The sequence below is a fragment of the Quercus suber genome, unplaced genomic scaffold (genome assembly GCF_002906115.3).
Source record: "Quercus suber isolate HL8 unplaced genomic scaffold, Cork oak 2.0 scaffold_315, whole genome shotgun sequence".
Classification (NCBI taxonomy): domain Eukaryota; kingdom Viridiplantae; phylum Streptophyta; class Magnoliopsida; order Fagales; family Fagaceae; genus Quercus; species Quercus suber.
Genome location: NW_027069770.1, coordinates 664,996 through 737,084, shown reverse-complemented (window position 1 = coordinate 737,084; position 72,089 = coordinate 664,996). Strand labels below are relative to the sequence as shown.

At 33.4% G+C, this 72,089-nt stretch overlaps 2 protein-coding genes, 1 long non-coding RNA gene and 1 pseudogene across 3 annotated transcripts; 2 read left to right on the top strand and 2 right to left on the bottom strand.

The window, feature by feature from the left end:
• Positions 1 to 21,139: 21,139 nt before the first annotated feature.
• On the bottom strand, positions 21,140 to 22,121 carry LOC111994523 (polyamine transporter RMV1-like; annotated as a pseudogene).
• Positions 22,122 to 33,962: 11,841 nt separating this feature from the next.
• On the top strand, positions 33,963 to 34,451 carry LOC136071464 (uncharacterized). Its single transcript, XM_065782789.1, has one exon. It carries the CDS (start codon positions 33,963 to 33,965, stop codon positions 34,449 to 34,451), a length of 489 nt encoding a protein of 162 aa, XP_065638861.1.
• Positions 34,452 to 63,634: 29,183 nt separating this feature from the next.
• Positions 63,635 to 64,954, top strand: LOC112007197 (dof zinc finger protein DOF3.5). The gene has a single exon (XM_024039504.2). It carries the CDS (start codon positions 63,932 to 63,934, stop codon positions 64,778 to 64,780), a length of 849 nt encoding a protein of 282 aa, XP_023895272.1. The 5' UTR covers positions 63,635 to 63,931; the 3' UTR covers positions 64,781 to 64,954.
• A 2,575-nt stretch (positions 64,955 to 67,529) lies between these two features.
• On the bottom strand, positions 67,530 to 68,883 carry LOC112007181 (uncharacterized). Its single transcript, XR_010632754.1, has 3 exons — positions 68,829 to 68,883; positions 68,670 to 68,724; positions 67,530 to 67,925 (listed from the first exon to the last, which is right to left on the bottom strand). It is a non-coding gene; the product is annotated as an uncharacterized LOC112007181 (long non-coding RNA).
• Positions 68,884 to 72,089: the final 3,206 nt, after the last annotated feature.

The window sequence follows — 72,089 nt, the reverse complement described above, 5'->3', positions numbered from 1 at the left end:
GACACCCTCAACACCCTCGTAGTAACATTTTTCCGATATAAAAGGAAGACAGATGGGAATATTGGCAGGTATTTGGTACTTTTCCCTCAGTGTCTTGAAGTGAGATTCTTTGATTCTAGAAACAAAAGAATTAACCGTCCTATAGGTAGCATTATAAACTCCCTCATTTCATCAGGACCAATGATGAATTGAATTTAGGGTTTTGACCTTCTATACCATCATTAGAGTCACCCTCTGACCTATCCATCTCCATACCCTCATTCGTTGAGGGAAAGGTGGCTGACGGAGTCCTATCTTCATTTGATGCATCTAGGTCTTTCTGACTTGACGAAAATACTTCATCGTAGTCCGCTCCATCGTGGACACACGATTGGTTACTTGACGCTCTAGATATCTGTCACCTACATGTGATGGTAAACCCTAAGACACTGAAGGATCTAATAGGTGACAGGATTGCAAAGTTTAAAAGATTATAGAAATTCAGTCAAAGGAGAAGAGTGCTTACCGGTTGAAGATGAGCAGCAAAGTATAGATGACGAAGGCACTAAAGTGAACGGTATGCTCGTCTGGCAATGATGACGGTAGCGTTCTAATCTTAAGATTTATGTGGAAAGTAAAAAATGAGGGTCAAAGAGATGTTTATATAAAGGGATTAGCACGAAAGATGAAGGGACGCTTCGATCAAAGAGATGGACCACTATGTTCATGCCATGTGTCCCCACGACATTAATGACCTTAAGCTAGCCTGTCAAGCTAGGTAGGTTCCTCAGAGGTAAACCAAATCGTCACTCCACGAGTCCGTCCATACCTAGATCACGGACTCGAAGAATGAGGGGGCAACTGAAGAGGGTAAAAATATGGATGATTTTTGAAACTTAAGGGATAAAATCAAAATAAACCCTAATTTTAAAGTATAAATTGCAATTTAGTTTAATGCAAAAATGACCCTTATCTTTAAAGGTAAAAATTGCAATTTAATTTAATTTCAAAACAAAAACCTTGCTTGACTAACTGCATAAAATGAATCTCTTGGTTGGGAAGCATGAAAATAAGATAAGCTCCAATAGCATCTTGTTGAAGAATGTTATGTCACATTCTTGGGGTCCACGATAGCTCAATGGCTCGGGAGAATTGCCCCAGATTTAGGTTTTATTAGACATCTGGCTTGATTTTGTAGCAAGATTGTAAACCCAACAAGGCCAAATTTAGGCCTAGGCTTAAGGCCCCTCGTTACGGAAAAGGTCCAAATGTTGTAGAATATAATAATTTTTTTAAAAGAATAATGTTATGAACGAACATTTTCAAAACCCTTTTCATAATATTGACATATCAAGCTCTCAGTATAGCAATATCCCTTTTACATGAGCTACTACTAACAACACTTTTTATTAGCACCAATTGTAGCATTTCATCTTAGTAGTTATGAAAAAATATTGTGAATTTTTTGCCTACAAACTTATTGGGAAAAAAAAAAAATACTGGGTGGGTTGTGTGCCCTTGGCTCTCCTTTAAGAAGACTCATGAAATATTGGGCTAATAATAACCTCATGGAAAATATGCTATGAGCGTGATATATCATCATTACATAATAATCAATTTTCTCCAACAACTTGAAGTTTTAAATTTTGTAAACCAATCTCTTTGGATGTTATAACTTATATTATTAAGAGAAGTTGCAATAATGTTTATTAAATTAGATTCTTGTTATGATTAATATTGTAGATAATATTTCTTGCAATAATCAATTTATAGAAAATATTTGGTGGATGATGAAATAGTTGATAGAAAAATAGTATTATTGTAATGAAAACTATTATAATAATTTTTAAGATGTAATACAACAATATTACATAAAAATTTATGTTTTAAAAAAAAAAAACAAATGCAACATATGCAAAATATTACTCATAATCTAGAAAGCACGGACGCGGTTGGGAGGGTGCCGCACCCGAGTCCCCCGAGTCCGACGAGGCCTGACGCGGGACGTGGCGACTCACGGTTGTCTGATTTTTTTTTTTCTCGGATTTGCGCCAACGAGGCTCGATTCGCGCCGACGAGGCTCGATTCGGCCAGAATTGGCTTCGATTCGGCCAGAATCGATCAATATCGGCCATATCGAATCGTATCGGCCGGTGACCAATACGGCCGAAATATGCCGGAAACGGCCGAAACAGGCCAATATCGGCCTTGAAACTCGCCGGAACAGCCGAAATTCTGACCTCAGAGGCATAGTAATGTGTTTCTTGTCTTCTTCTTTCTTTGTTTTGTGAATCAAGGCATAACAATGTGTTTTTTATGAATATTTTAATAGTAAAAATATATAGAAAATATAAATAAAAATATTTTTAATAATTTTTTAATCGCCGAGTCCTGCCGTACCCGCACCCTACTTTTTCAAAATTGCCGAGTCCCGCACCCGCACCCGAGTCCCAAAACACACACGTGCTTCATAGCTCATAATACTTTTTGTAGTAGTTTCTGCATAAGGAAAATTTTCAAAATAAAAAATTGATAAAATCTTATTTAAGACTGATTATGTCACAAGAAGATTAAGTAGAGTAGCTACTATCAATTGGAAAAAAAATGTTAACAAAATCTAAATACAAAAACTTTGTTAATAATTTTACCTTTCATAAAGAAAGAATGACTTTTAAACAAAAAAAAAACTGTAATATAGAAAGTTAAATAATATGTGTGTAAAATTGACTATAATTTATTGGCTTGAGCCTCAAATTTCTTTCTCATCTCTATCTCCACTGTTGCTAAGCACCCATAGTGGCATAGGCCATGAAATTGGAGTTTGATGCTCTCCTTCGCAATTGTATTAGGTATACCGTTCCCTTTAATAGAGCTAAAAAGTTCATTGGCTGCAAATGGGTTTTTCAAATCAAGCATCATGATGATGACACTATTGAGTTGTACAAAGCAAGGTTTGTTGCAAGATTGTTTCATCAACAACCTGATTTGGATTCCAATGAGACTTCCAGCCCTAATGCTAAACCCATTAAGACACGTACATTCTCTCTTTTGATGTGTCTATATATATATCCTTTAGATTCAACTTCAACTATGCTCCTTTTCCCCAAAAAAAAAAAAAACTTCAACTATGCTCCAACCTCGGATCGTTGGTGAAGAACATTATGGGTTGGTACGTGCAACAAATTGATGTTCAAAATGCGTTCTTGCATAGTCAATTGTCTGAAGTGGTTTATATGTCTCAAGTTTTGGGATTCACCCACCCATGATTTCCACATTATATTTGTAATTTACAAAAATCCATTCATGGCTTGAAACAAGGCCCACGAGCTTGGTTTTCAAGACCAACTAGTTGGTTCCTTTAACTTTGGTTTTGAAGGATCTAAATCAGGTTCGTCTTTGTTCATTTAAACTGGTAACTATGTTTTTCTTAATCTATGAGGATGATATCATCATTTCCCGCTTCTAATCATCTGCTATTGATGAGCTCTTATGCATTTGCAAACTGACTTCACTATTAAGGAATAAGTTGGTCTCAATTTCTTTCTAGGAATTGAAATGGTGCTAAAATCCCTTGGTGTTCTATTGTCACCAAAAAAAAATGTTATATCTTAGATATTCTTAACCGTACTAAAATGTTGGAAGCCAAGCCAGTCAACTCTACCATAGCTATACGTACATCTACTCCTCTCTCTGACATTGAAGGAGATCGGTTTGATGACGTTAACTTATACACAAGCACTATTAAGGTCATTGTAGTACCTCTCCATCACTGGCCAGATATAACCTATACAGTGAATAAAGTATCTCAATGTATGCCTAAAACTACAATCCTTCATCTGCAGTTTGTATAGAGACTGCGTTATCTCAAGCATACAATTCATTTTGGTTTGCAGCTGAAACACTGATTGGGCCAGTTGACATGATGATCGCAAATCTGCAAATCGGAGCTTTTTGTCTCCTAATTTACGTGAGAATGTTGGGGTCATAAAAGCATAAAACTATTGCATGATCAAGCATTGGAGCTACTATAACGACAAGGCCTTCCAATGCTGCCGCAGAAGTTTAAATGGTCACTGTTAGTTGAGTTCTCTTCTATATAGAAAGACAATGGTATTGGATTTGTCAACCTACAATAAGATATGAAATAAAGAGAAAGAAATACACCGGTGTGGTGTTTGCCAAAAACTCTCCGATGATTAAGTTAAAATGAAGTTCAATTGAAGTATATCGCAAAAGAATTCAACTTGAGAGTAGTTTTTGTGATGAAAATTGTGTACCCTCTTCCTTTGGTTTGTGTGGGTTTTATAACCCTTGTCTTTATTGTCTATATAAATATTTGCATTTATGGGATATGAAGTTGTTGGTAATAATTACTGACTTTTATTATCTGCTAACGGCTATTCATTCGTTGGTGCTCGTACGTTATTTCTTAACTGTCTTGAGTATTGAATGTCTTTTATGACTTCGTCTGTCATTGATATTCGTATGTTACGCCTTGCGTTGAATAACATTTAATTCTTCCACCTAGAGATGGACAATCTTGATAAATTAACACTCATCAGTAATGAATGCAAAGACGTTATAGACTTTATGATTTTTTACCTTTTACCTGTTGGTTCATTGGTTACATTTTTGCCTGTTTGGCGTGTTTACGGTTGCTCATGTCATTTATGGAGAACTCTTTTAACGGACGATGCTAGCTTGATGGATGGTGTTGTTATTCTCTTCTTTTGCTATATGATGGACAATAATGTTTTTTCTCCTCTCCAGTTCAGTATTTGCTTAATGAGCTGGGTGTTCATATATATATATATATATAGTCTCCTATTCTTTGGTGTGATAACAGCGGGGTCACTTGCCTTTCCTCAAATGCAGTTTTCCATACTTTGCATAAAACATGTTCAAAATGATTTCTACTTTGTTTGAGATATGGTCGCCAACAAATCTCTTATTATTCGATTATTGTCCGTGGCGATCAATTAGCCAATATTTTCACCATGCCATTATCTTCATCCAGATTTGCACTTTTATGGACAGGACCACATAATTCGGAATGCAAGCTTCAACTTAAAATAATTGTAATAAGATCACAACTCAAATGTGATTTTTTTAATCTTCCACCACCTACTTTCGTCCCCTCAACTTGGAGACGTGTCAGTCCATCAAGTGAATAAGTTAAATAAATACGTCCTGAATTCGAGTCAAACATAGGAATTAAGAAAATCAGTATTGGCGGATTCAAAGAAAAATTCAAAGGGGGTAGAACCTATGTTGGTCCCGTTCAATGACAAAGAGAAGTGACACAAAGAGATTATAGGGATGGGAGACTTGAGTAACTATTGTTTATTGAGTTTGCTATCAGCGTAGCCTGGGTAGGAGATATGTTACTATCTGCTAGGGTCCATTTAAGGTGGCATAAGATCACCTGGGTGTACAAACACAAACGCTACTGGATTAAACAAATGTTAGACTTAAAAGAACCGCTATAAGCTTGATTTGTTTGATTTTGATGAGGTCCGAAGGAAAAAAAAAAAAGGATAATGACATATAGCTAAAGACATTTGTTGATAGGCATTGTTAATTCTTAGCTAAAACAGCCTTTCAGGTGTCATTGTTTCAATGGGCCAGCTATGGGAAGTTAGAACAATTCTAGCCATGCAAATGAAAGAGTCATATATTACTTGCTTTCATGACATAAATAATTATATAAAGGTTTATTTGCTTATAAACTACCTGCTGATATGTATGACATCACTGTCAGTTGTGGAATCATTACTATAGTAGCTATTATTTAGAAAGTTTAAGAACACAACTTTCGTTCCATAATTCTGATGACGTTGAAAGATGATAATCCACCCTTTGCGAATTGTTCACTTCAACAAGTTGTAGCAAAAAATGGAATGATATTAAAAGAGCCAGCTTTTATTAGAAGAAATTACACTTTACTCTCTAACTATACTACATTTTACACACCCATTTTTAAAACATGAGAATATACATTTAGAGTACGTTTAGTACACTGAATGTAGATTACATTAAGAATAGTAATCTTTATTACTGGGAATAGAAGACATTGTAATGGAATAATTATTACTATTCATAAGTTTGGTTGTTACATATGGAAAACTTGTAAAAGAAGATGTATAAGGAAACTTTACATTTTTGGAAATATATTAATTTTAAAACCTATTATATACACTAAGAAATAACTATTACATCCATTTTAAAGAGGAATAGTTATTCTTCAATTTAAAGAATAGTTATTCTAATGTAATAATTAATCCATGTAATAAAGATGCAACCAAATGACCAAATTGATATTATACATGAATAGCTATTCCATTACAGGAGCTATTACAGCGTACCAAACGTACCATTACTAAATTATATCTATTTTTACACTTATCCCTCCAATTGAGGAGAATCCACACTTTACCTTCTTAAATATACCCATTTTGCATTTACCCCACCATAAACTGTAAGAATGCACACTTATATTTTAAACTATTATTCATAGAATGTGATATCGAAGTATTATACAGATAATAGTTTAAGGGGAGTAAGTCTGGAGCCTCATAGTTTAATTAGGAAGACAAATGTTACGCAAGTAATAGTTTAGAAAAGTAAATATGCAATTTCATAATTTAAGAGGTAAATGTAAAAGTAATTTAGGAGGTAGAGCTTAATTTTCCTCATTATTTAGATCTAAGATTGGTAGGTCATTTTTTGAAATTCCTTGGTTGATAATTAAGTCGCCAACAAAATTGTGGGTAAAGAAAATGACAAATAATAACTTTAAAGCAAGCATGGCCACATCTTTAGAGTTCGTTTGTTATCATTGTTTAAATAACAGTTTTTAGTATTTAAATAATATTACACGTATTTTCACACTTTTACACCTAGAGGTCCTCCTTTAATTTTGATTGAAGTTATTGCCAGATTTTACTCTAGATGTAATGCCACTACACAAGGCTGATTCGTCCATCCATCGTGATCTTCACTATCCTTCTTCACACTGTAAACAATGAGAATTGTAGGTACATATGGTTTGTTAACTACCACTCAGTTTGAAAACCTAGCCGATAAGGCTAATCATACAAGTTTTATTTTTTTAATTTATTTCTATTTTTAATAAAAGTGGAATTCAAATTTTATCTCTTATTTTTTACCACAAGAATTTTTTACCAGATAAGTCGAAGAGAATTCACTACTAATCATACATATTAATAGTTTATAATATGAATTAACAAACCCTGCTAACCACGTTAAATTTTTAAGCAAAGAGAAGAACATAAATTGAATAGGTATCAGCCAACTTGGCTAATATTTATTACACACACTTGCAAGATGTTTACCACTTTACCCTTCATAAAAAATATTGGAAAGACAGGTACTTGATAGATATGAGGAGACACTGTGGTTGTGTAGCCACTCTGCCTCATTCACCATACATTGCACACAAAGTCCACCCGCCATGCATTAGACTACTTGCATAAGTGCTTATTATAGAAAGAAAAAAAAAAAGAAAAAAAAAAGGAAAAAAAACACATTTTAGTTAATTAATTAAACCCAAAATTCATATACATCAAACCATGCAAAGTTTGTATAAAAAAATATATGATTATTATAATAGTCATGTAAATATGCACTGTCACTATTTATTTTTCATTTAGTTCTTTATTATTATTTTTATGTATTATGAAGGAAGAGAGTAGACAGTGGTGATTGCGTGTGAAGAGAAAGAAAACAATTAAAAAAAACAATAAAAATTAATATTTTAATGAAATGTAGTGTAAAATAGATAATGTAATATGAGATGTTTTGAAAAGTGGTTATGTAATTTTTTTTTAAAATATAAAAAGAGTAAGTTCTTATACTAAAATAGATAGAAATTTTTACACGAGATGACACAAAAAAAGATATATTTGTATAACAAATTCAGTCTTGATTTTTTGTTTTGTTTTTGTTGTTGTTGTTGTTGTTATTGTTGGTGTTGTTGTTGTTGTTAGGAGCAAATTCAGTATGATTACAGTACTTTATACGTTTCAATAGGCCGGCTCTAGGCCAAGATCACTTGGGCCTAGGGCTAGCCCTAAGGGCCCGTTACAAAAAGCCCCCAAAGATATTTTGGGATATAATATTGTGTCCTTTTGTAAAGCGTTTTCAAAACCACATTTTTTCCATAGTACAACTTTTTAAATTTCATTCCCATAAAAAAAAAAAAAAAAAATTTAATTTCATAATCTCTTTCTAGTTATAACATTTTAAAATAAATCTAATTTAAAAAATTTTAAAAAAAATTGTGCGCTCTTTCCTTAACTTTCAAAAAGTCTCCAAAGGATTCCACCAATCAAAATATAGCTTAATTGAAATCATAAATTATTTCATAAAAAAAAAAAAAAAAATTTATGAGTGTGACAAATTATTATCCACGATTAATTCTCTCTAACGGTTTTAGAATTTAATTTTTGTAAACCAATATAATTAGGACTTCCTCATTTTGTTGAGTTGTTTTATGATTAACTATCACCAATGGCAAAGCCAAAAAGTTAAATTTGTAGATCCTCAATCTTATAGATATGTATGTGTATGTCTATTACAAAATTGTATGTAATTACTCAAACACCAAAAAACACATAATTAGCTAAGAATCCTATACTTTAGGCGATACTTTGTGGTATTTTCAACGGAAATATCCAGGATTTAAATTCTTTCATTCCACATTGTAACTATCAAATTGTTGAGAAAAAAAAAAAAAAACACACACACACACACACACATAACTACAAGCTAAAAAGAAAAAATTATACCATTATCATTTATATGTAGAGTAATTTGAAATTGTTTTTTAAACTTTATGTTTTTATTCATTTTTGAGATATAAAAGGAATATTATATAGGCCTGTATGTGCAAACATATTCTCAAATCATATGATCATTTTCTTTGTAGTTTATAAGTCATATAAATATTATATGACATTTTTCTTAACAATTACATTACATTGGACCAAGATTGTGAGTAAATAAATTACAAATTGTAGACACATAATCAACATAAATAACATTACATTGATCATGATTTGGGAGATTTTATTACATTTTATACATAGGAAAAAAAAAAAACTTCTTATGCTAAATTTATAAACGACATATATACATACACTTAACATATATTTTTGGAGGATTACAACTTTCACAAGAGTTTAAAAAATTATAAAATTTTGACGGGTCCAAGTAGTATTTTTGTAAGGGGTTTACATGTGGTCACATTCTTTTTAAATAGAAAACCATGAAATAAACTATCAATCATGTTCTCAACGCCCACCCCGACCTTTACAACAAATAAAATAAAATTATAAAGGAGAGAGGGAGATAGCTTTTGTTCTAATTTTTGTTAGGCATGATTTTATTTTTTGAGAGCATTTTAACTTATGGCGTCTGCCCCTAACAATAGCATTTTTTTATTAAACCAAGATACCAATCAATTTTTGGTGTAGGTGAAGATTGAACCTCAGATTTTTTATTCAACCATCAAAAAATTTACTAATTGACTTAACTGGAACCCACTATAAAGCATGATTATAATTGTTCATTCCCATGCAAAAAGGAATAACTAGGGAATTTAGATGAGACTAAAAGTTGTGAGATTCATAGGGATTCATATATGTACCCTCGAGTGGGCTAAACCATAATTTGACTTGATCAATCCAAATTAAAGTATAAGTTGTTTCATGACATAAGATATTGTACACTTCATTGGAATACCATATGTATATATATATATATATATAGTATCTTTTAGAAAATCCTATATGTGAGGGCTTGGCTCTCCAAAGCGGACAAAGTCCTTACATATAGGATTTTCTAAAAGATAAGCCCTCACGGTTTTGTGCTCTGAACCGAGTGTAGGCAAGCAAGGAGGGTTTCATAGTCTCAGCCCCAAGACTTGGAATCCCACATCGGCAAGAGTTTTCTCCCACTAACACAAGATCCAAGGGCACATAAAGCGTTAGTGGGAGGGAACTCTTACCGATGTGGGATTCCAAGTCTTGGGGCTGAGATTATGAAACCCTCCTTCCTTGCCTACACTCGGTTCAGAGCACAAAACCGTGAGGGCTTGGCTCCCCAAAGCGGACAAAGTCCTTACACTATAATATATTCTTTATTTTGAAAAATTTTGAGGAGTATTTAGTCAAAATTGAATTTTTATAGAAATGTTTGTTCTTACCAATTAAGTTTTAAGAAGCCTTTAAACAGGCATTAAAACGAGAATAAAAATTCATATTTTGAATAAATCGATTTGAGATTTAGTCTATTTAGTCATTATATCGTTGCACTTTCAATCTCAAGACCTATTCTACACCAAGACCTTAACCATTATACATAACCTGGGTGGTGACCATCATGTTTCCTTATTACAAAGATTGTTCGGGCATATTTATTTTAAAAATGTTAGAAAAAAATTCACAATATTTTTAGGATATATAATAAGTTGTTATTGGAAACATGACTTTTATATGGGTCCTTTGCTAGTATTACTTTTATGATGCACCAATCACAACCACATTAATGATTATGAAAAATGTCATTTGTGTCAAATAATGGCGATATATAGTGACTATAAAAAAATAAAAAAAAATAAATAAAAGAGAGATGAAGATATAATTAAAAGTCACAGTGTGTTACTATTACAATGGGCCTATATAAACTTCAGGAGGACTACACCCCCCAATTCATAGGCCTTGAGCTCATACCCTCTTTTTGTTGGGTTTACACGTATAAGTAAAGTCTCATAGTAAATAATGATGAGAAGAATGAGTAGTTAAAATAACATAATTGAGCACATACACATTGGGCTTAGGCTTTTTGAGTTAAAATACGTCTCTATATATTATCATAATTTTTAGAACCAGACTGGACTGGAAGGTCGGACCGTGAAAACCGGGAATCAGGATGAAAACTGGTTTTTTAAGCCTAAAGAACCATATTTTTAGTTAATTCCGTAAACTCCTAAAACCGGGGTTGGACCGCACGAACCGGTGAAAGAACTGTGCGGTCCAACCCCTTAGCAATTTTTTTTTTTAATTAAAACAACTTAACACAATTTTATTCTACTTAATTAAATTATTCATCTCCTACAAGGAATAAAAAAAAAATTATAATTACAATCCTTCAAAGATATTCAACTTTACTTCAAAAATTAATAATAAATTTTAATGTTTTCATGGTTATTATTTTATTTTATTAACTTGATTATTTAATTATTAAATATATGCTTGAAAATCATTAAATTTCCCTCACATGTATAGATATATTAGTCAATTTTGCTAGTTTTATAAATTTAGTATCTATATTTAGGCTTTAATTAATTATTAAATTAATTATGACGTCATTACGGTTCGACCTCAGTTCGACCTCAAAAACCTTGAATCTCTCCTTTTTACGGTTCAATAAATGGTCTGGGTCTGAAAACCTTGTATATTATATCAATTATTTAATGAAATTCCCCAAGGTATTTATCTTCTCAATAACTGATATCAAACCCTTTCGCAAATAGAGTAAGACGGGTCCTTTTCGTAATTTGAGCGAGGACGGTATATTGCACCAAGCATAATGGTGAGGTGCAAGGTTCTCATGAAGGATAAACAGTTAAACACTTTTCCCTGTGCAAGTCATTTGGATTTTGCTCACAAATTATGCTCTCAAGTAATCTCCTTCTCATCTTTCATGCTCTCGTGTTATTCGTATTATTTCTTTCTCTTTAAGCTTAGTATAAATCAACTATTTTGAATTTCCACTATAACGAAAATAATATTTCTTTCATAAAGTGGGGCGGTTGTATGAAATTATAATGTCTTTGAATAGTGAATACATATGTGTTAGATGTTACAACATTTCTATTAGGCTTTTTGATTGATCTGCAGCCTTGATCATTGATCCAGTTCATTTTATGTGTCAATCATTTCTATCACAGATAGAGCCATAGAGGTGGAGGAGAAGCGAGAACTCAAAAAAATTTAGAATAGCGCAATAAACCTATATATGACTAAATTCGATGGTATTTTGTCCAAGTAACAATATTATGAAAAATTGGAAATGGCCCAAAACTTGCTATTGGGAATCAAATTGACCAACTTGGAAAAATTGACCAGAAAATATTATTAAAATTGTATAATACTTAACAAATGTTTTGGTCATTTTTAGTGGTTCTTGGGCTATTTTGGTTGTATTTGTTATTTTAGAAATTGGAGGTATTTTTGGAGGTATTTTGGTGGTTACTACGTACAAGAATAATTTGATAATTTTGGTGATTTAAAGGATATTTTGGTCATTTCAATGGCAGAATTTTAGTTATTTTGGATTTTGGTGGCTTTTCCAAATTCCAAGGGCTGGTGCCTTCTGCCTTGGCTCTTCCAAGGGCCGGTACTTTTCCTTCGCTAGATCTCTATTTGGTTGGATAGATGTCAATAAATAGTAAATAGAAGGTTTTGGTGAAACGCAGCTTTTGTAAAATAAATGATGGCCTGGATGCGAGAGCTGTCTTAGATGTCATTACTTCCCCGGTTTGCTCTAGCAGCCTAATCACGCCTTTGGTAAATGATTGTAAGCAGTTGGCTAGCCGTATTCCTAGGATCAGGTTCAATCACTGCTACCGTGAAGCGAATAGGAGTGCTGACAAGCTTGCCAGGATGGGTGCTGTTCAAGAGAGACCTTTTGCTTTTTTCTTAAGTCCACCTTTGGACATTGTTAGTTTTTTCAGATCAGAGTTGTCTGGTGTGACCATGCCCAGGGTCTGTCCTGAGGCTGTGGTCTCAGTTTAGCTTGTTTTAATTTCCTTTCTTTACCAAAAAAAAAAAATAAATGATGGCCTAAGGAAAAAAAGGGGTTGGTTAGGAGGTACTAGGTTGGCCACAAGTGGCCCAACCCATGTTCAAAAGAAAATGAATGGATCTTGTTGTTTCCTTAGACTTTATGCTATGTATGTGCACAACCCCGGCCCATCTGCGCCGCTCAAAAGTTTAGACCCATATGTTACTTAAAAGAGACAAGCCTGCCATATCTAATTGGATAGAAATGAAAGAACCGTCTCTACCTTCGTGGCTTCATGTTACTTGTTACTGGGTTTTTTTTTTATTTTTTTTAGTTCTAAATCAGTCAATCGTAATACTGCTTCGGTATCAATGTAACCCACCACGAAAGCCATATCCAAGTCCTTTGTGCGAGGATTGAGTCAATGGATCCTTCCTCCAAAATGATGAGATTGGTAGTGAAAAATTATTATTGGTGACAAAGAAGAATCAACTATGACAATAAACTAGTGCTGAAAGAGAAGTACGAATGCCAACAGATTTTACTACAATGTTGGAGCAACAGGAAGACTTAATAAAGCCATGCTAGATAGTGTACCTGAACCATTGCTTGATGAAGTAAAAATTCAACAAGCTTGGGTGAACATATTGTGAAGAATGAGTCTAATACATATGTTACGGATCAAGTTTCCATGTGTTTAGAGTAGAGTTTGTTCTGTTTTTTCTTCTAAATCCCTGCAATAATATTCATTTAATTAGTTTTTATTACACACATATTATTGCACACACTTTTAGAGATGGAAAAAATTGTAATGAAATCATGACTTGAAGTTTGTGTAAAAGTGTGCACAACAAGTTGTGTGAAACAAATATTTCTTTATTCATTTATTAAACCTTTTGCAGGCAACATTCAGAGTCCATAATGTAACTAGGATCTCTACTAGTAAGATGGAAAAGTGTCAATTTATTCACTTATTCTATAGCAACACATTGGAAACATTGTTTCAGGTGCCAAGATACGTTTATTGGTGGTTCATTTATAAGTTGTGTTCATTTATAATGATAAAAACTAAGATGCCTTGTTAATTTCACAAGAAATGAGATGAACCAATCTTCACATTCATTTTGAAAATTCAAAATAATTAAACGAAAGTAGTGTTCTTAGTTTCATGGGCCTAATGAATAAATGCCTTTTGTTTCTTAAAAACAATAATGATATTAGTTATCGTTTAAACACATATGTATAATTTTTTAATGGGCTTAATGTTTTGTACAAATTGTTGTGCACACTTAAATTTGTACTTAATCCATGATATTGTGATTCTGAATTATACTTTGTGTCATTTTTAATGGTTTTGTATCCATCTGTTGTGGGACCAATCACGGTATTTAAATAACACTTTTGAGAATTGTATATCTACCTATCGTAGGATCAATTGTTGTTAATTTTTTTTTTTATTGTCACACCAAATAATTTGTTGTATGATTTACCAAGTGGCAAATAAATGTTAAAAAAAAAAAATTCATCTGAAAAAATATGGGTCGACCAATCTGTTCTAAACTTATTTGAATGACTTTCTTTTTGTCCTGAACCCATTTTTGACCTGAACTCAACTGATCCCACCCAACCTGCTCGCCACATCATCTTGAATCACTTCTTTTGAGGTGATTTTGATGTGTTTTAGAAAATGTACCAAAGTGGCCTTATATAGTATTCAAGATGGGGTGCAGCGCCATTCTTAGGTGATATTGGATCAACATTACACCTCAAATCCGAAAAAACTTTTCATACAAAACTCCAACAACTTTAACCTGTGTGTGCAAGCTCAAGATTCTTCGGGCGCAAAGCTAGGGTATAGATGGGTTTCGCTTTGTTCGAAAACTCCTTCTATTTTAATGATTCTCTTGGTTAGGCCATTAACAAGAATAAACCCTCTAAGGAATGAGGAGTTGAGTTATAAGAGGTGCAAAATGAGGTATCTACAACTATATCACTTAGGTGGATTGCTTAAAGTGGTGAGTGTTTCTATCATCTGCTTTGTATCCTTTGAATGGTGAGCTTTGTATCTATTAATACTATTATTGAGTGTCTACTTTAGGGATGATAAAAAATTCTTGCTTCACTTCGCTTGAATCGTCTATCATACTTCACTCTACACGAATTTCCACAACCTAAAGAAGTGATGGGCTAATGATGAGTTTTACTTGCCTCGCCTCGTCTTACCCCATCCCACCCCCACCCCCACCCCACCACAGGGGTGGGGTTTACACACTGTATATATATGTTTAAATTATTTATACATATAATTTAATATATATATATATATATAGCTTTCAAAATACTTGTCTCTCCAACCTGCCCCCAACCCAACTTGTTTCGCTTTTGCTCTATATAGGTCTTCCTCGCTTGAAGATGAGACAAGATAGGGGCAGGCCACCCATGATCTGACCTTACCCCAAACCATTGTTATCTCTAATTTTGCTTGTGTTTCACTTGTAATTTAGGAAGCACAAACACTTCATTTAGTGTTATACTTGTGCCGTACTTGTGTCATACTAGTGTTGGACTAGTAGTTTTATGTTATAATTATTCAAAAATTGCTCGTGTAATTGTATTGTACCTGTACCTATGTTTGTGTCCGTGTGTACATAAGCAAAACTCAATATATATATATATATATTACCAATTTTCATGCTCTTACAGTCTTACTACGCTGTTTTGTTGTCTAAAAAGTAAGAAGATATAACACTTGCAGTCAATAGGTGATCCACTAACATCAATTAAATATTTAACTATAGCGGCATATGGCAATTCCAAGTTACGCCTCCATCAATATTTCAATATGAGACATTTGCTTTAGAATAGGACACAGACCAGCTAACATATAGCTAGACGAGAATTGGTCATATATTTGTTCGACTGCAGGGTCTGTGAGCATTATAATAAAGGCTACAAAATATTTAGCATATGCGTAGACAGGAAAATAGAAGATGTTGCAGAAGAATCTATATATATTTGTCCCGCACTCAAAATATCGACCCTACATACATATTATCGGTGTCCTGTTGAATATGGAGTTTCTTATAAAAAAAAAATATAAGAGAAAGACTTAAGTGAAATATTTAGATGTCGTTCTTTAAATTCTTCTCTTAAAATTTTGCCGTGTGGTTTTTTTTTTTTAGACGATAAAGGTGTATTTTTTAATTAAATAACCATATGGCAGAATCTTAAGAGAGAAATCTAAAGAACAGCACTTAAAATACTGTATATAAGAGCAAGACTTAAGTGAAATACTTAGATGTTGTTCTTTAAATTCTTCTCTTAAAATTTTGTTGTGTGGTTTTTTTTTTAGACGATGAAGGTGTATTTTTTAATTAAATAACTATATGACAGAATCTTAAGAGAGAAATCTAAAGAACAGCACTTAAAATACTGTACATAAGTTTTGTCCAAAATATAAACACCTGATGTGAAAGTATACAAATGGTATGAAAAAATATTTTTCTATAGTTTCATTCCCTAAAAAGATGTATCCCATGTATGTTGTTTTATTCATAATAATAATAATAATAATAATAATAATAATAATAATAAAGACAATTTTTTTACCACTACTTTCATATAAATGTACGACTTCAAACATCATTTTCATTATTAGAGCAACTACATCAGATAGTGTATTTTATACATCCATTTTTACACTAAAACCCTATTTTTTCTATTATACATATCCATTTTTACGAAACACCTACATCAGTTTATTTATTCTATCATATCTTTTATTTAAATAATCAATTTTCTCAAATTTTTTATTATTTCTCTTAACTACCCCTTTTACATATGTGCGCTCTCTCTCTCTCTCTACCCATTTTTTTTATTTGTTGCTCTGTCTCTATACCCATCTCTCTACCCATTTCTAAACACAGATAAACTCTCCTTAGCTCGGTCAAGCACCGATCAAACTCTCCGATCAAACTCGGTCAAGCACAGATCAAACCGGTCAAGCACCAATCAAACCGTTCAAGCACCAATCAAACTCTTGAAGATAGATTAACTCTCCAATCAAACTTGGTCAGATCTCTCTAGCTCCTATCAAGCAAGACCCATCTCGATCAGATCTCCCTAGTTCTGATCAGGCAAGACCCACGAGCTCTAATCAAGCAAGACCCACGAGCTTTGATCGTTCCAATCAAGCACTGATTGTTCCACAAGCACCGATCTGTCTCTTTGTTGGTTTGTCCGTGTGGGTTTGTTTGTGTGTGGGTGTGTTTGTGTATCTCTATGTTGATTTGTCTGTGTGGATGTGTGTGTAGGTGTGTTTGTAAGCATCTGAGGAAAAAGAAGATGAGGAGAAGAGAAGTTACTGAGTTCGTTACGCACGGAGAAGAGAGAGAAAAAAAAGGTGCAAACATGAAATTAATAAAATAATATATGAACGAGCTACAGTAACCGTGTAAATATACATGGTTACTGTAGCAAGTGTATAAATATACACATCTTTACATATTTTTAGAAGTATTGATGTGGAGCATTTTTGAGGCAAAATGTGTAAAAGTAGTGTCTTTTTCTATTATACACGATATCAGTGGATGCTCTTACTATCTCAAAGTAACTTATATATGACACCACCTCGATTATTGTATTTTTAGCAACAACTTATTATCCAGAACCAAAGTATATTAGGGTTTTGGAATCAAGCTTAATAGTATAAGGTAACAACTATTTGGGACAGTACTATTACACGTATTACAGATTATTAATGATTAGAAAATCAATTATATCATCCTTGCCCAGTGGTGTGGTAGCTATTGCATGCCATGGTTTTCATACCCGGATTGTTCAAAGAACTGGTAAAGGGAAATGTTCAAGATTTTTAAGGTCGGACTAAGGTTCGACTAAGGTCGTGATGATGTCATAATTACTTTAATAATTAATTAAAACCCAAATATAGATATTAAATTTATAAAATTAGCAAAATTGACTAATATATCTATATATGTGAGAGAAATTTAATGATTTTCAAGCATATATTTAATAATTAAATAAGAAAGTTAATAAAAAAAATAATAACCATGAAGACATTAAAATTTATGATTAATTTTTGAAGTAAAGTTGAATATCTTTGAAAGATTTTAGTTATAATTTTTTTTTTATTCCTTGTATAGATGGATAATTTAATTAAGTAAAATAGAATTGTGTTAAGTTTTTTTTTATTAAAAAAAAATTGCATTAAGTTTACTTCAATTTTTTTTTTGGGTTATTGTTAAGCATCAACTTGCAAGCTTAGCTGAATGGTTAGGCTCTAGCTCCAACTCTGACCATGCTTAGGTTCTAAACTTGATAAGCACACTTTTATGATTTTTTCTTAATTAACAAGCATGCTCAAATTGGGGTTGGACTGCACGGTTCATGCCACCGGTTCTATATGAACCTTGTATTCCGCTTGAAGTAGCCTTCTTCCTACATAGACAAATATTATGTTATCAAAACCTCCCTCTCTCTGTTTCTTTAATAATGTTATGCTAATTTAAAAATTAAAAATAAATAAAGAAAAAGAAATAAAGAGAGGATAAAAAGATGCTAATTTAAAAATTAAAAGTAAATAAAGAAAAAGAAATAAAGAGAGGATAAAAAGGGCAGTCATCACTCTTGCAGGCTTTAATTTCTTATCTTAACTTTTAATTTTGCTTGAACCGAAAAAAAATGGTTGAGGTGTTCATGCTAAATATCTCAACTTTTAATTTAGCATGAACCCAAAAAAAAATGGTTGAGGTGTTCATGCTAAATTGCATGGTCCTATAACTCCATACATATAAGCTTGGAATTTGAATAGGAAAATGCTTCAACTATTATAAATTTTATTTTCCAAAACTAACTGTCAATGAAAATATTGATATGACTTGAGCAATAAGTGTTAGAATTACTTTTTATGATTAGTAAAACATCAATTTTTATAAATTTATGTAATAAAATTTATAGTACCTCTACTGCTACTATAAAAATGGGTTGGCAAATAGATGATAGTTTTTTTTTTTTTTCCTAATAATGTAAATAATGAGGGAGGAGGGTGTGCGTTAAACAACATACATGGGATGACATGAAAACTTTTTGCTGAAAATACTGTAAATAAATGTAAAAATTAGTTAAAATAGTACAGTGGGACCTATAAATAGTACCAAAAAGTGCAATGGAGCCCCACAAATAGTAGTGAAAATAAGCTAAATAGTAAAATAAGCTAGCAGCTGCTTATTAGCTAGTGATGATTTTTATTTATTTATTTATTTTTGTTTTTGGGTAAGGACAAAATTATTTTGTTTAAAATTTTTCGAAGGGCTCGATTGTTTGTTTTAGATAAGATTTGTTTATTAGACTTAATTTTTTTCGCTTTGTTATTGCTAATTTTTATTGTTCGGCTATTTTTTTGGACTTGTATATTTTGTATTAGATTTTATAATTTTTTGTGGCATTTAAAATGAGAAAACACTAGAGCTACAAAACCTTATACAAATTGCAGTTGTGGTGAGTAATTATTGATAAGTAAAAAAATAATGTAAGCGGTGGGTTTAGATGTGAACCAGTAAGAATTTTTTACCTCAATAGTTTGTAAAAATGTTGAAAAAAAAGTTTGTATCTATAACACTACTCTTAAAATAACCAATGATATTGTTAAAGGGAGGCAAAATGTAACTTTATAGAACAAAATTGTTAAAATTCATAACTATAATAATAATAATAATAAAAAGAAAAATGTTTGGGGGGCATTGCCCCCAAAGTCCAAGAGTGCTTCCATCCAAGATTTATGTTGGTAATTTTTTTTTTTTTGGTGACTACAAAGAAGGTTTCTATTAACTCATACATAATGATGTCATCTCATGTTTGTATCATTAATTAAAAACTTACTTATAGAAGATTTTATTTATTTAGTTAAACCAAAAATAAAAATGAAATCTTTTTTTTTTCTCTGAAACCCTATCCAAAGGCCAATCCATCCTAAAAAAAAAAAAAAAAAAAAAAAAAAAAAAAAAAAAAAAAAAAAAACATGAAACCCAAGTGACAACATCAATTAACTCTAGTTTCATAAAACTTTTTGCTAGAAAATTTTTTAAGTTCCAACTTTCCTATTCTTTCCTACACTTTCCTACAATATCTATAAAAAAAAATGAACAAAGTTTAGCCACAAAATTGGTTGTAACCTTACTCAATAAAATAAATATCATTACATATTTTAAAAATCTAATCGTTGTATTGTATTTTTTTAGTTCTTAATATACATGTCAAATTTTGTGTCAATCAGATATTTTTTATTATATGATCTATAATCTTATATTTTATGCATAATTATAAATTACAAAAACTTGCAATTTAAACATTTAATATTTTCTATTTTTAATTTAGTCTTACTATAAAGACTATTATAGAGTGTGATGGTGTTTCGGTAGGAAGTCAAAGTTAGCATTCCAATTTATTTATATATATATATATATATTTTTTTTTTTTTTGTGTAGATAATTATAATATGCTGCTATTCCCGCTGCTCAAACATTTTCCCATTCTAAACTCCTAAGCATTTTATGCATAGGGAGGGACCAATTAAGTTACAAAGTTTTTGGATATTTAGACTTAATTCAACTAGTTGTATATTGGTAGCTATTACTTATGTGATATTGAACTTATGTGGTTTAATATAAATTCTTTGTATCTATTATACATAATATAAAGTATCATGCATTTTGTATCATTTGTAGATTTTTTGATTTTGTTATTGTTAAATAGGTAAGTTACATACTATTGATCTGCTTGTGTCGATGAAAAATCTCAGGTAAAGATAATTTTATTAAATATTAAAGTATGCTACAATTTCTAGAAAACATTAAAGTAAAAACAAACAAAGACTACAAGAAAATCCTAAATATAGTGTTTATATTTTTAAATAGATTAATGGAAAAAATAATAATAAACATAATTTATTGCAATGAAAATTTCGTTGCAATAACTTATCACATCAAAATTTCGTTGTGATGGTGCTTGATAGATTAGATGTGACCATAATTTATCAAAAATTCTTTATTGTAACGAATTTACTGCACGAATTTACTGCAACAAAAGGTTATTGCAACAATTTTTATTACTTGCAATAATCTATTGTCACAGGCTTTATTGCAATAGTGTGCAATAAAATTTTTCATTGTAATAAGTGTTTGTTGCAATAGTTTTGAGTTTATTGCAATGAAAAATTTTGTTGCAATAAGTGTTTGTCGCAATAATTTTGAGTTTATTGTAATAACCTATTGATCATTGTGGCATGAGAATTCCTGAAAAATATGGGAGGTCTAATGGAGAATGTGATCTATCATTTTTTTTTCTCCATATACTTTAGACATGGCTGCATCACAAGTCCAATTATTACAATATAAATACTTACAAGTAATACTTTGCATGTAGAAAAAGTCAACATAATGCATATGCAATTTGATGTTTTACTCGTAAACAACAAATGGTATGAACTCTAAAATTGTTCCAAAACAATACAAGAAATTCTCTATTACTACAATCTATTGAAAGCTTAGAACAATAATAGCACCCTAAAAGCTGAGATTAAAATCCCCATCAGAGGAGTTCTTTGATGAGATCTCTTGCGAAAGAATTTAGGCAGCATCCCTCGTTCCACCATACCTAAAATTTGGAAAGAGTCACTGTTTATCTCAGTTAGAAACATCCCTATATTTGGCATTGCTGAAGTGCCATGGATCCACAATCTCAACGAATTTCCCTGAAGAATTTTAGCAATATTTGAGTAATAACGTTTAATCCACAACTCATAGTTCACTAGAACGGAACTAGTACCAATCAAATTATAAAAAATACCTAAGCACTACCAATATCAAAGTATAAAAGCAAATCCTTTGGAAGAGTTCTCTTTGGGTTGTCCATTTCACTGGTAAGTGTACTTATTGAGTCCTAATAATTTTGATTTCAAAATAAAGTTTTCAGATTCAAATTCCAATTTACATCATGTAAATTCACCTCTAACCATTTGGAAGGCTCCAACTTTGGCTATACAACAATTCCCATAACTACAAAAGGAAGAAGTGAGGAAATCCCTAAAAGAAGAAGTTATTCCATAATGGTTAATCCCCTATAGTTTATGTAAGTAAGAACAACTATCAAATCTAATAGGTCTAAGTTTCTTGGTAAACTATCACCTAAAATTAGAAATGTCGACTTCAAATAATCACGAAAAGAGGTAAAAATGAAACTTTCTTAAATTTATCTACCCTAGGGAGATGTACTTCACCAACTAGCACATTTTCATCACCACTAGAGTCCCCCATTGCACTAGATGTTTGCCTATTTGTTGTGCTCCTCAATATTTGCATGCATCATCATGTTCTCACCACAATAAATGGTTTTTTTTGCAATAAACTCAAAACTATTATAATAAACACTTATTACAACCAAAAAAAAAAAATTGTTACACACTTATGCAATTTTCTCTTAGTGTTGCTTTTTGTTGCAATAACTTATTGCCATAGACTTTATTGCAATAGTTTGCAATGAAATATTTTCGTTGCAATAAGTTTGTATTGCAATATTTTTGAAATTGTAATAAAAAAATTCGTTGTAATAAACTTTTTTTTTTCTTTTAATAGTTTAATTATGCATATTGCATGAGTTTAGGTGGTGTAACATGAATTTGGGTGTTGGTGTGAAGATCTACATTCGTTCTAAGCTTGTATATGAACCAATTAGATTGAAAAATAGTTGTAAAACAAGGCCTACTTATTTTGTAATCTAATGCAACTATTATTTGTCAATTATATTGCAATCTCATAACAATAGATCATTGCTTCATGATACTTATTGCAAAATATTTCAAAAAAAAGTAACCAAAAAAAAAACTGAGTCAAGTTATTGCAATGATATATTTGTTATAATTGTTTATTACTTCATATTTTTCATAGTAATAGTTTGCAAAATAATTGTTATTATATTATTGTAAAGATATCTTCATTGTAATAGGTTATTACTTTAAGATTTTCATTGTAATAAAATGTAAAAATAATTGGTATTCATTTATTGCTGCAATTTTTACATTTTAAGTTATTGCAACAATTTTCCTATGAATATGTGTTAGTTGGAGCAGTATTAAGAAAATTTTAGTTCTATCTTTTCTGTTCCTCATATTCTATGATGTTTTGGGGTGCTCATTTGGGTCGAGTACATTGTTGGTCTTGTTTTAGCTCTTCTTAACTTCTTGGTCTTTTCATTCATATGGAGTGTTCTTGAAGCATTAATAATTGCTAAGATGAATACCATATTCCCTGAGAATGGTGGTTATGTGATTTGGGTTTCGACTGCATTGGGTCCTTATTAGGGGTTCCAACAAGATTGGATGAAATGGCTAAATAGGGTTATTCAAAATGCATCTACCCCTATTCTATTTCTTGATTATTCTAATTTGGCATTGGTAGTGGTTTATCGAGAATCCTAGTTGTGTTAGCATTGACTATAGTCGTCACTTACATGAACTATAGGGAATTAACCATTGTGAGATGACTTGCTATTTTTATAGTGATTTTCTAAATTCTTTCTTTTGTAGTTATGGGGCTTGTGGCAATTCCAAAACTAGAGCCTTCTAGATGGTTAGAGGTTTGTTGAGTTGTAAATTACTTATATTTTTGTTGGCTTATGTCGTGCTAATTTGATTGTATTTCATACTTAATATCTTGTATTTGTGGGATATTTTTATTAATTATTTTTCAATCTATTGCAATCTCATTACAATATGTTATTGTTTCATGATTTTTATTGCAATAGATTGCAACTAATTGACAAAAATAATTTTAGTCAATTTATTGCAACTATATTTTCAATGTTTATTGTAGGCTTTAATTCAAATAATGATTTTATGTAAAAATGCAACTCTAGGCCAAACGCTTATATCAACTAAGAGCCACGAGCATCAAAGCATACATATCAAGTTTTAAAGAAAAAGAAGCCCCCAAATCAATATATACAACCATCAAAGAAAAATTTTCAACATAAATAATATGTTATTCAAGTATGGAAGAACCCATATTCAAGCAAACAAAGCAAATGGAATGGATAGAAGTAGAGAAAGTAGAGAGATTATTCCCTTGTATGATTAGCTTTGATGACAAGGAATGAAAAAAAAAATGAAAGTTTTCTAAGAGTTTTGAGCTATTTTGGGGGTTTAGAATATAGTGGTAGAGGTTTGTGTAGAAATGAAAAATTCGTGCCCTTTTTTTAGCAATACTATATGTACAAATTATTTTACATTATTTTTACAAAATTTTTACGTGACAAAGTGTAACTTTATAGAACAATATTGTTATTATAATAATAATAATAAAAGAAAAAGGTTTGGGGGGCATTGCCCCCAAAGTCCAAGAGTGCTTCCGTCCAAGAGTTATGTTGGTAATTTTTATTATTTTGGTGGCTACAAAGAAGGTTTCCGTTAACTCATATATAATGATGTCATCTCAAGTTTGTATCATTAATTAAAAACTTACTTATAGAATATTTTATTCATTTAGTTAAACCAAAAATAAAATTGAAATCTTTTTTTTCCCCCTGAAACCCTATCTAGAGGTCAATCCATCCTCCCCTCAACAACCAAAAAACAAACAAACAAAAAAACAAAAACAAAAACGTAAAACATGAAACCCAATTGACAACATGAATTAACTCTAGTTTCATAAAGCTTTTTGCTAGAAAAAATTTCTAAGCTCCAACTTTCCTACAATTTCTATTAAAGAAAAATGAACAAAGTTTAGTTATAAAATTGGTTATAATCTTACTAAATAAAATAAACATTGTTACATGTTTTAAAAATCTAATCGTTGAATTATATGGTTTTTTACGCTCTTAATACATATGTCAAATTTTGTGTTAATTGAGTATTTTTTTTATTATATGATCTATAAATTTATATTTTATGCATAATTTTAAATTACAAAAACTTGTAATTTAAACAATTTATTCATAACATAATTATTAATCTTTAATTTTTTAAACATTTTGCAAGCATGGATGATATATGAAGAGAAGAGTCTACTGGTGGATTTATCAAAATTCCTCCAATAAAAAGATATTGAGTAAGGTTGTATCTTAATGCTACAACCAATTTTGTAGCTAAACTTAAATAAATAAAAAAAGTATGATTTAATTCAAATGAAATAGGAAATCATCAAGTTCCCAAACTATTCTCCTCTTTATTAAAAATCAAAGACTCGTGTAAACAAGTTCTCAAACTCCTCTTCTCTTTTGGCGACACTTTCATCAGCTTCTGTCAATAGTGGCCTCTTCTTTCCCCCTAATTACGAAAAAACTTGTAAGTCTATCATCCCTCTAAATTACAAAAACACCCCTAGAGATTTTGCAGCCCATGTACGCTTTCCTTCTAATTGGCAATTCCAAGACAAGCTTGGGAATGTTGGGAAATTTAGGGTTAATGAATGGAAAAAACAAATAAATGATTGATAAACAAAGACTCAGATGCGTGAATCTTCATTGTCTTTGGATAATATTTGCCTCCACACAAATGATGCTAAAAGGTTACTGCAAATTTCTCCCCATGATACAACTACTCCAAGAATTCTTCAAGTAGCATTCTTGAGAGAAATCTTGTGATTTTTATCTAATGGTTAAGAGCTATGTCTTAAAATGAATATCAATCATGATTTATAGACAATGGAGTGTGGCCTTTCAATAGGTACCTTTGGAGAGACATCTTGGTTGGTTTTATGTGCCAAAATATGTTCACAAAACTTGATGTTTGAAGCAATTTTTTTTTTCCCAAATCTCAACCAATCAAGATTTACTTCTATCAATCGATCTCATAAACACGATCGATCAACCTGCAATTGAGCACATGTCATTTTAAACTGAAATCGTGACTCTAAGTCATGGCTTTAGTTCTAAAAAGTTTTACACACAAGTGTCGAGGATTCGACTAATTAACTTAGAATTGAGTTGTCTTCTGGTCAAGGTAGGAGTCGAGATTCCTTAAAAAAAAATCCAACTAACCTTCTTAACTTTATATTCAACGGCATTCTCTTAATGATTCATGCAGAAACTCTAAAGATTCACACAAAATTTTAACTTAAAATTTTCTCCACGTTCAAACATTATATATGACGACCTACATTGTATATATCTATTGTCAATACCCTCTCGTCAGGAATGGTGGACCACCTATGACTGTGATGTGCAAAGAATTAAGGAGAGAAAAGCAACAGAGAGCTCCCCTTCCCTTCTTCATTCTCGTGGAAAAGAAAGGGACGATTATGTGAATGAGTGCGTAATATGTGAAACCTATGCGTCCACTGTGTGTGGGTTATTAGCGATTCACTTATGGCCTGTTTGGATGTTTAAAAAAGGAGGGGGAGTAGAGTAAAGGGAGGGAGAGTAATCTAATTACATTGTTTGGAAGTTTTTTAAGGAAGGAGGGGGAGGGGTTTGGAGGGGTTTCAACTCCCTCTAGCCCCCCATTTTTAATTCCCCCAAATTGGAGAGATTTGGAGGGAGAGTAGAGTACATAAACTATTGACCAAGTAAATTACCTAATTTACCCTTATTATATTAACAAAATTACACAAGGGGAATGGCTAATTACTCCTTTCCCCCTTAGTAATTTTAAAAACATCCAAACAAGGTGGAGGGGAATCATTTTCCTCTACTTTCCTCCCCACTACTCTCCTCACTCTCTAAACTTCCAAACAAGCCATTAGTTTTGGGAATCGCTACCAATCATTGAAATTTTTAAAGTGTGATTGGTCCCCATTTCTATTAGATTTTTATTAAATTAAAACCTTGTTAAGGGAAATCTTGTATCATATAGCATTTGTTCTTGACTAAGCAATGAATCAATAAATTTAATTTCGTTCAAGGTTACACATTTTAAATTGACCAAGTTTATTTATTCTAATGGTTAAAAAGTGTCTCGTTATAATTTGAAACAATCCATACTTTGTTCTATAGCAATTTTTTAACCAAGAATACAACTTTTTTAATTGTAATATTCGAATGTAACTTTAACTACATATATATCTATATATATCTATATATATTCACTTTTAATTGACAAACAGTAGGACAATTGGAACTCCATATACGTTAAATGACTTCTTTACGACAAATTTTTAACCAAGATTTTCTTTCAAAACCTTTAAAATAGATGCTTAAATCTAATGTATTCAGACCGACTAATTATTCATATATACTATCAAAAAGTGTACTCAACACGCAAAATGTTTTTTAAATGAATATTTTAAAGAATGAATAATCATTTGGTCAGAATATATTAAATTTTAGCACCCATTTTAAAGGTTCTATGAAGAGTCAAATGTTAACATAAAAAATATTGTGAAACCTTGTGACTCTAGCCAAATAAACATTCCTTATAGTGAAAGACATTCAACTAAAAATTGCCCGTACTTTCAAAAATCACAATGCTTAAATAACTTAATTACTTAACAAAATCATCATTATTCTTAAAACTTTTTTTATCATTCTATTATATATAAGACATAAGAGTCCAAATTCTAATTATTAATTGCTCTAAATTTTCCTTCAAAATAACAAAAATTTGAATTAGAAAAAATTTGATGGCTAGGAAATTTATTTGCAAATTTATGGCAATGATGACGAATTTGATTATCCTTATTCTTGTCGAAGTGCAAGCTAATTACCTTATTCCTACATCTTTTCATTCCTCTTCATTTCCGATCTTAGTTTGTTTTCCTTCCAAACTCGATAATGTTCAAGAACTATTTTATTATTGCCTTGAATCAAACATTAAAAGATGTTCAAGGACTAAAAAAAAAAATAATAATAAAAAAAAAAAGAAAAAAAGAAGAAGGTGTCCGTCATGCAATATGTGTTACTAGAAGTTATCGAAGCTGCCTCCTTAAACACATGGAGAATACAGCAGTTGACCCAGAATATAAGAAAGCTTTTGAAGGCTATGAGTACTGTGTCCAAAAACACAAGCATGCCCTTAAACGTGGAGATTGTTTACATGCATGGTTCAAATGGAATATCAAAAAGAATTGAGACATCATGGTACCCAAAATCCAAGACATAACTCCAATTTTAGATTTGGTAAACATTTTCTCTCTTTATCTCCAACCATCTGTGTATAAGAATGTACACAAGCACAAGTTATACTACTATGACCAACCAATATGCTTTAGTTGGTCGAATCACTCATATTAAACCTATTCTAAAGATGGGTATAAAATTGCACCATTAGCCTTAGGGGTTAATGTGTGGGAAAGGATTTTCCACTTGTTTTTATGAGAAAAGTATTTTTGCTTTGAAAAAAGGTTTTTAGATATTATAATTTTTTACAAACTACATGAGGAAAAAGCTTGATTTTATTTTTGCTTTGAAGAAAGGTTTCTTTTCACTTGATTTGGCATTTTAAATTTACTAAATTATAGGACTTTTTGATCTGATTATGAATATTTTGTAATACTTTGTGTATAAAATATGTTGCTTCTAATTTTTTTGATGATTCTCACTTGGTTTGCATAATTTTGCATTGACAAAATCCTTGCATAGTAAAAAATAAAATGTGTATGTTATGAGTGTGGAATTGATTGGATTGGACTAGACTCTGATGTATGAGTGTGTGTTTCATCGATATCGTGGCTTTTGGTTGCTTGTCGTGGGTTGTGACTTTTGATCGCCGGGGTTTGCCGCCGTGGATTGAATCGGTTTTGAGGCTTGGGTTTGAATGGGTTGTGATTCTGAATAGGTTGTGGTTCTTGGGTTGGTTTCAAAGTTTCTGTGGTGGGTATAAATGTCAGTGGTTGTGGGATATAAGTGGCTAGCAATTTTGACTTATAACAAAACCAAAAAGGTAAAAATAATTTATAAAACTATGAGTCAACATCAACGCTTACTTAGAGTTACATCAAGCAAGATAGAACAAACCTAGGAGAAAGCACTTCTCTTAGGATTGAGTAGACTCATCCTGAGATCATTGTAAAAATAGCCAGAGGTATTTTATTAATCAATAAAAAATAGAATGCTTTTATATATAAACAATTAGAACTTAACCTTAATTTTACTTTACTTAGGAAATACAATTATTGAATTACAAAAATAACATTGAATTTAGGAAACTAAGTTTATACTAATAACCTAATTAAAAAATAAGAACTAAAATAAAATGTAATTGACAAATAAAAATACAAATGACTCCTAAAATTAAATTAAATAAAATTTCCTATGCTCCTGCATCAAACTTTCAATTCATCACAAATGATAATAATGACATTTGGCTCAAGGGTACTACAAGTCTACAACGTAAAATGGGCCCTGATGAAGAAGCTAGGGATATAAGTGAGGGAAATTATAATACCCCAAATTATCAAGATTAGTCATGGATTTCATTTGAGTGTGGGTAGTGTGGGCCTGTTCTAAGTCCTACATCAAACATGTACTAGGTCAATCTTGGCCATATAAACGACAATGAGAAGTCATAATTATAACTTGATTAGTCATTGAAGTGTATAGCACAAATGTACCTGGTGCTTTGCAACTTGCAAGGGTTGTAGCATTGACAGACAGTTGAGGAATGATATTAGTGTTCAATTGCAGCTATTGTGCACGATCGTTCCAACCCAACTTGAAAACATGACCTTAGGACGGATTTGACATATTGTTTCTATTTCGTTTATGATGATTTTATCATTTATATAGAATAGTGGAAAAAATTTTGATACACACCATTACTTAATGACTATGATGATTCAAAATGCATGCTTTGCGGTACCACAAAAATAATAAGTTTCTATATTTTCTTACTTCCCTTTTACTGTATAATTGACCACCTACTTGTTTAAGCAGAAGCATATTATATTAATATATATAAATATATATATATTTTGATGAGAAAACATGAACTATTCATTCAAAAGAAAAAGAGCTACGACAGAGGGAGCACAAACACCAGTAGGGTATCAAAACAACAAACAGCTACACACCACCATCCTCAATGATTACATGCTCCACAAAATCCAAGTGGTTCAGTGCATCAGTTTGGTGTGAGACACGAAGCTTCTTCTGAGGATTTTCAACACTCCCATCTGAACAGGCATGGCTATTCTTTTAGAACTCGAGAGCCCAGCAAGATTCTGTACTTGCGTATTACAGTTTTGAGGTTTCTTTCCTTGGGCTCTATCAACTCTTTTTAAATTCCTTCTCATTGGGCTTAAAAGGGTATTGGTGGGCTCATTTTTAGGATGGAGTTTTCTTGTGGGTTTCGGGCTGGATGAATTTTGGGCCTCAAAAGGGTGCAATTGAACGCCCATATTAGAAGCATTGGCTTCTACTCCCTTCTCTGTCACTAAGGACTTTTGGGAAGCATGAGAGTGCACTTCTGAAGAGGGCGTTGGGCTCGAGGGATGTACCTGATCATCATTTCTCTGGTTCTCCACTGACAACACTACTGACTTGCTGCCTTGCCCCTGGTTTGTGTTGTTGGAGCTTGAGTGATTTGACAAAGCCATTGAGTGCCTCGTTTGCTCCGCACTTAGACTCGTCGGATTAGCAATCATCGGATTGTGCTGAACACCACTGTTTTCTTTCATTCTTTCCTCCGACCCACCCTTGCTAGCTGCTTTTTGTTTTTCAAAAACTCCCTTACAACCACTGTTTGCTTTGATCCAGTCCCCATATTGCTTGTGACATTCGGACTTACCTTGGTACTTAGAACAATGTTTCTCATCATGACCCAAAACACCACAAATAAAGAAAAAGTTAGGAAGCCTTTTTTATTTGAATGTAACCCAGTATTTCTCTCCTTTCGGATTGACTATATTTCCACCTCTTCTCAGAGGCTTATCAATGGGTACATTCACTCTTATTCGCATAAATTTTGCTTGTTCCTCCGACCAAGATCGCCTATTAGATTCAATATACTTCCCCAATTTATTGCTGAGTTCCTTCCCTACTTCTTCTGTCATGTTTTCAAAGGGAAGACCCCAAATTTGAATCCAAAACGAAGAGTGAGTGAATGAAATATTATCCATTGACAGTCCTTTTCTCCGTCTGCATAGGAGTAGGAGATTGTTGTCAAAATTCTAAGGACCATTTCTCTCAACCCACTCCATTTGATAACTTGAACTGGAAGACATTTTTTCCAACGTCTACAATCCTTAAATCCGAACCCATCTTCCAGGCAGATCTTAGAGTGGACTTGAAGGCTCGCATATTCTGATGCCTATTAGCTAAAAGTCGACCAAAAAGACTCAGCATGCACTCATCCAAGAGGTCTGATCTAATGGTTGAAATGGAGATTTCTTCTTCCTCTTCCTTAGTGAGCTGAAGATGCTGAATCCCATCAGTGATTACTTGATCCATTTCGATGAGGGGTTTAAACCAAATCTTGTAGGCTACTTAAGACCCAAAAAAAACCCGTATTTGAAAAGGGAGAGGACTTATACTAGGGCAAGAGGAAGCATATTATATTATGTTCTCCTTTTTCCGCTTTACTAATTGAGTTGTGTTTATCATAATTTACAAGGACCAGACTGCAGAATTGATGTTGACAAATAATATAAAATCATTGATGTGTGTGAGGATGAGTGATTGTTTCTCATAGCATTTAAATGCCTACTTTTATTACACTAGTACGAAACCCCCTTTTTTTTTTTTTTTTTTTGGGTTGAGAAACAACTAGTTCGAAACTTTGATTGATATAGTTCCATTCTTGTATGACTAAAGTTTCAAGCTATGAGCCGAATGCTACATAGAGTGTGTTTCATTTTAGTACTTCTCTAGGTATATTGATTTTAAGTACTTTGAAGCATTTGAAAACTGATTATGATTAGTTTTGATGTTGGCAATTGGAGGGAATGGATGAGATTTTTCAATTCATTTTCTAATAAATATTGTTCTAACAAAGGGGAGAGGGGAGGGAGGGGGGGGGGGGGGAGGGGGGATTTAAATCTTAAACGTCTTCATTAGAATACTGGAGGTACCAATTGAGTTATAAACTTATAATACTCTTACTTTCTAAGTCATTTTCTACATCTTTTATTTTGAACGCTTCCTAAATGAAAAGGTTCAAAAACAATTACCAAGGAAATTTTTTTTTTTTAAATCATTTTTTCCCAAGCTAACCAAACGTATTTTTTGAAGGAAAAAAAAAAAAAAAAAGCTTTTGAAGACAAAACAGAAGTAGTTATCAAACATATCCCAATGTGGCATTTGGTATAGGGTAATGTTTTAGGATTCCTATGAATGTTTAAAGATTCTCATGTTTGATTGCAAATCACGCTAGGGAATCAGATGTCAGGGGAATCTGAATTCCCTCTTAAACTCCTTTCAATAGGAATGTGGATTTTCTTTAAAATAGGTAGGAATCTAGATTCTCAAACTTAACGGAAATTGTATTTTTTATAAATTGACAATTTTAACTCTTTTTCCTTATCATTTAAGCAATTAAGATAAAATATAAAATAAATCATCAATATCTTTTCCCTTGTCTTTATCTTTTCCCACCAAAATAACATAAATATGATAGACAACTTTGTTGAAATGTTAGACTACATAATATTGTACTTGTCATTTTGAAATGTTAGACTACAATTTTAATGAATTTGTCGTAATTAATAGTTTATATTTGGTTTTTCATTATTTATTTAGAGGATTTTTTTTTTTAAATGACTTGGTAGTTCACATTCAAATCTAAGGGTAGAATGGAAAAAATAAATAATTCATTTAAGATTTCTGAGAATAAACCAAATATTATTATCTCACATTCCTACGAATCTTAAGAGATTCCCAATGAAATCAAACATAGGAATATTATCTCACATGATATTATCTCACATTCCTACGAATCTTAAGAATGTGATTCTTAGGAATCTGGATGCCAAGAGTAATGTGGATTCTCCCGTACCAAACGCTACCCAAATGTTTTATGAAAAAAATTTAGCTCTAAAGTAATTGAAACTAGCCTTTCCCCAACTTATTATATGACAATTGAAGAGACTTTCCTTATATACTTTTATTTAAACAAATTTTATAATATATCATGTGACTTGTTGTATAAATTTTCAAGTAATCTATATATATATATATATATAACCAAAACTTTTGAAACTCTTACAATTTTTCACGTCAGCATAATATAAAAAATAATAATAATAATAAAAAAAATTTTCTAAACCCTAAACTTGGTGCTTTTTTCCACGTCAGCGTAATATAAAAAAAAAAATAAAACTTTTCTAAACCCTAAACCCGGTGCCCTGCTTCTCTATATTATATTAAATAAAAAAGGACTAGAGAGAGATATATAGAGAATAGAGAGCATTTGTGAGTTGTGGCCGTCAAATTCAAGGATAGAAATCAAATGCAGAGAGCCAGAGAGTGTTGGAGAGAGAAACCTGTGGGAGGCATCTTCACTACTGTTAGACCGATCTCCCTCCATCTTCCGGTTCCACACAGTTGTTGGTAAGTTTTATTTTCTTGAAAACTTGAGGATGGATGCTATCTTTTTCAAAGCCTGACCCAGCCTTGATATAATTAAGACCATTCTTTCTCAGTAATTTTCAACTCATCTTAGTTTCGTATTCTAGGGTTTTTAGCTTTATTGTGTTTATGCGATCAAAATTTGGGCAATCCTAATTGATTTATAATCTGGGTTTGCTTTCATTTGATTAAAAAATGGGAAATTTCGTTGTTTTTGTTGGGCAATTTGGGTTTTATATCTATGACTTATTATCTGATTTTTGTTTTCCTCCCTGTTTTGATTTTTTTAGTCAAAGATATATTTACTAATTTCAATTTTCGCTTAATTTCCGATTGTTACTAAGTGGTTTTGCGCTTTTTTTTAAGGCTAACTTTATAATCTACTTGATAATTTAATTTGCTTTTGATTTTAATCCTATCAGGGGGTTTCTCTACTTGAAAAAAGGGTCAAAATTAACTAAGATTTGATTGGTTGGTTTATAATCTGTTCATTTGTTTTTGTAGATAAGTTTTGGTAATCAAATTTGTTTAGAAATCTGTAACTATAAACAAATTTAATTAGGACTCTATAACAAAAAATATATAACCGTACTCATAATATATTTCATTANTGGAAGATTATGAAATGTAATGCATTGGATTCGGAGCTATTGGAAACCACTATGACAATATGTTGGGAGATGTGGAAGAACCGAAATGCAGTCTGGAATGGGGGTCCACAGAGCACTGGGAAAACCATAGTCAAGAGGGCTTTAACTTTACTGCAAGATTACCATGCTGCAATAGAAGAGATACCACAGGCCAGACCAACGGAAGCCGTGAAATGGCACCCTCCTGATTACCCTTTTTACAAGATGAATGTGGATGTTGCTGTGCTGAAGGAGTTACAAGCGACAGGAATAGGAACGGTGATTCGAGATGGAGAAGGCAAGGTCTTGGCAGTGATGAGCAAGAGGATCCTCGCACCATTGGCCATTTTGGAAGCTGAAGCAAAATCAATGGAGGCTGCGGTCCAATTTGCTTGGGAGATGGGCTTTAGGGACATTATATGCGAAACGGATTCCCTAAGCCTTTACCAGGCGCTCGTAGGCTACACAGAGGCCCCCACCTGTATTGATGCTATTGTTTCTAGCATATTACGGTCAATCTAGCATTTTCGTTGTATTTCTTTCAGTCATGTTAAGAGGCAAGGCAATAGGCCGGCCCATATCTTATAGCCCAATTTGCAAGACATGTTGGGGAATTTGTGGTATGGTTGGAGGAAACTCCTAGCCTAATTGAGCACGTGTGTGCCCAGGATGTAAACATTTCTTTTGGTAATCAATAAAGGAAAACATAGAATTCCCATCAAAAAAAAAAAAAAACAAAAACAAAAACCCAAAGAGACAACAAAAAGAGTTGTAGGTATATAAGAGAGAGAATCAGATCAAACATGTATTTCTATTTTTGCTTACTTTGAGATTGAATTTCAAGACTGAAACTTAAAATCCAGAATTCCAACAAAAGCATAGAAAAACCTCTCTATCTAACAGGTCAAAAAACTCTACAGAAAAGTACCAAATTTAATATGATATTACCAACTTTGCTTTGAAAGAAGATCACAAAGACATCACAATAAAGAATGAGATGGAATATACTCCCTTAGTCTACCATGCTTCCAATCAACTAGTCTTCTTTTCCACTCTCCCCAACCACAAAATCCAATGTTAACTTTGCATTGAGAGGAACTTGTAATAATAATAATAATAATAAAGAAAACAATAAAAATGAAACTATCAGTCCTTTTCATCTAATATGTAACTTGATAGATGGTCTTAGGAACTTTTTGATATATGAAATACCAAAACCTAAATCATATTTTTACCAGCAACTTTTTAAAACAAAATTAAAAACTTTACCAGTAATGTTTCTCGAGGTATAATGGTGGCTTGAAGCCAGAAAGCGGAGGGAAACTGGCTGACAATGGAAAAATCCCTCAGATTTCTCTCTCTACACCTAATGTTTGCTGTTTTGTATTTTGAATGAAGTCTGTAGAGGAGCATTCATAATAAGGGCAGAGCTACAGAGACAAAATGTTTGAGGAAACAATGGAGAGAGTTTTAAAAAGAAATTAAAAACTTTACTGGTAATTCTTTTGGAGTAATATTGTTCTGAACACAATGTGCAACCATACCAGTGGTTTTAAGTTTGCAACAATAACACTAAAACAAAATAGAAATACCCATTTAAGAAAAATAAAATGGTTCCTTTAATAGGCCTAATGAAAAGGTATAATTTTCAGTTTTTTTAAATGTAATCAAATTGCTTGGACATTCAATTGCAGAAAAATATTATGCAATGGATTTTAAATTCTCCAATATACTACCTAGGGCCATATCTTCAATGTTATGACATGCAATCATGTATCAATCACCCCTTCAACCCTGTTAGTCATTTATTTATTTTTATCAATAAGTATTTTTTTTTTTTTTTGATGGGAATTCTATGTTTTCCTTTATTGATTACCAAAAGAAATGTTTACATCCTGGGCACACACGTGCTCAATTAGGCTAGGAGTTTCCTCCAACCATACCACAAATTCCCCAACATGTCTTGCAAATTGGGCTATAAGATATGGGCCGGCCTATTGCCTTGCCTCTTAACATGACTGAAAGAAATACAACGAAAATGCTAGATTGACCGTAATATGCTAGAAACAATAGCATCAATACAGGTGGGGGCCTCTGTGTAGCCTACGAGCGCCTGGTAAAGGCTTAGGGAATCCGTTTCGCATATAATGTCCCTAAAGCCCATCTCCCAAGCAAATTGGACCGCAGCCTCCATTGATTTTGCTTCAGCTTCCAAAATGGCCAATGGTGCGAGGATCCTCTTGCTCATCACTGCCAAGACCTTGCCTTCTCCATCTCGAATCACCGTTCCTATTCCTGTCGCTTGTAACTCCTTCAGCACAGCAACATCCACATTCATCTTGTAAAAAGGGTAATCAGGAGGGTGCCATTTCACGGCTTCCGTTGGTCTGGCCTGTGGTATCTCTTCTATTGCAGCATGGTAATCTTGCAGTAAAGTTAAAGCCCTCTTGACTATGGTTTTCCCAGTGCTCTGTGGACCCCCATTCCAGACTGCATTTCGGTTCTTCCACATCTCCCAACATATTGTCATAGTGGTTTCCAATAGCTCCGAATCCAATGCATTACATTTCATAATCTTCCACACCACATCCAAGAAACTCCACCACGGTTCTATGTGAAAATGGAGAACCAGTTTGCTATTCTCCCATACTTCTGCTGCTTTCTCACAAAACCAGAACATATGACAATTTGTTTCAGGTTCTCCCTCGCACTCATTGCACAGCTCATCTTTTGTTATCATTCGACGCCTCAGGTTCACTTTGTTGGGCAGGATATCTCTACATGCCCTCCAAGAAAAGTTTCTGATTTTATTTGGTATTTTCATGCACCAAATCCGCCGCCAAATTTTCTTCACCTCAGTGTTTTCTGAGCTGGCCCCTCCTCTGCCTAGACTGCTATCCTCCATTATTAATTGGTAGGCACTGCGAACTGTAAATTTGCCTTTCGCTGTGCAAGCCCAAACCAATTTATCCGACGGGAGGCTTGTGCTCAGAGGAATGCCCAACACCGTGTCTGCCTCATGGGACCAGAATATTTGTCTAACCAAAGAAACATTCCACTCCTTTTTTTCATGGTCAATCAGCTCACATACTCTAGCATCGGCAACAAGAGAGTTTTGTGGAGAGATTACCTTATATAAGGATGGTGTAGGCAGCCACTTGTCAGTCCATATCTTGATGCATTGTCCATCTCCTACTCTCCACCGTATCCCCTTTTTTACCACTTCTTGTGCTACCATGATGCTCTCCATCCAAAAGAAGGGTTATGACCGAGCTTTGCTTGACTGAAGCTACAATCTAGAAAGTACTTGGCTTTAAACACCCGTGCAAACAGGGAGTGAGGATTTGTCTAGAGTCTCCACCCTTGTTTGGCTAGTAGTGCTTTGTTGAAACCCTTCAGATCCCGGAAACCCAATCCCCCTTTCTCTTTTGGTTGACACAAATTTTCCCAGCTCATCCACGCAACCCTTTTCTCCGCCTTCTTTTGTCCCCACCAAAATTGACTTACCATGCTGGTTAGCTCATCACAAAAACCATTAGGGAGTTTGAAACAACTCATTGTGTAGGTTGGTATAGCTTGAGCCACTGCCTTTATGAGAACTTCCTTTCCGGCCGTCGAGAGCAGCCTTTCTTTTCACCTAGCTAGCTTCTTGGCCACTTTCGTTTTTAACTGGGCAAAGGTATTAGTTTTGGATTTACCAATTAGAGAAGGCAGTCCCAGATAGGTTTCATGTTGTCTGATCACTTGGGCACCAAACAAATTTTTTATTGCATCCTGGTCCTCCATGGAAGTGTTCCGGCTGAAATACAGAGCCGTTTTTTCCTTGTTCAATTGTTGACCTGAAGATTCTTCATACACCTTCAGAATCCTTAGAATCTCCGTACTCTCCATCACCATTGCTCGGCCAAAACTGAGGCTGTCGTTGGCGAAAAAAAGATGTGACACTCTCGGTCCTCTTCTACATGCAGACACACCTCTCAGCTTTTTATTTTGCATAGCTTGGTGAAGCATTGCCAACAAACCTTCTGCACACAGAAGGAAGAGGTAGGGTGATAGTGGGTCCCCCTGCCTCAGCCCTCTTGAAGGTATTATCCACCCTGTCGGTGCACCATTGATGCGGACCGCATAGGTAACTGTGCTAATGCATCTCATGATCAAAACAATCCACCTTTCTGCAAAACCCATCTTTCGAATGATTCGTTCCAAACATCTCCATTCGACCCTATCATAGACCTTGCTCATATCGAGCTTCAAAGCCATTTCCACTTTCTTGCCCTTCCTTTTTTGGCTGATGTGGAACATGGTCTCCGACGCCACTAACAAATTGTCTGTAATGAGTCGTTTTGCTACAAAAGCGCTTTGATTCTCGCAGACCAGATTAGGCAGCACCTGTTTCAGCCTGTTTGCAATAGTCTTGGAAGCAATTTTATAAACTACATTACATAGACTAATAGGGTGGTATTCAGTCACAAGTTTGGGGTCTTTCACTTTTGGAATTAAAACTATATGGGTTTCATTGAAGTTCAGGGGGGTAATGCCCAAATTTAAAAAATCCAAAACAGTTTTAGAGACAATAGCACTTATAGTGGGCCAAAACTTCTGATAGAAGATGGGAGGCATCCCATCTGGTCCAGGGGCAGTAGTTGGAAACATCTGCTTCAGTGCTCTCCCAATTTCCTCAACACGAAAATCCCGTGTCAAAAGAAAATTTGTTTGGTCAGAAACTTTTCTGTGAACAGCGTTGATAAGCTCCTCACTGACCTTTGGGTTTGAGGTAGAAAAGCGCTTTTTGAAATAACCCACAAAAGTGTTTCCAACCTCCTTTGCTTCATCTCTCCACACCCCTGTGTCATCCATCACTCCAAGAATCGTGTTTCGTTGGAATTTGCTTGAGGCCTTTGTATGAAAAAATGACGTGTTTCTATCTCCTGATTTAAGCCAGCTGATGCGACTTCTCTGCTGACACATTGTCTCTTCTATGTCTAGGAGTTTATTCAGCTCAAACCTCGTATTTTGAAGTTCTTCCATTACTGTTGTTGACCCTTTCAGGCATTCTAAGCTTGCTAGTTTCTTCTGAAGGGTCGCAATTTTCTTGCCCACATGACCAAAACAGTTTTCGTTCCACGCCGTCAAAGCTAAACGGCATTCTTCCAGGCATCGAAAGAGAGTAGATGTTGACCCACTACATTCTCCCTTTTCCCAAGCGCTCGCTATCACACTGGCACAAGATTCCTCCTTAATCCATATTTCTTCGAAACGAAAGATTTTCTGACTTCGTTGCTTCGGCTTTCGGCTTGGAATCTCCTTCAACTATAGGATGCAGTGGTCCGAGCATGAATTTGCCTTATGATGTAATTGAAAGCTTGGGAAGCGCCTAGACCACCCAACTGAGACAAAAGCTCTGTCTAGACATTCCCGAATCCATCCTCGGCTGCCTAACTTCTTGCTCCAAGTGAAATCCTGCCCTATATACCCCAGATCACGAAACTGACGAGTGTTTATTGCTTCGCAGAAATTTTTCATCTGGCCTATCGGTCTTTGATTGCCTCCTTCCTTCTCTCCACTGTGCATTAACTCATTAAAATCACCCACACAGACCCACGGTAGTGAATTGCCCCTCGATAGCCTTTTAAGAAGTTGCCATGACTCAACTCTCTTGCTTGTTTTCGGGTTTCTGTAAAAACCCGTGAATCTCCACTCATCCGCACCGCCCCCTAGTTTTTATAATGGCATCGATGTGGCTCTCCGAGAAAGACTGTACCTCCACAACCAAATCTGGTTTCCATAGAAGTGCTAATTCGCTGCTTCTTCCCACACTTGGTACCACAAGCCCTTGGGAGCATTTTACTCTATCCTTAACTTCCTCCATTTCTGAAATAAAAAGCTTAGTTTCAATTAAAAAAATTAAAATGGGATCTTCAGAAGTTACTACCTTCTCAAGGGCACGAACTGTTTGGCGGTTCCCAAGCCCCTGACAATTCCAGACGAGCGAACTTATTGATTCCGGTGGAGCTGACCTGCAGCCTCTGCTGATACCATATGCTTTGCCATGAGCTGACCCACCTCCACCACCTCTCCTTCAAACTTACTTCTTTTCTCCGACAAGACATTCCCATCGAGCTCCTGTAATGCTCTAGCTTTCTTTCTTTTACCGCCAATCTCCACCGTTGAACTGATTTCCCCCACTCCTTGCACTCCCACTCGTGGAACTCACTTCCATGTACCTAGAATTTCCCCGGCTTGTGTATCCGTGGCGCAAGGCACCCACGATCTCCCTGGGTATTTGTTCTCTTTACCCACCCCTTCATCTAAGAAGATTTCATCTCTCTGGTAGAGCCCTAAGGCATCCGCCCCTTTTGTGGGTATTTTGTCATGGGCTTGGGTTAACTGATCGGGTTCCATTGGGCTCACGCTCCCAATCCTTTCCGTCTTGTTTGTTTTTTCCACATCAGGAATAGCTGGGGCTTTGTTGGGGTATGCATGTGGGCCAGTATTGGGTGAGCCCACCCCTTTAGATAAGAGGGCTGCCACCCTCGCGTGTGGGCCTTGCTTTGCGGGCTGGGGGTCTGCCTTCAATGGGCCCGTCTCCTTAGACTTCACAGAGTGTGTCTGTCTTTTTGAATTTTCCGGATTTTCCCCCTTCATAATGTCAACGGCATTTATGGCTTGATTTGACTCCCTTAATTGCTCCTCGAATCTCTCGGCTCGCGAGATTGTTGGCGGCTCATCCTCTATTACCATATTTGAAACTGGTGGTGAATCCGCTTGTTGTATTGCCACCGCCTCATCAGCCGGAACGTATTTCGGAAACTGTACTCCCTGGTTCAATTGAGCAGGCTTATTGTTACCCGGTTGCTCCCTCTTTCTTCCCTCCGCCGTCCCCCCTGACTTTCGTTTTGGCACCTCTGCCACTTGTGGTCTTTGCAGCCGGTCTGCATCTGCTCTCAACTAGGGCCCAAATTGTCTGTCTTCAGTCCCTAGTGATTCTTTGCTACTGATCCAAAGGGAGCAATCCCTCTCATCGTGCTCTAACATGCCACACCAGTAGCAAAATATGGGTAATCTTTCGTAACGAAAGTCCACCCATCCCGGCTTACCACCTCCCATTCGCACAATTCGACCCCTACTTAAAGGTTGTGTAATGTCCAGAACTATTCGCACCCGTAAGTACTTACGCTGAAACCCTTCTCTCCGACATCCTCCTTCTCTATCGTCCCCACTGCTCCAACAATCCTTTCAGCCACTTCTCTGGTTTTCATCCTCATTGGTAGTCCATGTATTTGAAGCCAGAAAGGGGCTTTATCAAAACTGATAGAAGAGACGGAGTCCCCTACTTCAAACTTGTGGAGGATCACCAAATATTTATCAAAAGACCATGGACTTGCCCATAACACTTGCTCCATATCCTCCTTATTTTGAAAGACAAACAGCGTTGTATTGTCTCTTGCGTCCTGGATCTCAAAGTTTTCCGTTGTTCTCCATATCGGTTTAAGAGCTTTAACTACTGCTTCCAGGTTAATACGTCGCTTGGTTAAAAACTTCGTGGCCAAAATGAAACCTTCTGCTATTTCTCCCTCATCCAAATCCGCCTCATCACCCTCATATCCTGAGAGTTTTAAATTCTCACATCTCTTCGCCAACTCTTCCATACTGTTTGGTGAAGAGAAAAACAGATGGATAAAACACCTTTTTCTACCACAAAGGAGAAACCAAACTGGCCTAAGCCAGCGCCGTTTTTCACCCCTTGGTTTTCTTGAGAGAAAACCTAGAGAGAAAACTTACTAGTGCCGATTGGGTTTTTGTTATAATATGTAACATTGGTTACACACATTTCTGGATTGGATATTAGCTTTAAGATGTTGATTATGATGACAAAATTTTGTATAACCTTATACACATTCTTATGCAGTGACAACATGACACTTCTTAAAGCTTTTGAAGGATAAAAGGATGGAAACCGTAATCAAAGGAGTCCTTTCACCTTGCAAATGACAGAGGATATTTGAATGCAATTTATAAATCTATTTAGCATTGACTTTGTAAACAAATTGATGAGTGCTAATGTAAGTTCTTTAAGATTTTCAAATTTTATGGCATTTGATTTGCTAAAGTCTTATAGTTACTAAAAATTTTCTCGTGCATCGCACGGGTTAGCGACTAGTGTTTTTAAAAAAGAAAAATCACCATGCTTATCAAAAAAGAAAAATCATAGTATAATGAATTAGAGAATATAGCATTTGGAGCTCAACTGTATCCATATTTTATCTGTATTTCATGTCATACGCATATATATATCTACAGAAAATCAGCGGATATATCTGCCTAATCTCGCAATTTATGCCTGGTGGCTTAGACTCCAAATTTCGAAAATTGTGGCCATTAGAGAAGCACAAATATACTATTCGACTACAAGGGGGGTACGGTAGACTCTATACTGATGAGCTTAAAAAAAAAAATGGAAGATACGTTGACCATATGATGATCAGTAATTGCCAAATGAGAATCCAAATTTCGAGAAAGACGTGAAATGAACGCCATGCACAATAAGGGAAAGAACCTTAAGAATTAATTCAACAATGATAATAATCCACAGTTTTCTTTTATTTGTGAAAATTTATTCGATTGGAAGGAAAGCATGCCACGTATCCCATTGACCACGTGGAAATGCAACCTCCCCTCGACGTTATCCCCATCATTAATTAATTAAAAAAAAATCTTCGTTGTACTATTATTTTATTTTATTTTGTTTCCTAATCCCCACGGATGACCCTATTGTAGTTGTACAATGTATTAGTCCAAACATGCCAACGTCTCAGACTTTTTTTTTATAGAATAAACGGTAGAAGTTTATTCAAATGAAGAGTAAAAATATACAATAACAAGGCAGCAGTAGGGAGAGCTGAAACAACCTAACTAGCTGCAGAACATTTCCTACACCTAACAAAGATAGCAGCTAAAAGAAAGATTACAACAAGGAAAGCCAAAGGAAACAAAGTTATCTTACAACCTCAAGACAAATTTCCATAATTAGCTTCCAAATATTCTATAGCATGAGCTGCAGCAGACTTGGCTAGAGAAGAGGAGTCAGAACGTGGAGTACCATAGCGAGCCTCATTCCGCTTATTCCAGATCATCCAACTTCTTGTGAAAAATATTGCAGTCTCTGGGTTATTTTTCCTTTGCATAACTTAATCAGCCACATCCACAAATGAAAGATTTGTGGAATAAGACATAGTCCTCCATAAGCATGTGGACTTCCAAACCATATCAGAATATGTACAACTTAGTAGGATATGGTCCGTTGACTCCATCCCACCCGCACAACAATCACAACTAGCATCCAACAAAATTTTTCTTCTAGCAAGATTAACCTTTGTAGGCAGTATATCTCTACGAGCTCTCCAAATAAAAGTTTTGATTTTATTACATACCTTGGCCACCCAAATCGCTTTCCAAGTTTTATTGCACTGTGAGTAATTGGATGATTGGCCATGAGAAGATCTCAATTGTTGAGTTTGTATCATCTTGTATGCACTTTTTACCGAATATTCACCCGTGTTTGTGTATGCCCAAGTTTGGATGTCTTGCACCACTCTATTGCTCAAAGGGATAGCTTTAATAACTTCGGCTTCATGTGAGAGAAATACATGATCAATCATGGATACACGCCAAGATCTAGTAATTGGATCAATGAGGTTATCCATTGTGGCCATTGTTGACATTGTGGAGCATAGGGTTACCACTTTGAATGATGGTGGAGTTGGAAGCCATCGGTCTTGCCAAATTCGAATTTTATTTCCAGTTCCTACTTGCCATCTCATCCATGACAGATCTGGCAGTCACTATACTTCTCCAAGCAAAACTCCTTGAATTAGGTGAAGGAGCATTAAAGAAAGATGTTTTGGGAAAGTACTTCGATTTGTAGACTCAATAGAACAAGGAATGGGTATTTTTCATTAGTCTCCAACCTTGTTTGGTTAACATGGCTAAGTTGAAAGAATGAAGCTCCCGAAACCCAAGTCCTCCCATTGACTTGGGCATACAAAGTTTAGACCAACTCAACCAGTGAACTTTCCTTTCTTGCATCTTTTGACCCCACCAAAATCTGCTTATCATCCCTTCAAGTTCTTTAAGCAAACCTTTCGGTAACAAGAAACATCCCATGGCAAATGTGGGGATAGCTTGTGCCATGGCTTTAATCAAAATTTCTCTTCCAGCCTGAGACATCATCTTTTCCTTCCATCCTTTTAGTTTACTCCAGCCTCTTTCAATGATTGGAGCAAAAGCTGCTTTTTTGTTACACCCCATTATACTAGGTAGCCCTAAATACTTCTCATGTTCTGGCACTGTCTCTGCACCCAATGCTTGTTTGATTGCTTCTTAAGTCTCAAAGCTAGTATTGCTACTAAAGAAAAGAGAAGTTTTATCAGTATTAACCTTTTGTCCTGAAGCAGCCTCCTATAAATTAAGCAAAGACTTAACTTGTTGGCACTCCTCTACTGAGGCACGACAAAATAATAAACTGTCATCAGCAAATAGGAGATGAGAAATACATGGACCACCTCTGCTAGTTGCCACTCCTCTTATAATTCCTTCTGTTTCTGCCTTTCTAAACAACGCAATAAGCCCCTCAGCACAAAACAGAAAGAGGTAAGGTGACAGAGGATCACCTTGTCTCAGTCCTCTTGAAGGCAAGATATAACTTGTAGGATTGCCATTAACTATAATAGAAAAATGAGCAGTTGTTATGCATGCCATTATCAATTGCACCCATTTTGCATGAAACCCCATTTTCTCCATCACCCTTTTTAAATAATCCCATTCGACCCTGTCGTAAGCTTTGCTTATATCCAATTTAATAGCTACTTGACCTATCTTGCCCCTCCTTTTTTTTTTTTTTTTTTTTTTTTTTTTTTTTTTTTTTTTTTACCTGACCCAACTTACCTATATTTAATATAAATTTAATTTTAAAATTTTTTTAAATATATTATAGAATTTTATTTTTTACTTTTTTACTCATCTTCTTAAATAAAACTCTAATGATAATTTTTGCTCATATGGTTTGTGTTGATTTGGAGTTATGCTCATGATTATTTAGTTATAAATTTTCTCTTATTTGTAGTGGTATTGTTCTTAATTTAATATTAATAATAGTATTTAAAAAATATATGTCAAACCCATAGGTCCAACCCAATCCAACCTGATCCACATGGGTTAAGTTGGACCCTTGTGATGGGTTGGATTAGGCTGGTTTTTTTTTAACCTATCACAATGGGTTGGGTTGAATAAACCTCTCAACCCAACCCAATACAATCCCTACACACCCTTATGTTTAGCCTAGTGACCAGTCAAATTGAAAAGAAAGACTATCCCATGGCCCTACTTAGGGACAATGCCCATTTTTTCTTTAGTGGGCTAGGCCTATTGGGCTCAAACGGTCTAAGAGTTCATAAACTTTTTTTTAGAGGAAAGATGTCAAGCTTTAATGCTTTATTAAGAAAACCTAACAATGTTAGTTAAGACAACAGGAAATAAGGGTGGTGAAATAACCTCCATTCACACCATAAAATTTGAATTACAAAGAGCATGTCTTGCTAAATTATGCGCAACTTTATTACATTTTTTCTTTACATGAGAATAAAGTAATTAATTAAAAAAACTAGCATTAAATCTGATGTCCTCGATTTACAAGCCATCCGAGGACAAATAAGAGCTGTCATTGATCAACACAGTAGCCAACACCAGTAAATCGGTCTCCAAGATAGCTCGATAGAATCCCATATCTGATGCAAACTCCAATGCAGTTGAAGTTGCCAGTGCCTCAATTTCCAAGGACGTGTATATCTGTGCTAATTGTTTAGACATTGAAGCATAACCAAGTCGTTGTGGTCTCGGATCACCACACCAATGCCTAATTTTTTATTTTTTTATTTTTTTAAAGTAGCTCCATCACAGTTTATCTTCACCACCCCTTGTGTTGGAGGACGCCACCTGGTTTGAGTGGAAGTGGTAAAAAAAAAAAAAAAAAAGGAAGCCAACACCCAGTCAAAATCAAGGGGGAAAAAAAAAAAAAACCAACACGCTGCAGGTGAAGTCCAACGTGAGGGGTATTTTTTTAAACTCATTTCATGAGCTTCTCCCTTTCGGTTTTCTCCCCATTTTTGGGAGAATTTTTTGGTAGGCCCGAAGTGAAAACACCCGAACCCCACAAGTTACTTTTCTTCCTCTCCACCCAACCAAACACACTCCAAAAAAAATTCACTTTCCATTTTCTCTCCAAAATTTTTCATTCACCATATTTCACCTCCAAATAAACACACCCTAAGGCCAGAGCTTGGATTCTAGCCCTTCTAGGTCGGAATTGTCATGACGCTGACACGCGCCAAACCAATACGATCCAACTCAATTCACTAGATTTGGTTGGTTTTTAAAGTTTGGTGGGTTATGAAATTTGTTTTTATTGTGTTCAGGTCATAAGATTCACAGTTTCGTCTAACCTGACCCAACTTACCTATATTTAATATAAATTTAATTTTAAATTTTTTTTTAAATATATTATAGAATTTTATTTTTTACTTTTTTACTCATCTTCTCAAATAAAACTCTAATGATAATTTTTGCTCATATGGTTTGTGTTGGTTTGGAGTTATGCTCATGATTATTTAGTTATAAATTTTCTCTTATTTGTAGTGGTATTGTTCTTAATTTAATATTAATAATAGTATTTAAAAAATATATGTCAAACCCATAGGTCCAACTCAATCCAACCTGATCCACATGGGTTAAGTTGGACCCTTGTGATGGGTTGAATTAGACTGATTTTTTTTTAACCTATCACAATGGGTTGGGTTGAATAAACCTTTCAACCCAACCCAATACAATCCCTGCACACCCTTATGTTTAGCCTAGTGACCAGTCAAGTTGAAAAGAAAGACTATCCCATGGCCCTACTTAGGGACAATGCCCATTTTTTCTTTAGTGGGCTAGGCCTATTGGGCTCAAACGGTCTAAGAGTTCATAAACTTTTTTTTAGAGGAAAGATGTCAAGCTTTATTAAGAAAACCTAACAATGTTAGTTAGGACAACAGGAAATAAGGGTGGTGAAACAACCTCCATTCACACCATAAAATTTGAAATACAAAGAGTATGTCTTGCTAAATTATACGCAACTTTATTACATTTTTTCTTTACATGAGAATAAAGTAATTAATTAAAAAAACTAGCATTAAATCTGATGTCCTCGATTTACAAGCCATCCGAGGACAAATAAGAGCTGTCATTGATCAACACAGTAGCCAACACCAGTAAATCGGTCTCCAAGATAGCTCGATAGAATCCCATATCTGATGCAAACTCCAATGCTGTTGAAGTTGCCAGTGCCTCAATTTCCAAGGACGTGTATATCTGTGCTAATTGTTTAGACATTGAAGCATAACCAAGTCGTTGTGGTCTCGGATCACCACACCAATGCCTAATTTTTTATTTTTTTTTATTTTTTTAAAGTAGCTCCATCACAGTTTATCTTCACCACCCCTTGTGTTGGAGGACGCCACCTGGTTTGAGTGGAAGTGGTGGCAAACCAAGGAGGGGATGGTAGAGGTTGAGTTTGTGCAAACTCGGCAACACGCTCCTTTGCCAATGAAGCAATCAGATGAGCGTTGATGCTGGGTTGTTCAAGCGTACCTAATATTTATTTTTTTATTAAGTTTTTAAATAGTTTTTTCTTTTTTAGTTTTTTTAAAAACAAAGTCCATCTTTAGAAAATAAATAAATAAATAAATTTACTAGGCTTCTAGCAAGATATATATTAATAAGCATAATTTACCACAATCACTTTTAAGTATCATAATCGCTTTAAGAGGGTATGATTTTCTATGGGCAAACCATGCTAAATGTTGGCACAAATCCATCTGTGAGCATGGAATGGAAGACAATCGGTGAATCAATGGATGTGCAACTTCTGTGTGGTCATGGAATTAGGAACAGTATTGCATCCACGTAGTGACACTATGCCCCCCAAACTAAAAGTCTTATCTACACATGTTTTAGAGAATTCTCCCTGATCCAAGTCAAGAATTGGGGCAAAAGTCCAAATAACTCTCCACCTGCTCAACAAAATGCTTGTGATGACGATGTCTCGAGTCGAGAGAGAATATGATATAACAGAGGAGACAGTTCTCTCGAGTTGAGAGAGAATATAATCAGTGTCAAAGGAGAGGCTTTCCTCTTCCTTCTCTTTTGTTTCTATCCTCTGTTCCTTCTTCATGCTTTCAACTTGCTTATGATTCCAAGGTCTGAATCTGTTTCGCTTAGTGGGGTTTATGCTTTATAGAGATTCTGCTTCTCTCTTTTGGCACTTCATGCTACCTGCTCTCAGCTCCAATATGGTCCCAATTTCAAGATTTAATTCAGTGTGTGTATGTAGGGGTGTTCACAAAATGCTCGAACCGCATGATTGTGCCTAAACCGACCAGAATTGTCCACAAAATAAAGTAACCGCACTATACAAGAAGGTGCAGTGAGGTTCTCTGTTAAGAAAACCACACAAAACTACACCGAGATATATATATTACTTTGGAGATTGTAATATTATACCTTCAGGGCACTTGTAGCAGTGGAGTTAAATAGCTATATAGTTATTTTAGATCCACAAAAACACAAAAATCACCCATACAGCAGTGGAGTTAAAGGTATTCTTTTTAGTTTCATTGCTACAATACACATCTATTTAGATGTGCACTGTAGCTCAAGGGTTAAATATATATATATATATATATATATATATATATTTATTTGTGTTCACACTATGGTTGTGTGTGTGGCTGTGATGTTTATAATAGATATATTATTTTATTGTAGTAGATATCTTATTTTATTGTGATTTTTATATTATTTTATTGTATTAAAAGCTAAAATAGATCCACTGCTACAGCATGTGTGTAAGTAAAATAGATAAAGTAACTTTTTGTGGTGTCAAATAGCTAAATTTTTAGCTCCACTGCTGTGGATGCTGCAAGATTTATACCATTCATCTCTGTTAGTTTTATAAACACACACACACACATATATATATATATATAATATGTCGATATATAATTATAATTATTTAAAAGTCGATAAATAAATAATTACTAAATATCAAATTAACACTAAGGGTCTGTTTGAATACAACTTATTTTTGCTGAAAACTGAAAACTAAAAATACTGTAGTAAAATAATTTTTAAATGTGTGAATAGTATCGTGGGACTCATTTTTAATATTTTTTCTAAAAAAAGTGCTTGTGGGTCTCATGAGCAGTGTGTGAACAGTGCACAATGTCGGGAGAAAGTCTGAAACGCGTAAACAGTGCATGGGTGGAAAAGTCAAACTTAACGGTGTAAAAGAAAAAAAAAAGGCTAAAAATGCAAACGCAGTAGACATGAACGCACAACGTGAATCCAAACGGATACTAAGTAACTAAATAGTACCATGATGGAATTATATTATTCTTTATTTAATTTCTGTTTCTAGTTAATATATAGACTAAAGTACATTTCTGGCCTATAAAGTTTGGGATTGTTCTCATTTTGATCATTATGTTTTAAAATTTATAATTTGGCCTTTCATGTTTGATTCTATTTTCATATTCTTCTTGCTGTTTATTTTCATTAGTAATCAAGTGACAATGTGATACCTAATATTATATGGGTGACATATCTTAATGGATAACACTTATTTGACGCTTAACAATTAGACTATTAATGGAAATTCTATATTTCTTAACAATAATGGTTTCCATTTCATAAAGGTATTAGTTTGATTAGTATATGTGTTGTAATTAATAGTCAGTTTTAGTTCTTCTATTTTATTTATTTATTTATTTTAATATAAGAAATAGATTCTACTCTATCTTAATCTAAATGAATATGTATGTGAAATTTCATCCTAGAAACTTAAACCCTAGCCCTTGCCCCCTCACACCCCACAAACATTTATACTTATAGAGTGACTATCATATCAAATTTCATCCAGGAACTTGAACCCTAGCCCTTGCCCCCTCGCACCCCACAAACATTTATACTTATAGAGTGACCAACGCATCAAGGACGTGTGGTGGTTTTCTTCTATTTTATTCTATTTGTGTTGAATTTATGCTCTTTGATTTGTTAAGGTTAATTATTATGAATTTCCAAGGATTAGGTTATTTACACCTTACCTTCCTGACTTTTAAAAAGTTATGATAAACCTCCTTATAATTTGGATCAAGTTTATTTACACTTGTATTGAACGCACAACGTGAATCCAAACGGATACTAAGTAACTAAATAGTACCATGATGGAATTATATTATTCTTTATTTAATTTCTGTTTCTAGTTAATATATAGACTAAAGTACATTTCTGGCCTATAAAGTTTGGGATTGTTCTCATTTTGATCATTATGTTTTAAAATTTATAATTTGGCCTTTCATGTTTGATTCTATTTTCATATTCTTCTTGCTGTTTATTTTCATTAGTAATCAAGTGACAATGTGATACCTAATATTATATGGGTGACATATCTTAATGGATAACACTTATTTGACGCTTAACAATTAGACTATTAATGGAAATTCTATATTTCTTAACAATAATGGTTTCCATTTCATAAAGGTATTAGTTTGATTAGTATATGTGTTGTAATTAATAGTCAGTTTTAGTTCTTCTATTTTATTTATTTATTTATTTTAATATAAGAAATAGATTCTACTCTATCTTAATCTAAATGAATATGTATGTGAAATTTCATCCTAGAAACTTGAACCCTAACTCTTGCCCCCTCACACCCCACAAACATTTATACTTATAGAGTGACTATCATATCAAATTTCATCCAGGAACTTGAACCCTAGCCCTTGCCCCCTCGCACCCCACAAACATTTATACTTATAGAGTGACCAACGCATCAAGGGCGTGTGGTGGTTTTCTTCTATTTTATTCTATTTGTGTTGAATTTATGCTCTTTGATTTGTTAAGGTTAATTATTATGAATTTCCAAGGATTAGGTTATTTACACCTTACCTTCCTGACTTTTAAAAAGTTATGATAAACCTCCTTATAATTTGGATCAAGTTTATTTACACTTGTAAATCAATGAAGTAATGTCACATCATCATCATTTTGACAACTATATATATATGTATATATATATATAGTATTTTAACAACCTATTTGTATACAATCATTCTTCCAAAATGTATCAATTTTATTGAGCATTTGACGGGAAAGAAAAAGGAAGGAAGATTGTGTGCAATTAGCCAATTGGGATGTTGAATAGATAATGATATAGCATCACTTGATTGGTTCAACCAATAGTTTCCCTAATTTAATATGTTCAAAATTCTCTATGTCTATTAAAATGTTTTGATTGAAAAGAATAAGAATATGTTGCAGACTTGCTTTTTGATAGCCTGAGGCCTGAGGGCATGCAAGAACGGTTCACCAAATGTGAACTCTCTGGTGGGATTTGGATCGATCTAGAGACATCACTATAAATTTCATGGATATTTGTCAAACTTGAAGGACTTATAGTATATTTAAGCTTTGAAAGAGAGCATAATCTATATAGTATATAATAGCGGAAAATGTTTGACTTTTTTTAAACTCTTCTATACGCTACATAAGTTTTGGTTGCCTCACAATTTTTCACATAACTTTTTATTTTTTTAATTTGTTATTTATTTGAAAAAAATAATTAAATGTCGATCATTCCTTTTAATACCTAATATGTAGCTTGTATTCAAGCTCCCATTAGGATTTGTTTTTCTTAGAGTGGTGTGCAAGTCTTTGACTTGCTTTCAAAGCATGCTTGTATGCAACGCAAATTTATTCATAGTAAATGACGTGTAGTCGAGTTACTCTCTGAAAAATTATATATGATTAGAAGAACTAGGCTAAGGTTGACCCACACATCTATATAAGAAGCATGAACCCTTATAGAAAAATCAAACAATATTGTAGTTATAGTCTTGACTTTCAAGCCATGGAAAACCTATTGTGGAAACATCAATGAGACATATAGAAGAAACACACCATGACCAAGTACAAGAATATCATCCACTCTTCGCATGCCAAATATGCATAAAGTGTATGCAATCAAACCAAAAATTCAACTACAATAATAACTGCGTGCACCCTTTTTTGTAATGCCAAATACATCGAAGTTCAGATTGACAACAAATTGCCAAACATTGAATGTCTTATATTTATTTATGATGCATGAATTGCATGTTAAATAAGAATTAATAAATAAAACTTAATATCACATATATTCTATATCTATATTTGCTACCTCACTTTGAAAGCTTCATATCATCATTATTTTATTTATTTTATTTTTAAACCAAATTTTACCACAATAAATGTTTGTCTTATATTTCTATTGTGTATTTTGGTCCAATTCGGTCCACATTGGTTCATTCAGTCCTATATTGTCCACTTTGGTCCAATTTGTCTACTTTGATTCTGTTAGATCCAATTTGGTCCACTTTAGTTCTATTCGGTCAACTTTGGTCTATTCTATCCACTTTGGTCTTATTCAATCTTAAATAAAAGATTTAATTGGATTTTGGTCAAAGTTAGAAGGTGCAGCCTTAGGTTTTTTTTTTTTTTTTTTATTTTCGTGTGCGATAATAATTAATGATAATCGATTATGCTTTGAAAAATCCCGCGTCTATTTGATATGCCAATGGACACGGGTACGAAAAACAGCTACTGTAATGACGGCTGTGAACTGATTGCATTAGCCGATTGTGGTAAAAAAAAAAAAAAGTCTTCATACGGACGCTTACAATTCGATCAAGATGGCTTTAGATCTAAAAAATATGATAAATTGGGCCGAGCTACGAAAAAAGAAAGGCTCTTCTCTAATTTTAGACGGAAAAAGAGACTCTTTAGTTTTAATATTTGAACAATATAGCTAAAGAGCCTCATTTTCAAACTATATAGCAAAATATATCTATTTTTGAACTTAACATTGTTGATGTTGAGTTTTGTTTGGAATTTAACATTAGCAAGGTCAAGTTCTATATGTATTTTGTACCAANTTTTTTTTTAATGATTTTTTCTTTTGTATTGGCTCGACTTTCATAAGATTGAGATTAGCCTGCTGAAAAATCTTTCTACTTCTCTGCTTTTGACTGTTATATAATATCCATTTTGTGGGGGTCATTTCAGGCTTTTTGATTAGATTTTCATGTTGTGATTAATCATTAATTTGGTTTTAGAGCATGTTCTGAGACTTCACAGATGTGCATTTTAGTGATTTGAGTGTAATAAAGTCTTTCATTAAAAAAACGTCTGCCGATTTTTTCTCAATATATATATATATATATATAAACTAAGGTAGTCAATACTATACTGGCTGGTATATACCGTACCGGTATGTATACCAGTATCAAAACATCAACGTTTTGTACCGGTTTAAATACCGGCCGTACTGGCCATGTACCGACCATACCGGCCAATTTCGAGCAATACCGGCCGGTACCAAAAAAAAAAAAAAATTTTTTTTTTTTTTAAAGTTTTGTAATTTTTGAATTTTTGTTAGGGTAGAATAGTAACTTATTTGCGTTAACTTATTAGTATTATTTGTTTTCTTAGTATGCAATGGTAACTTTTAAGCTTTCTATTTTTTATATTGTGTTTTTTTTTTTTTTCTTTTAATTGATACTAAAGTCTAAAACCATGAATAATTAGTTCTGAATTGAGGAAATGTTTTATTGTAAACTTTTATATTTATTATAATATATATTTACACACACACACACACACACATACATATATATATAATATATTATTTATTTATTTATAAATATAAAAAATAACGAGAAATCCGAAACAATACACTGGTATTGACCAGTATCCGAAATATATCGTACCGCTGGCCAAACCAGTATAGCCTATGGTATGGTATTGACACTCTTGAATAATCGAAAAAGTTCTCTCTCCCTAGTAGGAGTTCTTCTCTGGACTGCTGGGTTCCAATTCTCTCTAGAGAGCTCTGTCTCTCCTTCTCTCTAGATTGGGTTCCAGCACCCTCTCTCGGCGCATGTTTTAGTTTCCCGCTGGTGTTCGCACGAGCTCTTCTCTGTTTCCTCTGCGTGGGTTTCCCGTGCCCATTTTGTGGGTTTCGTTGTTGATAGAGGTCGCCATCTCAAGGTCTCCGGGCGCCGATCTAAAGATTTGTCTCTGAAGGTTTGTTTTTGGGCTCTGATCTCAAGGTCTTTGAAGATTTGTTTGCTGTTGGGTGAGCTTTTTGCTCCGTGGGCCAATCCATTCCTTGGGTCAGCTCTTTGCAAAAGGGGGCGCTTCTATATCATTTCAATAGCACCCCATCTTGGCTACAGGTAAATCAGTCTCTTAAAGGGTCTCTATTTTAGGCGTTTTGTGTTGGATTATTGAACCTTTGTAGTGAAGCTGAATTATGAGTTTATTAAGTCTTAATTGCCGTGGACTTGGGGACAAAAGTGCTGTTGGAGAACGGTCTAGGCTCATTCAAGTCCAACGGCCCCGAATTGTATTTCTAATGGAAACTAAACTTAAACAGAAAGGTATAGAAGAAGTGAAGAATGAATTAAAAATAGATAATGTAGTGTGTGTAGATAGAATTGGAATGAGTGGAGGTTTGGCTCTGTTTTGGGACTCAGAATGGGATGTGAACTTGAGGACCTTGTCAAAAAGCCATATTGATGTTACTGTGACAAAGAAGGATGGGTTACAAAACAAAAGAAAAAATCATTAAAAAAAAAAAACATAATTAATTACTAGTATCCAGTATATATATATATATATATATATATATAAAATCGGCATATCATTCAATGGGATGTGTATGAAAAGTTATGGCATATTAAAATTTTATGTATGTGATTTACAATTTGGTTTTTATGATAAATCTCTCTCTATAAAATCTTCATCTTTTAATGCAATTTCCCATCCTAAATTGTAGTTCATGTCATAAATTTTACAAAACTGTAAAAATCACCCACAACAAAGGTTTGTCAAGTCAAGTATGAGATTAGTAAATCGTATCGTGATTAATTTATTGAATAAAAAAGAGAGTTTACAGGTGTGGTCACTACCCCTAACTCACTTAAACTATGCTCATCAATTGCATGAGACCACTCAAACAATAATAAAACTTGCCACTACTTAACCCATAATTTTAGACTCATAAGATAATAGGTCAGAGGGTTTTGTACCACTAAGGCACCTATGTGGGTGGTATCAAGTAGGTGATTAAAGTTTCGTGTGAAGGAGAAAGATAATGAACAATACAAAAAACAAAGCACACTTTTGCTTGGTGGCACTTGTAACCCACCAACACCTCCACTAATCCACTTGTTGCACAGTTTACTTTGTTTTGATTATGGTATTTGGCTGTGATTTGTTTTGTGGGTTGGGTTTGGATTTGGAATTTCAGTTTGGTGTTACAATGGTGGGTTTGGGGGTTTGGTTTGGTGTTTTAGAGGTGGTAGTGGTGGTATTGTTGTTGTGTTTTGGTTGGTTTGGTGTTTTTGGGTGGTTGGTTCGGTGGTGTTGGTGTGAGTTTGGTTGTTGAGGAGAGACAGAGATGAATAGATGAGAGAGAAATCAATAAATTTTTATATTATTTGTTTCGTAGTTTATATTATTTTATTAGGTTATATGTAAAAATAAGAACTGAGATATGGGGTGAGTTGTAAAATGAGATAGTAAAATATATAAAGTAGGTTTTGAGGATGTAAAATAGACACTATTTTACATCCTTGGATGCTAATGCTCTTAGGGATTTAAGATATGGAGCTTGTGTGGACTTGATTGCAATGTATGACGGTGTATTACCAATACAATGTACCACATCGGCGCTTAGGTAGATCTTGGTTATATATATGATTATGTGGATCCCAAATTATAAGTTGACTAGCCTTTTTGAGGTGTAGTGTAGATGTGATTAGCAATTTTCTCAATTTATGAAAAATGGTATTAGAGCAAACCTAGTAATGCCATGTTACTCAAGAGTACTACAACATAATTTCAACTAGAATGGCGACGTCAAGAATTTAAGTGGGAAAGCTTGTGAGACCTCGAATTTTGGATTGTATAAGATTCAATTTAATGAATGTATTATTTAGGTTTCTACCAAGTCCAATATCAGGCAATTACTAGATATATCTAGAAAATATAAGCGATTAGGAGGAGCCAAAATTATAACTTGACTAGTCCGTTTTGGGTGTAGCACATAAGTGTCTAGCGATTTTGACTTATAACAAAACCAAAAAGGTAAAAATAATTGATAAACTATGAGTCAACATCTACACTCACTTAGAGTTACATCAAAAAGATAGGACAAACCTAGGAGAAAGCACTTCTCTTAGGATTTGAGTGGACTCATCCTGAGAACATTGTAAAAATAGCCAGAGGTATTTTATTAATCAATAAAAAATAGAGTGCTTTTATAAACCATTAGAACTTAACCTTCATTCTACTTTACTTAGGAAATACAATTATTGAATTACAAAAAAAAAAAAAAAACATTGAATTTGGGAAACTAAGTTTATACTAATAACCTAATTAACAAATAAGAACTAAAATAAAATGAAATTGACAAATAAAAATACAATTGACTCCTAAAATTAAATTAAATTAAATTTCCTATGCTCCTGTATCAAACTTTTAATTCATCACAAATGATAAATGATAATAATGATATTTGGCTCAAGGGTACTACAAGTCTATAACGTAAAATGGGCCCTAACGAAGAAGTTAGAGATATAAGTGACGGAGATTATTATACCCCAAATTATCAAGATTGGTCATGTATTTCATTTGAGTGCAGGTAGTGTGGGCCTGTGCTAAGTCCTATATTGAACATGTACTAGGTCAATCTTGGCTAGGGGTGGCAAAATTTGACACGACCCGCGAACCCGACACGACTAACCTGTTTATAAACAGGTCATGGGTTGAGGTTAAATGGGTTCGGGTCATATTCGGGTCGACACAGCTGACCCGTTTAATAAACGGGTCGTGTTCGTGTTTAACATGTGAACCCGTTTGACCTGTTTGACCCGTTTAGGTAATAAAGATATTAAATTTTGTTATTATTGCTTAATTTTTGTTGTTGTAATTATATGTTTATTATTATATTTATGGTTGTAATTGTATTTTAATTTTAGATATATAGAAATTAATAATAGATTATTTAGATCATGTATGACCTATTAATCAAACAGGTTATTAGTATTAATTTTTACATGACTTATTAATTAAACAGGTTAAACGTGTCAGGTTGGGTCAACTTTGTAAATTTTCATAACAAAGATAAAATTGTATAATATTTTTCATTATAATTAACAGTAAATTACCATAATCAAAAGATTCAAAACAAAGCAAACTGTGCAACAAGTGGACTAGTGGAGGTGTTGGTGGGTTACAAGTGCCACCAAGCAAAAGTGTGCTTTGTTTTTTTTGTGTTGTTCATTATCTTTTTCCTTCACACGAAACTAATCACCTACTTGATACCAGTATACCACCCACAGAAGTGCCTTAGTGGTACGAAACCCTCTTGACCCATTATCTTATGAGTTCAAAATTGTTGGTCAAGTAATGGCAAGCTCTGCTATTATTCAAGTGGCTCATATCAATTATGAGCATAGTTTAAGCGTGTCAAAAGTAATGATCACACTTGTAAGCTCTCTTTTTCATTCAATAAATTATATTAGTCACGGTACAATTTACTAATCTCATACTTGACTTGACAAACCTTTGTTCTGGGTGGTTTTTACAGTTTTGTAATATTTGTGCTATGAACTACAATTTAGGGTGGGAAACTGCATTAAAAGATGAAGATTTTATAGAGTGAGATTTATCATAATAACCAAATTATAAATCACATACATAAATTTTAATATGCCATAACTTTTCATACACATCCCATTGAATGATATGCCGATTTTTTTCTACTGGCTACTAGTAATTAATTAAGTATTTGTTTATGTTTTTTTTTTTTTTTTGGCTCGACTTTCATAAGGTTGAGATTAGCCTGCTGAAAAATCTCTCTATTTCTCTGCTTTTGACTGCTATATAATATCCATTTTGTGGGGGTCATTTCAGGCTTTTCGATTAGATTTTCATGTTGTGATTAATCATTAATTTTGTTTTATAGCGTCTCCTCTGACTTCACAGATGGGCATTTTAGTGATTTGCGTGTAAGAAAGTCTTTCATTAAAAAAACGTCAGCCGATTTTTCCTCAATATAAATATATTAAAAAAAACGAAGTCTGAGAGGTCGGCATGTTTGGACCAGTACATTGTACAAGTATACAATAGTATCGTCCGTGGGATCAGCAAAAAAATAAGAATTAGTACAAGGAAGATTTTTTTTAATTAATTAATGATAGGGATTACGTCGCGGGCATGTTGCATTTCCACGTGGTCAATGGGATACGTGGCATGCTTTCCTTCCAATCAAATAAATTTTCACAAATAAAAGAAAACTATGGATTATTATCATTATTGAATTAATTCTTAAGGGCTTTCCCAAAAAAAAAAAAATCTTAAGGTTCTTGATCCCCTATTCCTATTGTGCATGGTGTTCATTACACGTCTTTCTCGAAATTTGGATTCTCATTTGGCAATTTCTGATCATCATAAGCTCAACGTATCTTCCTTTCTTTTTTCTTTTTCTTTTTTTTAGCTCGTCAGTATAGAGTCTACCATACCCCCTTGTAGTCGAATAGGATCCTTGTGCAGCTGTGCTTCTCGAATGGCTACAATTTTCGAAATTTCGAGTCTAAGCTACCAGGCATAAAGTGCGAGATTAGGCAGATATATCCGCAGATTTTCTGTATATATATGCGGATAACATCATTGACATGAAATACAGGCAAAATATGGATACAGTTTAGCTCCAAATGCTATCCTCTCTAATTCATTATACGGTGATTTTTCTTTTTAAAAACATTACAACGTGAAAATTTATAAAACAAGCCACATGATTTATTATAAAATTTGTATAACTAAAAGTATATAATGATAGTCTCTTCAATTGTCATATAATAAGTTAAGGAAAGTTAGTTCCAATTAGTTCAGAGCTAAATTTTTTCTATAAAATTTTTAGGGTATGTTTGATAACTACTTTTGTTTTATCTTCAAAAGCTTTTTTTTGTCTTCAAAAAACATGTTTGGTTAGTTTGGGAAAATATGATTTTCAAAAAAACATAATATTTGTTTGGTAATTGTTTTTGAACCTTTTCATTTAGGAAGTGATTGAAATAGAAGATGTAGAAAAGGACTTAGAAGCTAAGAGTATTATAGGCTTATAGCTCAATTGTTACCTTCCTGTATTTTAATGAAGATGTTTAAGAATTAAATTCCCCCTTCCCTTTGTAACTATTGAATTGAACAATATTTATTAGAAAATGACTTGAAAAATCTCATGCATTCCCTCCATTTGCTAACATCAAAACTAACCATAATCAGTTTTCAAATGCTTCAAAGTACTTAAAATCAATATACCTAGAGAAGTTTTAAAATGAAATCCACTCTATGTAGCATTCAGCTCATAGCTTGAAACTTTAGTCATACAAGAACGGAACTATATCAATCAAAGTTTCGTACTAGTGTAATAAAAGTAGGCATTTCAATGCTATAAGAAACAATCACTCATCCTCACACAGATCAATGATGCATATTATTTGTCAACATCAATTCCGCAATCTGGTCCTTGTAAATTATGATAAACACAACTCAATTAGTAAAGCGGAAAAAGAACATTAAATAATATGCTTCTGGTTAAACAAGTAGGTGGTCAATTATACAATAAAAGGGAAGTAAGAAAATATAGAAATTTATTATTTTTGTGGTACCGCAAAGCATGCATTTTGAATAATCATAGTCATTAAGTAATGTTGTGTATCAAAATTTTTTCCACTATTCTATATAAATGATATCATAAACGAAATAGAAACAATATGTCAAATCCGTCCTAAGGTCATGTTTTCAAGTTGGGTTGGAACGACTCGTGCACAATGGCTGCAATGGAACACTAATATCATTCCTCAACTGTCTGTCAATGTTACAACCCTTGCAAAGCACTACGTACATTCGTGCTATACACTTCAATGACTAATCAAGTTATAATANCTCAATATAAATATATTAAAAAAAAACGAAGTCTGAGAGGTCGGCATGTTTGGACCAGTACATTGTACAAGTATACAATAGTATCGTTCGTCGTGGGATCAGCAAAAAAATAAGAATTAGTACAAGGAAGATTTTTTTTAATTAATTAATGATAGGGATTACGTCGCGGGCATGTTGCATTTCCACGTGGTCAATGGGATACGTGGCATGCTTTCCTTCCAATCAAATAAATTTTCACAAATAAAAGAAAACTATGGATTATTATCATTATTGAATTAATTCTTAAGGGCTTTCCCAAAAAAAAAAAAAATCTTAAGGTTCTTGATCCCCTATTCCTATTGTGCATGGTGTTCATTACACGTCTTTCTCGAAATTTGGATTCTCATTTGGCAATTTCTGATCATCATAAGCTCAACGTATCTTCCTTTCTTTTTTCTTTTCTTTTTTTTAGCTCGTCAGTATAGAGTCTACCATACCCCCTTGTAGTCGAATAGGATCCTTGTGCAGCTGTGCTTCTCGAATGGCTACAATTTTCGAAATTTCGAGTCTAAGCTACCAGGCATAAAGTGCGAGATTAGGCAGATATATCCGCAGATTTTCTGTATATATATGCGGATAACATCATTGACATGAAATACAGGCAAAATATGGATACAGTTTAGCTCCAAATGCTATCCTCTCTAATTCATTATACGGTGATTTTTCTTTTTTAAAAACATTACAACGTGAAAATTTATAAAACAAGCCACATGATTTATTATAAAATTTGTATAACTAAAAGTATATAATGATAGTCTCTTCAATTGTCATATAATAAGTTAAGGAAAGTTAGTTCCAATTAGTTCAGAGCTAAATTTTTTCTATAAAATTTTTAGGGTATGTTTGATAACTACTTTTGTTTTATCTTCAAAAGCTTTTTTTTGTCTTCAAAAAACATGTTTGGTTAGTTTGGGAAAATATGATTTTCAAAAAAACATAATATTTGTTTGGTAATTGTTTTTGAACCTTTTCATTTAGGAAGTGATTGAAATAGAAGATGTAGAAAAGGACTTAGAAGCTAAGAGTATTATAGGCTTATAGCTCAATTGTTACCTTCCTGTATTTTAATGAAGATGTTTAAGAATTAAATTCCCCCTTCCCTTTGTAACTATTGAATTGAACAATATTTATTAGAAAATGACTTGAAAAATCTCATGCATTCCCTCCATTTGCTAACATCAAAACTAACCATAATCAGTTTTCAAATGCTTCAAAGTACTTAAAATCAATATACCTAGAGAAGTTTTAAAATGAAATCCACTCTATGTAGCATTCAGCTCATAGCTTGAAACTTTAGTCATACAAGAACGGAACTATATCAATCAAAGTTTCGTACTAGTGTAATAAAAGTAGGCATTTCAATGCTATAAGAAACAATCACTCATCCTCACACAGATCAATGATGCATATTATTTGTCAACATCAATTCCGCAATCTGGTCCTTGTAAATTATGATAAACACAACTCAATTAGTAAAGCGGAAAAAGAACATTAAATAATATGCTTCTGGTTAAACAAGTAGGTGGTCAATTATACAATAAAAGGGAAGTAAGAAAATATAGAAATTTATTATTTTTGTGGTACCGCAAAGCATGCATTTTGAATAATCATAGTCATTAAGTAATGTTGTGTATCAAAATTTTTTCCACTATTCTATATAAATGATATCATAAACGAAATAGAAACAATATGTCAAATCCGTCCTAAGGTCATGTTTTCAAGTTGGGTTGGAACGACTCGTGCACAATGGCTGCAATGGAACACTAATATCATTCCTCAACTGTCTGTCAATGTTACAACCCTTGCAAAGCACTACGTACATTCGTGCTATACACTTCAATGACTAATCAAGTTATAATTATGACTCTTCTCAAAAAAAAAAAAAAAAAAGTTATAATTTTGACTCCTCGTAGTCGTTTATATGGCCAAGATTAGGGGTGTCAATTCGTGTTCGCGGGTCGGGTTCGTGTCGTGTCGAGCCATAAGTACTCTGCTATATGGGTTGACCCGAACCCGACCTGTTTAGTAAACGTGTCAAGAATCCTCAACCCTAACCCGACCTGTTTATTAAACAGAAAAAAAAAAAAAAAAAAAAAAAAAAAAAAAAAAAACCTCAAAGTAATTGTCCATCGTGGGAGAGATAAAGCAATTAACAAGGTAAGGTGAATGCTAGGAATTCTGGAATCCTTGACAGCCTTATGGCTGAATTATGGACTCTTAAGAGATGGTTTAGTGCTAGCCAATCTTTAAATAAATCCAATATTATCATCGAAGTCGATGCCTTTTCATTAGTGGTTATTCTCATGAATACCTCTGTCAATATCTCTTTGGAACCAATTCTGTTTGATTGCAAGACCCTATTGGATGAGTTTCCTTGCAAGAGACTTGAGCACATATATTGGAACTTTGTTATGGAACTTGAACCAATTATCGAACCAATTGCAAGACCCTATTGGATGAGTTTTCTTGAACCAATTCTTGCTAATTATGGAACTTTGTTATGTTATAAATTTGTAATATTATGTATTTTTTTTCCCTCATCGTCTATGGTGTAGGATGCTCTGGCCCCAGACCTAGAGGGCTTTGTTTATAATGGACTTATTACTCTTTAATATGAGCATTATCCATTGTTAGCCCTCCCCCAAAAGAAAAGGAAAATAAGAGAATGATAGACAAACACAATAAGGGAGCAAGAATCCTTTGTACAAAGTAGGACATAGAGCAACCTAAGATTTTTTTTTTTTGAAAGGGTAAATTCTGGACTATAGAAGCTATGATATGAGTCTAAGTTGTTAAAATTACTTGTGTATTGTTATTTATTTATTTTCAGGGAGTGGTGGGAAATGATTAAGGAAATAAAAGTAAATATGTAAAAACATACAGACCTTGTTATCACTTCTAAAAAAATGTCTTATTTTCTTCTCTTGTTATTTCCCAATATCCAACCCTATACTAAACATTCTACAAGGTTGGGTATGTATGTATTCTCCTCTCATTATACAAGTGATATGTAGTTCATTAGCAAGTTCTTGTATACTATAATTAAGGGTGTCTATGGGGTCAAGTTTAGTTGGGTTTTTGTTCCACCCTTTATTCCACTTGCTAATGGATTCAAAAAGACTCCACTAATGTTGGTTGTTAATGCTTGAATGATCAACTGGCTAGCCTCATTTGATATGTTGTTGGATCTCTAGATCTCTCCTAGATTTGTCATCGATCTTGAGATCTTCTCATCTGAACAATGGCATGTATCTCGAGGTAGCATGTGTGGGAAACCCCACACTCGACCAAACCCAACAGGCATCGAAACTAATCAAAATTCATTGGGTCAAAGCCCAAATTGAATGGGTGGATCGGTTGTTGTGGTGTTTGGACATTCCCAACTATAATTAGCAAGGATATTTATCAGAGAAAGAAAAATCTCAAGGATATCTTAGTCATTTTGAAACCACACGGCTAAGTATTTAAAATAAATAAATAAATAAATAAAACAATGAGAACCGAAGAAGCATTGAATTATCAACCTCAATCACTCTCAGTAGTCTCAGGGAGGGTGTGAGTGCCCAATGAAGAAAAGCCTCGTGAGGCGTTAGAGACACGCTCAATGCGCCTCTTAAACAGCATACCATAACATGAAAACTCGCATCACTGTCACACACCCTTCCTTGGTCCCGACGGCTCCCCAACCGCCCACGTTCTTTCCCAACCCCACTGTACAAATTCCCACTCCAACACACATGCTCTTCCACTAAAACTCTCACAATTCTCTCTCTCTCTCTCTCTTTCCCTCAAACCCAAAATTCTTGATAGCTCTCAAAATAATGTTCACAGCTAGTTGTGACCAAATGTTGCAGTGCCCTCCTAGGCCACTCCAAATTATGGACAGAATGTTGAAACCCAATGTTGAATTTGCTCCCAATTGCCCTCGTTGTGCTTCCCCCAACACAAAATTTTGCTACTACAACAACTACAGCTTGTCACAGCCTAGGTACTTCTGTAAAGGCTGTAGGAGGTACTGGACCAAAGGTGGCTCTCTCAGAAACGTACCAGTTGGTGGTGGTTGTCGAAAGAATCGTCGCGGCAAGTCGTCTAGGCAGCTCCCACAGACACAGCGGGTTTCTGTAACAAATTCTTCCAAGTATGCCAATGAACAATCTACGGATTCTAGTTCCTCTAATGGGGACTCAAGTACCAATGGTTCGGGTATTGATCTTGCTGTTGTTTTCGCTAATTTCTTGAATCAGAACCCAAGCAATAATATCGAGCAGCCAGAGTTCATGACTGTCCCAGACTTAGTGCCTAATGATTCAAACCCACAACCTGACTCGCAGAATTGTTTAAACAGCTCAGCGTTTGAAAGCCAGAATCCTATTGAAGAGGGTGATATACTGTTCCAAGGACTTGGTCAAGATGAGAAAGTTCAAGAATTCATGGAAGATGACGATGTGAACGCATTTGGGTTGCAGAGTTTATTGGATGATGAAGTGGTTCAAGATGTTTTGTGGTCAGATACTGCAAGTTTGCCGAATTTAATGTGGCAACCTATGGTTCAAGTGCAAGAATTGGAGTCGTTTCAGTCCAATGATCAGTTAAGAATTTCGACCAATCTAATAAGCGATTGCTGGAGTTCCTTGGATCTGTCTGGTTTTGAGGTTTTCTCAAGACCTTGACGAGCAATCTACAAGTATATTTTTTATTTATATTTTTTCTTATTCTTCTTCGAGAAAATTTACATGTCCATGGAAATGTTAATGGTATGGACATTAATATTATATATACAATAAAAACTATATATATGATCAGTGCCCTGTCATTTTGGTAATGAATTCTTGGTTTGTGGTATTTTTATTTCTTCTTTTGAAACCTCTAACCATACAAATTACAAATACCTGCTCAATTCCCAGCCCCCAAAGATTTCCAAATGAATGTCCAATGTAGCTCTTCATTTGTAGAATTCACCGTTATCTAACCCCATGATTGCTTTGAAATCCAGATTTTTTTTTATTAATAAAATGAAATTGTAAGGTTTCAATGCATAATCTCTATATAAGTACACTTAAAACCATTTGAGTTTAAATTTTGTTTTCAAATTCGTCCTACCGTCCATATCAACTAGTAATTTGATGATATGTGGTATTACATGAGTGGTGTGACTTAAAAGTCATTACTTATCTAATATTTAACGATGAGATTAATAACAAAATTACAAAAATAAATGACACAAATAAAATATGAAAATGAAATCAAACAAAGGAAATTTTTTTTTTTTTTGAAACATAAAGGACTAAAATAAATTCAACCTCCAACTTTAAGAACCTAAAACTTTAAGAATCGAAGTTTACGTTAGTCAAATAATAACAAGTAATTTCCATGGCAATGCATATAATTTACTTCTTGTAATTATTATAAAAGAGTTGACCAAATTGTGGCATGGGTCACCATCAATCCAATGAGAGTTAATATACTTCAGGAGTCTTTTTGTGCGGGTTTGATTCAACTATTGGATTTGGAGCACCACCTTTTAAGTAACTTAAAAGCATACATCAATCTATCAGGGTCAAAAATTATAGTATTAATCACTATTTTTGTCAATATTATGACAATTTAACCAATCAAGTCACTCACACATGAATATTTGATTTACAGGAAATTATATATATTTTATAGTTATTATCTACAATTCATTATCAAAACATTTTGCAAAGTCAAATGAAAATGCTATCAATAAGGAATAACATATCTAGTTATCCGTGTATCAAGCCTAATATTCTCGGCCCAAGTCTAATTTTGGCATGCTAGTCAAAAATACTTATTATACAACAAGTCAATTAAGCATAGTTAATATATAGATAGTTTAGAGTTCAGTTTCTTGTAAATACATCATATTCAGTTCATTTTAACACACAACTTGAGCATAGCAAAGATGTAGTTCTTAAAAATTTTCCTCCGTGTACTTAGGCTGTTAAATTGATTTCTGTCTTCTTACCATTTATTTAACAATCCGTAAGTTTCTCTAAGAAAGAAATTATTTAAAAAGGGGAACAAAAGAAAATAGGTCTTCCAATTAACCCTTTGGTTAAAATATAAAAATCTTAAGAAACAAGTCTAAACTTTATCATGTTAGTACTGGCAAACCGAATGTTGAAGTAGTGATGTGATTTCCCACCATCCAATCAATAGTTATAAAAATGGATTATAGATAGGTTAACGTTGCTATCTAACATAGCAGCATATCATGTGCAAGCTGATGCATGCGATGTTGACCTTCATGATCATGAAGATCAAGTTCTTGGATTTAATGGTTTCTGCAAAAAATTGGAGAGGCAGATTTTCACTCAATTGCCGAAAGAAAACAATATATTGTTGGAGTGGGAAGGTTCCACGCAATGATGCAAACCCATCACATGGTTTTTGTTGCATGTTTTGTGCATCTGCGTGATTTTGATGTAATTGTTGTGGATTTTCTTGGATTTGGTACACCTCCAGTGGGCCTAAGATCAAGTAGCGTATATTCCCTTCCTTTAAACCATAATCGTCCTTAATAGTTAGGCCTTAAAGCCTATCAGTTAATAACAATTATATTAAATAAATACATAAATAGAACCCTGTTATTTAATAGATTAAGCATACTTAACATCAACTTTATTTGTGATGTTTAATCACCCAAAATAGTGGCCTGACATTTACTAACTAAGCAAGCTTAACATCAACCTTATTTGACATTCTAGTGGTTTGATCTGCAACATATTTTGAATATTCATAATGGTTGACCAAGTTCTAGATTATTCTATTAAGAAAGAAAAAAAAAAAATTAGTCCTTTATATTTTAGGCTATGTTTTTAATTTCGTGTTCAAGTTTTAATAACTTCATTTTAGTTCTTATATTTTTAAATTTGCTGTCATTTTACTTATAAAGGATGTCTATGTGATTAATGGACTACATAGGCACAAGTAGATTAAAATTGCATTTTCTGTAATTGAGACAATGACATAAACCAAAATGTGAACATGTTTAAAAAATATAGAGACAAAATATATTTTTACCTTATAAAACTATGGTGACAATAATGACAATGAGGTGTTATATTCAAAATTCTTGATGTATGCAACTTGCTGCAAAAAAATTAAATAGGGGAAAAAAATCTAAATGACCCAACAGTAAATAACAAGAAAGTGATATTTTAATATTTTTCATTTGTATACAAATATCGAGAAAAGATTTTTGACCTTGAAGAAAAAGACATGCTAACCTGTTCAATTAAAAAGCAAATTAGGATAATGAGCATGGATTACTCTTGCCTCACAATTTAATTTCATGGGTCAACTGTGGATATCATTGTTTCGAGAAACAACATATATTACATATATATATATATATATTGCATTCTTGGAGGCAATTAAGGTGATTGGCACTTGTTATATAGTCCTAAAAATTAGGACAAGGGTAAAATCTATGGAAGTTAATTATTTTTTCTCTTTCTCTCACATGAAGATGAAAGGAATGTACAATTTAGAATAGACTTGACCAACCATTGAGATGTACATGTTGGCATTATTACAACATTGTAAGTAATTGTTAGTTTATTAATGCCCATAACAACAATATAGGTTTTCAACAAGATCCCTAATTCTTTTCCTTAATCATAATAATATTAGGTGAATGACTCAAGATTTAATTCAAATCCAGTGAGTTCTACATACGGCCTCATGGTTCAAGCATATCAGATCCAGAACACGACTAGTGTTTCCAGCCAAGCAATGTTAAAAACTTATCTAGTCCGTCATGTGTGCCATTGGCCATTAGCTGCAGCAACCCTACAAGCTCGAATAATTTAAAAAAAAAAAAAACACTTTATCAATTTGAATTTATCTAAAAATTTTGTTAATTTCTTTCTTGATAGTCATGTTCGAATTAGTCTATTATCAAGAATGTTTAGGAAATGAATAAAGCTATAAACGCAACAATTGACCACCTAGATTTTTACAATAAAATCTAAATGGCAAGTTGTTAATAACAGTAAAAATAATAATATTAGTAGTGGACTCAAATAAATAAATCGAAAACAATTGACTACTTAGATTTTGTTATAAAATTATTGTTAAAATATTATGCCAATAGCACTACTAAGAGAATTTTATAGGATTTTATTAACAAATATCTCTATGGTATTCATTAAAAAAAATTCCATTTTATAAGAATTTTCTCAGAAAAATGAAAAATAACTAATTTTTTAAAGAATATTTTTCAATTTTCTATAAAATCTTGCCTAAAATTAGTGATTAATGTAAACCCAATTTGATAAATGCCATTCCTAGTTCTCTTTTTCTTTTTGGGTCAGACCTTCTATATTTCATTTATTTATTAAAAAATGTACTTTCCAACGCATCTCGAAAATTGGGAACTCCGTGTACAATCGGAATTCAGAGTACCGAGCCTCATGTAGTCATGTTCCTTAAATAAACCGCCACATTTTTCTGTTACACGTGCACCTGTTTTTTGGAGTGATTCATTTAATGACATTAAATTAACCGGAAGCAAGAATGTTACGTATTACGTACCTTCAGCTAATCCTGGGTGGAGGTCAAAAGTAGTGCTGGTTGCCTTTAACAGTTTCTACATATTTATACAATAAATGGTGTCAGCCACCCCCACATGAGTTTCTATCCTAATACAAATTTAGAGGCGTAGAAAAATGAAAACTTATATCCGATTCATACCAGTATAAAGTCACCAGGTTTTACTGGTAATTCTTGCACACCAGTGATTTTCCTACAGTACATCATTTTCTTTTTAGTCAGTTCTCATAAAAAATTAAATAAATTTAAAAATCTTGTAAGCCAGGAAATTTTTTTAATATAAATTTCGGTTAAGTGTTACATAAGTAATGAAACTCTGCTGAGGTATGAAACCTATGCTACAATGCAGAAATGTGTGTTTGACACCATTTTTCTAGAATAGTTATTTAAGAATTGAAAAGACATAACATAGTGTTTGGCATGAGAATGAGTTTTTAAACTTTTTTATGACACAGTGAAATTTTTTATGATTTTTTTTTTCTATTCAGCAAAAGAAAAAAAGAAAAAGAAAAAAAAAAAGTGAAACTTTTTCAAAATATTCAACATAATACCATTGAGATATGTTTTTTGAGTTTTAGGATGTTTTCAGAATACATATTTTTATAACATTGTATTCTAAAAACTCATACCAAACACATGATTTAAAATTGAGACCCACCATTTTCAAGTTTTAAAAACAAAAGCCTATATTTAAAATCTGATACCAAAATTGTTTTGGTCTTCCTAGGTGACAAAGAAGATATTCTAGGGCAACCTTTTTCACAACTAGTTAAAAACTTAAAATGATAAATATTCTTATTGACTATCATTTCATTATGGGTCTACCATTAATATTATTTTTATCCTACACCAATAATAATAAATAATACTAACATTTGTGAAAAATTTTATACAATTAGACTTATATATGTGAGTATATATATATATATATAGTTTTAGCAGAACAGATGAAGAATCAGTGATCACAAAATTAATAGACATTTTTTGTTTTTTGAGAATCAAAATTAATAGATTAGTTCCCATTAATTTGGGGTGTCTACTCCAGTCAGTTTAATAATTTGTTAATTTTAATATTGATTTTAAATGATTAGATGGATGTTACAAATTAATCTAAAATTAAGCTACTGATTACAAATTTTTTAGTTTACGATGGATAGTAAATGACTTCATAGTCTAGAGTGGATTATTACATATAACCAAAAAGACGAAAGAAAAAAGAAAAAAGAAAAAAAAACTTTATTGTTGGGTCAAAATTTTATGAGAGAACATAAATTAAAACTATAATTGGTTGGAGATGGAAAAGCAGAGGAATAGAAAATGGTGAAAGATAGAAAAGTGGGGAATAGAAAAAAAATTTAATTTTCCCTCATTTGTATTTGGTTGGGGCCTTGGGGGTGAGAAAGAGAATGGATGAAAATTTTTTGTTTGTTAAAGAAAAAAAAAATAGTTTGTGTAAATTTACTCTCATACCCCTTATTATATAGTTTTTAAAAAAAAAAAATATATATATATATATATATATATTATAAGAAAAAAAAAGGTAGTGTTGGGGTAAAATAAAAACACAATGTGGGGGAGGAGGGTACAGATTTCCATCAAATCCCCTTTCTCTCCTTATTTTCTCTCTAATTGGGGAGGGCAAGATTTCGTTGGGCTAAAAGAAGAAAACAACCAGGCCCTACCAAAATCCCCTCCACCGTTCCCCTCCCAACAAATCACTATTTCCAATCAATTGAGCCTAAGAGATTACAGCTAGAATGGAGACTGAAGAAGACTAGCTCAATGCCCCAAATCTCCCAACTGATCCAGTTTTGTAAAGTTTAGAAGACCAAAAATCATTTAAAAAAAAAAAAATATATATATATATATATATATAAAGATGCTTATATCTCAAAATTTAAAACAGAAAATTGAAAAATCCTAAAAAAAAATACGAGTATTTACCAACTCTGTGTAAGAGTAAAAATCCCAAGAATTATTGAATTACTAGAATTAAATATCAGGCAAGTTAAACCATTTTGGGCCTCTGTTTTGAGTTAAGCCCAATCTTGAATGTTTGTACGGCTTTTAAAACTTAAGCGTGGCCCAAGAGTTCAAGCAGCTTAAGCAGCCTATAGCAATTTCTAATTTCTAATTAGGGATTGAAATCGGCAAAACTTATGTACATTATTTATATTAAAACCCGGTTTTAACTGATTATTAAAACTGTTAAATTCTCACAGAATGGAACAAAAAAGAAATACCCTTCACCACTGGTTGCCAATTCTTTGAATGTGAAGAAGTTGAGGGTAAGCTCCTTATTAGGTACTATTTCATTATCTTTAGCGCTGGCATATATTTAATTTATCCATGAATATATATAGTCATATCACTGTAAGTCTCTTTCTGAATACAAATCAATATGACTTTCATGTTGTTTACTTGATAGTTGATAGTGAGTGGCATGAAATTTCACGTACCATGGTTCATAGGGTCCTTGTGTCCAATAATATTCTTTTACCGTATAGTTTAGTCAACTGTCTTGTATACTTAATTAGTGGAGGGTTATAAGCTCCTGAATTTTATGCCGATTTGCAGCATCAAATTAAGTGTAAATTATGGATTCGCATGCTTACTCAATGTGTAGTTATGTAGGACTTTTTGATTCATGTTGTGGAGTTGAGTGTATTCACTTTGACAAATGATGATAGTGATAAAAGTTGAAAGGAGTCATGATCCAATAGAGATTACTGCATGACAAAGACTGAAGTTTTATCATATTCAATTGTAAATGGCCTATTTTTATACAGACATGATATGTATGTTGTACAAGAAATAAGAGTGTAGTACAAATATAATAGTATATTGGGCTCAAGTCTGTGATAAAGCCTAAAGTCTTATTATATTGAATTATGTGTAAGGCGTACAAAATATTCCTTTTATACAGGCATAATATGTACGTGGTACAATAAATAGGAGTGTCGTACAAGTTCAATAGTACATTGAGCCTAAGCCAATTAGCTTATATTCTAACACAACATTTGCTTTGTCTTTACATTTTTCCAACAATGTTCATAGTGTTATATGGGAACAATAAAAGCATGGGCAATAAAAAGGGTGGCAACAAGAACAAGTAGTTGATGAACAAATGTGCATTTGAACTTAGAAGCAACCATTCTCCTTCTCTAACATTCTAGGATGTAGATCATGTTGACCTATTGGTTGCAGGGTCCGGTGGACCCTGCAACTAATTCAATATTTAGAATTAGCCTAGGACACCTTGGTCGGGTCGTTTAGGATGATGTAGTTCCTCCCAACCTTGCACCAAGGGTGCTTAGGTAAATAATTTCAATAGACTTCTTATATGGACATTGCCCTAGTTAGTTGTCGAATCATCATTACTAAACTTGCTTAAGTTTAAGC

Excerpts from the sequence above, each read along its gene's own strand:
- LOC136071464 (XM_065782789.1), top strand. The coding sequence starts at position 33,963 with ATGACAATATGTTGGGAGATGTGGAAGAACCGAAATGCAGTCTGGAAT.
- LOC112007197 (XM_024039504.2), top strand. The coding sequence starts at position 63,932 with ATGTTCACAGCTAGTTGTGACCAAATGTTGCAGTGCCCTCCTAGGCCA.